We start from the raw sequence: 72,089 nt of genomic DNA on the forward strand, positions 1-72,089 counted from the left end.
AAGCAAGGAAAAAGGAAAAAAAACAGGTTGTTGTGCTGTTTGTTGTAAAGTTTGTCACCACAGAACGTCTTATCCGTCGTCATAACATCGCCGCATCAAGACTGGGCTATACATCCTGCCATCTATGTAATCGCCACTTACGACCACTGAAACCACTAATAATACAGTAGGCAATCATAATCGTTACATTCACCCAAAAACTGAAAGATACTCATTGCGCGATTTTGGTTTGTGAGCTTTACGTCAACTTTACGTCAGTGTTCCTCTCAATCGCGCGCGAGTGCGCATTATGCCTAATTTTTCAGGACGTAAACCCACGGCTAAATGTAGCCAGACTTTCTGGCAAACATTCACATTAACCCACTCGAATGGTGCCCGTACAATTCATCTTTTTTCGCCAGTCGAACAGCTGTGGGACTAACTTGACGGTAGGGTTTAAAGACGTCGGAATGCCTTAGCTACTCTCGACCAACAAAGCGCTGCCCTGTCGAAAGGGTTGAATAAAATCCCTATGAGAAAGATTAACGCTCATATGAACTCCATGCAGAGGAGAATTAAGGCTGTGACAGATGCGCGAGGAAGGCATAGGAGATATTGAGAATTTTCACTTTTGGGGGGTACGGTCATTGGGTTTCAAGAAATCATGAATCATCGGTCGAAATCAAATGAGAATTTGCTTACTTGTTGATAAAAGATCAGTTTAAATGTTAAATAACAATACTGAAAATTACGTTCGAAAATATAACATTAAATCACTTCAAAAATTTTACCCTGCGTTTCTTTTTCCTTTTAATATAGAATTGTCGGGATATGTTTTTTCAATGTTATTAAAAAAGTGCATTAATTCTTACTTTCAGAAATTTTTTACTAAAAGAAATAGCAAAACTCTTCCTTGAGAGCAAACGACCGAGACATTACCAACTTCAAAGCTTTGTAAACATAGTTCTTGTTTTATCTATATACAAGTATGGCTATAGCAAATGTAAAAGGACTTTTTAATGAAATAGAAAATGTGTGTGAATGCAGCATCTGCTGTGTTGAATATGACGAAGGTCGACATGTCCCAAGATTGTTACCATGTCTGCATCCATTTTGTACAGAATGCCTTTCAAAACATTGTAAACGACAAAAATTGAAGTGTCCTTTTTGTAACAAAAAACACCATGTTGAAAATGGAGATGTAAAGAAATTCCCGAAGGACAATACTAGACGTGGCCTAAAAGAACTACTCGAAAAATTTTCTCAATCATTGTGCGGAATTTGTAAACGTAACGATCATGTTAAGTACTTGTGTGCAAATTGCAGCATTCGAATGTGTCGTGGTTGTTATAAGGATAGAAAAACCAGTGCCTGCAACAAACATAAGGTTGATATTTGCAATGACACGATTACGCCAGACACATCACTAGATTCAACAGACGTTGATGCTGCGTGCCTTCTTCCTGGACATGGGAAAAACGAACTGAAGTACTTCTGTACAGAGCTATCATGCTGTAAACCCGTTTGTGCCTACTGCATAGTAGAATCACACAAAGAACATGCATGTAAATCTCTTAAAGGTGCATACACAGATTTGAAGTTTATATTTTCTCAAATTTTCTGTATAATATCACAACTTATATGTTGCTATAGAATTTCACACGAAAATAAAATTAAAAACTTATTTAATCTTGAATTTATTGAAACTACGTATTTTGGGAGGCCTTTGATTAACACATCCTTGCACTTTCACAATTTTTAACTTCATCCTAATAATTAAGAAAAGTAGCAATTTTGTTGTGTATTAATAAATAACATTACATCTATAATCCAGACAATTCAGAGTAAATATGAGCGGAAGCAAAACCCACTCACTTAAGTATTGTCAGCCCGTGCTCAGTGTTGTGTAGTTGTGTACAGAGTTTAACAAATTGAATACACCCGTGAAACGTAAACTGTTTTTGTAAACAGGGCACGAGCTCTGTTGTTGTTAATGTTTACGTTTCACCGGGTGTGTTCAATTGTTTAACTCTGCACACACCACTGAGCACGGAATGACAATACTTGTGAGAGGATTTTGCTCTCTACATTTCTACTCTGAAATTTCTACATTATAGTGTTAATATTTTTTATTAATAAACAACAAAATTGCTACTTTTCTAAAGCAATAAAAATAAAGTTAAAATTTCTGAAAGTGCAAGGATGTTTCTATCAAACGCGTCCAGAAAATCGAAGTTTCAATAACTTTCAGATAAAATAAGATTTTTCATCAAATTTTCGTATGAAATGCTATAGCAACATACAAGTCATGAAATTATACAGAAAATTTGAGTAAATATTAACTTCAAATCTGTGTCTTAGCACCCTGAAAGACGAATATGACAATCGCAAAAAGATTCTGCAATGTACATGCCAGGAAACTCAAGAAAAGACAAGTAAGGCCATGGGGGTATTGGAAAATATAGAACAAACATATGCATGTCTTAGTGATAATGACAAAATTTGTGGGGAAAAGTTAACAGTTGATGCAAATAAAGGCATTACTTATATAAATGATTTCACAGAACAAGCAAAGAGGAAAAGCAATGAGATTCTGCAGAACATACTGATGATACTTGATAGGAAAAAGGAACAGTCACAATGTTTTATTAACAGTGCTACAGAATGCTGTGCTATTTCAGAGGAAGCCTTAAACAGAAATAATCACATTACCTTTTTATCTGTGGAAAAAACTGCTTTAAAGAATCGGACGTAGACAAACCATTAGATCCCATGCCTAAAGAAAATTTCGAAGTACAGTATTCTTCTTGGGAACTCGAATATAGAATCAAGAGAATGACAGATATTGGCGATGAAATCGAAATTCATTCCAGACTAGACTTGTTTCAAAGTAAAATCTTCGTCTCTCTCTCTCTCTCTCTCTCTCTCTCTCTCTCTCTCTCTCATACTATTTTTAAGTTACTGAAAGGGAAATTGATTTTAATTGTTTTTAATTACTGATTTTGATTTTCATAATGATTTTCCTGTAGACTGATGAAGCACTTTCAAACATGAAACAAACATATTTACCCGGAAAATTAGAAATTTTTGTCTAAACGTTAAAACCTTCCTTACAGGATTATGGAATTTCTTTTGGACAAACAGTGAGAGACCATCTTGTTTCAGTGTTTTTATTTCTCTCCTTGGAATTGTAATTCTACTTTGGATTGTAGGGCTGTGGCTCTTTCCATTGTCATACACCAGTGTTTTTAAAACTGACCGTGAGTATTTTTAACTTAATTTCTCCGTTAATAGGACTGGTTTGTAAAATTCAACATTTTAATTTGCTTTTTGTTCTTGAAATAAAAAAAAATACATGGTATGTAATAAGGAAGTAGGTACGGTTTGGGCTTTATTGTGCTCTAAAGATAGAATGCTCTCAAAAAGTTATAAAGTTGGCTTAAATATGAGTCGAGTATACGTAATGAATCAGGAAAGAATATGACGTGAATGAGGACCATTCTGGAAGTATGACGTCATTAATACGTTACATTTCTAAGTTTTAAACAGAAAAAGCCTCAAAATGACTAATTCCTGGTGTTATTTCCCTCTAGAAAATTGTGTCCACAGCTGTCGCCCACTTCAATTTACAGATATTTTGTGTAAAATTCTTTGAAAAATTCCAATTTCTCAAAATCTTTCTGGGCAATGCATGTGCTCTATTTTATTCCTTTGAAAATTGATGTCTTCTGCAACTTTTTAAGAAAATACGTGAAAATGCACAAGTTGATGACGTCACAGTTAACATTTAGGATATCATATGAGACAAATGATTTGTATGTTCTTATTGCATAGAATTTCATCAATTCAGAAAGGATGAGTTTTAATTCCTTACATAACATTCATATTTTAAAAATTCAGGGTCAGATTTGTATTGAAACCGTATATTGTTCTTTGAGCATTTCTTTATATTATTCCTTTATTTCTGTTATTAATTGCAAATACTTATTTTAATATATTTTGTTCGTAATTACCAACCAAAATGTCTGTATGGCAAATTAGGTATCTTTAAACTATTTGTATACCGGTATTTACGTGCACCTTGAAGTTTTAAGGATATTATCATATTTTCTTTTCCTAGGATGTGTTTTTCTCCATTTTTATCCGCTCGTACAGCAAGTTGCAGATAAAGCTGATATAAAGGGATAATTTACTTGGCTTTTCTCTTCTTGATAGTTTTTTGTTTGATTGTTTTGGGGTTTTTTATAACATGAATTGATGCTCCTCTTGGAAATATTTTATTTGTATTGTACAAAAGACAGGTTATAGATATTTGTTCTTTAATTTCACATTTTGATATTTCACATTGTACTCTCACAAAAAAGCAAAAGCGACCATTTTACTCTATTTAGGTAATTTTAGAATACCAAGGGATGCTCTACTAGGCAAAGCTTTTTTCTTGTTTTTTTTTTTTTAATTTTGTTTTACAACTTTCATTTTTGATATTTCACATTGTACACTCACAAAATAGGTAAATTAACCAATATGATCAAATTGAATTTCTTGAGATCAGGTCCATAGGAAACTGTTTCAGTTAAGGAGGAGTGGCATGATCTAACAAGAATTCTTGTCAAAAAAATTATTTTGAGGGAGAGTTAATTAATTTTTCCTATAAAGAATATACCATCAATATTCTTTCGGGGAAGTAGGTGTTCCTTCAGATCTGTACTTTTCCATGACTTTTCCGGTTAATATAGAATACTTGAATATTAAAGTTATTATCCAATGCTTAGGAGTTAATAATGTCATATTGATATTGATCGTGCATTCAAGAAAAGCATAACGATGGACTTACTTTGGAACAGTAAAATTATATATACGAAGGATGATCAAAAAGTTCGTAAACTAATTGAATTACTTCCATAAAAGAAATAAAATTAGGTTTCAGTGTTTATTATTATTTTTTTTAGTAGTCCCCTCCGATTTAAATGCACATCTGCCAACTTCTACACATGCGCGAATCACATGCTCCATAGTGTACTGTTCATAGAAGCTAAGAGATTTTCCGGGTTTTTTTCCTTACCATGCAGGTTATTTTTATAACAAGAATAGTCCATTTGTCATAAATAACCAAATCTCGGCAATAGGATGGGTGGATAAGGATATCTTTTCCCAAAATGAATACAACCCGACACCTCTGTCCTGCGTGCTTCGTTTATCCAATGTGAATTTAATATTGGTGCCTTCTCTTTATCATATCTGCTATGTTTAAAATCAAAAGTAAACGACATTTTAGGAATTTAATAATTACTTTATTGTTAAGATATTCAACCATATTTCTAGCTGTAACTGGGCGATCTTCATAACTTATTGCTCAACTAAGTACACATCTCTTCCCAAGCTTACATTCACTGAACTCAAGAACAAACATCATTTTTAACCAGCTCCCTTCCTTCATCAAAACAATCAATTCAATTATTGATTGAACTTCTGGCAATTCTGTTTCTTGATAAACCTTGTACAAATTATTATATTCCACTGCAAGGAATTTCCAAGATATACGTTAAACTTTACAGCCATTCCTTGCTCGAGTACGACTGAGTCAACCATTTTTTTGTCACAATTAAGTTATCTCCATATTGACGTTATTTTCACATTGTTCACAAAGGTGTTTTTTCAGTTTTTGGTAAAGTTATTTTTACTTTTCATATTGGATTTAGGTCTAAGAAAACAATATTTCTAAGCATGAGAAACAAGCGTAAGAAAACTTATGAAACTTTAGATGAGACAAGGTCGGTCGAAGGTAAGCCTAATAAGATATTTGTGAAATTATGTAATTCGAAATATGCCCTCATCAATATTAGAATTCTAAACGATAATATAGCTTTCAATAAATCCACATTATTTCCAAATTTATATATATCTGCAAGTAATAAGACTATTTCCAATAAACAAATGTCAACATCTACTTCTTATGACATAGAAATAGAGAAGGGAAACTGTACTTATATCAAGACATTGCTCTCCGTAACTGTAAAAGTAAATGTGTCTATGTCTTACATTTTCGAGTTAATTCACCGAGCAGTTTAAGTATTTTTTCTTTGCTTCTTACAAATATTCAACTTTTACGTAAGTTAAATTGCAGTAGACCATTACTTTCATACAAACAATGTTCCGTGACAATCTTTATGTTTAAATCATTTTGTTTCTGCATAGATGAAAAGTTTGAAGCTGGACCATTATCTATAGTGGAAATGATTCCAAATGCATGGCATCCATTGGTAATTAAAGTAGATAAAACATATCAAAAAGCATCATTTCTTTTTGGTCACATTCAGATAGATATTAAAGATGGCTTCATCTTTGGACATGCTAATCCTATTTTACGTGTTATAATGCAGAATACAGAAGATAGTGTAGAAATTAGATTAGGTCACAGGGACGAATTTGATATGTTAACTTGGTTAGCATACAAAATTTTCTTTTTCACGAATATGGATTGGTCAATCTTTGATGTTTTCCGATTTTATATAATTTTTATTTGTATCTGTATCTATTTGTATCAAAATTCAAATATATTTCAACAAGTTTATAATTTTTTGTTCAATAATCCTAACAGAATGGAAGAACATGAACCTAGAGTAGAAAACGTACAAAGAAGACGAAGGGGTAGGCGACTGAGAATTCATTAATGCATTTTCTCCTGGCTAGGCTTAGAAAATCAAGATAATTTTTTTTTTAATCTCCCTGAAAAAAATTCTAAAATTTGGTAAAGCTCTTTTAATCCCATTAATTTCCTTAATTATTTAAGTAAACTAATGTCCTAGCATAGGCTTTTGAAGAGCATAAGGCGATTGGACCAAAAGAAAGTTTTTTTTCATATTTTAACGAAGACCTAATGAGTTAAAGATAAATTCAAAATGCTCTCTGTTTGAGGGAATAAGTTATATAATTATCAATATAGTGTATAAGTTTCGCTGTATTTTTTCCCACTCCTTCTTATCGTTTTTTAAAAATTAAATTTAAAGTCCTGATCAATATTTAGCAAATCCTATGGCTCTTGGATTTATTAAATTAATTCTATACACAATCTATCATTGGGTTGCAAATTGACTGACATTTCTTATATCAATTGTTTAGCTATTGGTTTTGTGCTACTTTTACTTTAAATTAATTAGTTTAACAATTAATACAAAGAGCCTGTGACTGTTCGATTTGTCTCCATGCACGTATTATTGCCGGTGTGTACAATGTGTACTTTTCTAAGGCACCTGATCATTTAGCTACTACTGGTGTTTCCAGGGATCCATGTTTGTTTTGTTCAAAACTCGGATCGTGAAAAGGATTGATGGACCACTGATCATTCAACAGAGTTAATCCTTTTCAAAAAAAGGAAGTTTGTAAAAGCTTTGTGTTACATAAACATAATCACTACAGAAAGAAGTAAATTATGTAAGATTGATTCTTTTTTCCTAACTCATTGATATACTTTATGTGTAATACTGTATTTTGTTGTGTTTTTGTATTTCATGAATGGACTGTATTTTAAGAGATTCATACAAAAAATGTTTTGCTTAAAAATCTTTGCATAAACCTGTATTGTTATATATTAAATATTGTACAACATTATATGCATGAGCTTCAATAAATTGAATCTATTTTCATTTTTACTACAGAAAAGTTACTCTAACCTTGGAATACTATAATTTGACATTTTTTTAAATACTTTGCCAAGTATATGATTTACCCTGTGACACTGTATGGAAGGAAGCATTTACAAGTATATTCGATAACTTTGATTGATAAACAGACGTAAGGAATTATGAAGGAATTATGTCCCGTACTATTCTTTACATCTTCCTATCATCACGATCAAGCTGGTTTGTCTGTAAAACACAAAAGTCGATTACTATGCATATTGTGCTAAACCGATCAGGTAGTTTCTTTTTTAAAAGATACAAGTCCACACAATCAGACGGACAAACAAGATGTTTAATCTATAGCTAAGAACCAACAAAAATACAATGTACATTCAAAATTAGAATTTGCTCGACAAACAAAAGCATTTTGATTACTACAGCTAAAACCTGAAAGCCGAATATTTAGTTTTTGGCAGACAGGACACATGATAAAAACTTAATGCCAGCAATTTTTGCGTGGATACACAAAAACACTTGCTTTTGGGTTTTGAATTAGCTGTTATAAATAAGATGTTTAAGATACCTCTTTTGATCTACTTTAAACAATTTTCAGTTCTTTCAGAATCAATATAACTACAGAAAAGGATAAAATACAATCATGCATTTCTCGTTATTCTCGTTATTTTCCCTATCTAAATAAGATCCGATAAAACATTATATTTTAGGTATTTTTTCTCCCCACCAGGTGTGAAATTTTGACCGAAAACTTATGTTTAATATAAATTTTCATGAAATATGAAAATGATCTTGGTGTAAAATATTATTTCTGACATGTACACATTTGTACTCCAAATCATGGATCATTCCACATTAATGCAAAATAACAGTGCATTTAACAAAAGCATAGCATATCTTACCAAAACAAAAATACGACATCGATTCTAAAAATTTAAAAATCTAAAACTACGATTGTCATCTAGAGAAAACGAAAGAGCCAAAGAAGAATTTAATAGAAGGATGCTGGAGATGTCAATTCTATATTTAAAATTCAAAGCATTTATGTTTTACTCATTCCATTATGACATAACATTCTGGTTTTACATATTACTGTCTTAACATTCCTTACCGTGTATTCAAAGTCAATGTAAGTTATTGATTTCTTTGATGCGTGTATTTTAAAACCATCATTTAGTTCGCTGCATATGGTTACCTATCAGACATAATCATCTGTACTTTGAATCGGTATGTATGCTTTTAACCAAGATAAATAAAAATTAAATGTATTTCTTTATCTTTATAAAAATTGTTCGATAAAAATAGATATGAAAATTATCTGTAATTCACACGCTTGGTTTCGTAAAAAAAAATTTGAGGTTGCAAATTAAATAAAAAGAAAAGTTAACATTGAATAAAATATGAAGAATCTTATTCTTTGTCTAAAATGAAAGATGGTACGTAGATCAATCATTTCCTAATTCTATATACTAGTAAATGTATGTATTTGTTAAATTATTTTTCACCACAAGATCAAATCAGGGCCACCTCTTTAGTAGCTCACTTTTTAACATAAATCTTTTTTATCAAAACAATATTTTTAGATACTGACACACTATTCATTATTGTCCTAGTCTTTATTTTAAATTTGAATTTGACACATTTAACGATACACGTTTATTCTTTGTAAGATATCGTGAAAAATTTGCAGGGAGGCTGTAAAATACAGCTTTTATTCTACTTTTTCAGGAGTATGGCCAGCGCAAATGTACCAAGATTTGTAAAGGACGTAGAAAATATGTGTGAATGTAACATTTGCTTTGTCGAATATGACGAAAACAAACACGTCCCTAGAGTTTTACCATGTCACCACACATTTTGCACGGAATGTTTATCTAAGCATTGTAAAGAACAAACGTTAAAGTGTCCCTTGTGTAACCGAGAGCACTTTGCGAAAAATGGGGATGTAAAGACATTCCCAAAAGATAATACCCGACGTGACTTAAAGGAGCTTTTAGACAGATTCATGCAGTCATTGTGTGGAGTCTGTAGACGTCATGATCACGTGAAATATTTCTGTATTACGTGTAACATTCGAATTTGTAGTGAGTGTTATAAAGAAAAGAAGTCAAGTGATTGCAATACTCATGATTTTGAAATGCCTGGGGACTCATCTATGACACAGGACACATCCTTGAAATCTATATACAATCAATCAAAAGCAAGGTGTTTGCTCCCTGGTCATGAACATAACGAGTTAAAATTTTACTGCACAGAAAGGCAGTGTTGCAAACCAGTTTGTGCAAACTGCATAGTAGAGAAGCACAAAGAGCACGTATGTTGCTCCATTGAAGATAGATATGTAGATTGTAAAAAGGCTTTGCAGTATACATGCCATGCAACAAAGAGCAAAATAGCTAGAACAAAGAAGCTTCTAGAAAATGTAGAAAAAGAAATCACATCGCTGCCAGTGAATGAAAAGAAAGGCCAAGAAAGCCTTACTGCTGAAGCAAACCGAGGCATAAGATACATTCAAGATTATGTAGAGAATACCAAAAAGAAGATGAAGGAAACTTCACAGAAAACGTTAGCTATTTTGAAGAAAAAGCAACAAAAAATGCAATATTTTATTGATAATGCTTCCGAATGCTGTGCCATTTCGGAAGAGGCTTTAAGAGAAAATAATTGTGTGAAATTTTTATCAGTGGAAAAGACTTTGACAGAAAAATTGAATGGTTTCAAACAGTCAGAAGTAGATCGCCCTTTGGATCCCATCCTTAGAGAAAATGTTGAACTGCGGCGTCCCATTCTCGAACTAAATGAGAGAATTAATAGAATGACAACAGATGATGAGGAAACAGCAGAATAGCCGAATATAGTACCTTTAAATATGTAACTCGTTGAATTCCAAAAATATTGCTTTTTTATGATTTTAATGCTGATAGAGAGTTGTCCAACTTACTTGTAAAATTCTTAATCCTCTAAGCTTTCGTATGCAAAACTTTTTTAATTATGATAATTTTTTTGACAAAATGAAAACATACACGAATACTTTATGCATAGATAAACATTGTACAAATCTAGTTGAAATTTATACCGAAAACGGTTAATTGAATATTTTTATCATTATAATCATTATTATCAGTATATGTAGGATAAACGTTCGGGTGTTTCAGTGAGTTTGCTTTCATTTTTTATTGAACCAAAATAGAGCTACAAGTACGTTCGCTAACTGAGGAACTATCATTGCTTGTATAGGATCAGTGTTCGTGGAATTCCTGGACCCAGTTACCTACACGGAATGAATCTTCATCATTAACTTAACTGAATGGTAACTGAAAGGTCTGGAAAGATTACTGGCAGATCTCTGCCATTCAATAACTTTTCAGTTGACTTTCATTCAGCTTTCAGTTGACTGAATGGTAAAGTTTCATCCTTGGCTATGGAATTATGTCTCCACGAAATTGTATTAATTTAATTGCCTACAGACATTGTCCCCAACGAATAAAATAGATTCCACAGTGCTTTGAAAATATATTCTTTCATCTAATGCAGTCGTCAGTCTTTGATCTATATAGTTTTCAAACATTTAGAAATAGTTCCGATCGGTAGCAAACATTTTTGTTTCATAGAAATTGCAAGAAACCTTTATATCAATGAGTTCTTATGAACAAAACAGACCCCATTAGCAAAAAACTGTATAATTAACTGTTCATGTTTACCCGTACATAACCGCCCTCCCAAATTTCGTTGCGAGCAGAATATAAAGGTAAAATTACATAAGTACATGAAGATATACAGATATAAAAACACATCCACTCCACACAAGTTACATATTTTACCTAGTGTGTCAGGTTTCAGGTAGAAGTCTACCGGTATTATAAAACATTTTTCCGAAGGATGTGTTTTATTTAAAGGAGTTGTAAGACATTTGATTATCTAAATTGTTGATTATATTTGGACCTAAAACAAACTTAATCTGAAAAAAAAAATCCGTAGGAAATAGGTAATAAATTTGATTTAAGATTGGGTCTAACCGAAAATGTCCCCATGGACTTGCAATGATTCATTTGATAAAACATAAGCTTTAGTACTTTATTCTATACAACAAATGATGTATATATGTATTTTTTTTTTAGAATTAAATAACGTTGGAGCATACATGTATGTAAGATAATGGCAACGAAATCTCTGTGTAAAACAATAATATAGATAAGAAATATTATTTTAAATTCATTTGAAAGGCACAAAAGTTTGGAAAATTTTAGTTTAGGGCAGTTTATTGAAAAACACCATCGTTTATAAAACATTGACATAAAATAAAGAAAATATTCATGTATTGACAGCATTTATCTGAAACTTATCAAACGTTATTTCATTTCTTTATATTTAATTTCTTTATTTCTTTATTTTATTTGTACATGTTAATATGGAATACGTCAAATTAGTGTCACAGGTTGTTTTGGTAACTTTACAGCTATAGACATATTTATGTATATATAAAGGACAGTTTACAAAAAATCGTTGAAGAGTCTTAAAAAGATTAATGTTAACGAAATATAGGAATAAAACTAATGTTAGATAGAGAAATAACAAGGGCAGCAGATACACAAATTGTCAAATCAATAGTCAGGGTGACAAAACAGAGTACATCCAGAGGTTAATTAAATCGTGGTCCACAAACAATTGTAGTGTAAAATTAGAAAGAAAATATAGTCCCATGCAGGATATTACATTCTCTGTGTAGCAGATTAAAAGATCCATTCTTAATTACTAGTAAATTACTTGGGTAAGTAGCATTTCTTTAAGTGTATCTGTATCCTGTCTCGTGGCAATGATTTATCAGCAAAAAATCTTCATTGTCCTACCGGATATAAACTGTTTTAAAAAAGCAATCAATTTGTATGACGAGTCCAACACAAAGATTCTCATGATTCTTTGGTTGCGTATTGAAACATATTCTAGTGCTTTAAGGCAGTCAAAGACAAAGATGCCTTTCCGTTTTCGGCTGAACAAAATGAATTCGACAAAAATAGTTTCAAAATTTAATTTCCGGAAACGGAAATTCAGGAATGTTTTTTGCATTAAAGATTTAAAAGTATTATTCTTTTCGGATTTCATTCTTTTGATTAACATCTTTAAAACAAAAATTAATTAATCTATTGCCGAGAAAACATCTATTGCTGGAAATTAACTTCCATAACGGTTAAACATCTGAAGTAAATTTCTTTATTTTTAACAGGATCAGAGAAGGTAGATAAAACATTGCTCTGTACGTGAGCCAAGAGTTGTATTGCAGTTATGGGAAAAAATGTCTAATTGCATAGCATCCTTTGTCCAGTGATTACTGCTGAAAAAAATATTTTTTTTTATAATAAACTGCTGGCTACAGGGTTAAAACTAAAAAATAAAAAAGCTCACTTTTTATCACAGTATCGCGTTTCCACTATAAATGTGAGCCCTTTTTAAATATTTAATGGCCTGTACCTAGCCTTTATAAGATTTAAGTTTTACATCAACAAAATACTTTTACAGAGTTAAATGTTTAAATACATATTTTTTGTTTGTATCTCAAGGATATTTTTTTTTCTTTTATATAACAACACAAATTTAACTCACATTTTTTTTTTGTTCTTTATTTACTGAACATGCATATCTAAGTATCAAGATTTAGAATCATAATAATTAGCACAATGATAAAACCTTTATGGTCAAGTCAGAATCACTGTTACATGCATGATTACATAACATGAAAAAAGCTACTCTACAAATATTTATATTTAATGTAATATAAATGACATGCATGTTCTATATTTGATTACATAAAAATATGGCACACCATTTTCATTGATATTTACTAGCCTAGAAAAAATTGAAACAAAATGAGGTTACAAATCTCAAATTTAAACCCAATATGAGATTTTAACATTACCTTTTGTATTAAACATGAATATACATGTAATAAATGCACTAACGCAGAAATGTAACATGTGTGTAAATGATAAACTGATAACAATCATAACATGATCATAAACCAGAAGTCTCTGACGAGACTGTAGCTCTACTGGTTATACTTATAAAGGAAGATAAAAGTAACACTTGGACTTGAAACTTTGCAACAGCAATAAATAGAATAATGATCTATGGTTTAGTCTGTTTTATGTGGCAAGATTTATTGCAAGCAGAATAAAACTGTAGGAGGAGTAGCATTCTAAAACAATTTTTCAGAAATTTTGATTTAAGTAACCATCGCAACATCATTCAACAAAATCAAAAAACAATAACGACAATTATGTAGCTCAGTGTAGTCTACTTGTATGCCAAGCTCCACTGAAATCGGACAAAAAGTGTAGGAGGAGTAGCGTTTTGAAAGTATTTCAAGAAAATTTTTATTTCTAGTACCCATGGCAATATCGTTTATCAAAATCCAAAACTGGTAAAGAGAATTATGTATCCTATATAACTTATGTGCCAAGTTATACTGAAATCAGACCAAAACTGAAGGAGGAGTAGCATTTTGAAAGTATTTCAAGGAAATTTCTATTTTTAGTAACCATGGCAACATCGTTCATCAAAATCAAAAACTTATATTAATAATTATGTATCTTAGTGTGGTCTACTTGTGTGCCAAGTTATATTGAATTCAGATCAAAACTGTAGGAGAAGTAGCGTTTTGAAAGTATTTCCAAGAAGTCTCTATTTTTAGTAACCATGGCAACATCGTTCATTGAAATAAAAAAAAACTGATATACAGAATAATATATCTTAGTGTAGTCTACTTGTGTGACAAGTCAGACGTAAACTGTAGGAGGAGTAGCATTTTGAAAGTTTTTCACAGAAATTTCTATTTTTAGTTACCACGGTAATATTGTTCATTGAAATCAAAAACTGATATAGAGAATTTTGAACCATATTATAGTCTGCTTGTCTGCAAAGTTTTATTGAAATCAGACCAGGACTGTAGGTGGAGTAACGTTTTGAAAAATTGTTTACAGACAAACGGACAGCTAGACGGACAGACGACAAACACCTTACTATCGCATAAGCTTTACTGGTCTCTGAACAGTAGAGCTAAAATTGACCTTAAATCATAAAATCAAATATTAATAATTAAAACAAAAGATATTTTTTCCAATTATATTTTCAGACACTAAAATCATTTATGTGTTTAGAGTTTTTGTTCTGAACTCATTAACGGACAGAAAAGTGTTTTTTTTAATGGCACAATGATTTACAATTTGTTTTAAGATCTCCAAACTTATTTAAAGTTTCTCCTTAATATATTATATGTACATGTCGGAAGATGTAACTCTATTCAGCAACCACATGCCTTAACATTTTCAATTTAATACTTAATGAACTGTGTTCTATTCAGGCAGTAGCATCTCACATTGTATAAAATATATTATACATATACCCAAATCACATCCTATTTTGTTGTTTAAACACCTTCTTTTCTTTTGAATTGACATACATGTACATATATATATATATATGTCATACAGATAGAACACCAAACTTCACCCTTATGCTGCATATTAAAAGTCATATTGTGTGTGAACTGTTTAAATACAAGAATTTTTGTGTACTCGCAGAAAAGCAAGATACATAAGCTAGTATTTTTATACATTTAATATAATGTACGGTAAAATAAAAAAATTCAAACATTTAAATTAAATGCCCACATGCTAGAGAGTTTATCCAAGATATAAACAATATTTATCAATAACTATATCCCATATTTACAATAATCAAAAACAGAAGCTTCAATGTCAAGTATACACGCAGTTAAAAGTCTTTTGTTCCATTCATGATTTGTCTGTGTTTGATGCATATGACAACTAAATGTACTGCCACAGTCCTTACATATGAGCATGGAGGTACCTTAATTATGTATATGTTTCAAATAATCTACAGTAAAACAAGAGTTCAACAGACCTTTGACAGTGTATGTATTTTTTTTTTTTACACCTGTCTGACTTTCAGTGACATAACGAGCAGAAATTCATGATAGGCAGGGTTTGACATTAAGGCACGTCCGACCGACCCAGTCTGGTAAATGAGTGGTCCAGTTGTGTAAAATGTTCGTGATGTAGACCGACTGGTCGTGTGGATGAAATAAAGTTAACCCTAATTTCAGTCTTTCTAATACCGGTAAATATTCTAAATTTTTTTAATCTTATTTGTCTGATTGTAACCATCACTCTGTAGAAGAAAATTTTCCCGCATGACACAATCGCTATTTTTAATCCGGCTGTAATAGACCTGTCGTGATCGAAACTAACTTCGTTCAGTATAAATTGGAATGAATAGCAAACTTATTGATATATATACTATAATAAATTCTTTAATTTATTTATATTTAGGATAATTATTTTAATAACATTTGTAGAGTGTTTTTAAGGCTTATAATACTTATCAAGACTCAATGGCCTGCGACCTATGGAACAGTCTGTCAAAATATCTTAACAGGTGCGAGAGACGATATCTTTATTAAAGTATGCTTTCCAACCTTTTTTCCAATAATAATTAGCAGGTTATAAAAAGTAAATTTTCAAGTTTGGTCAAGGCTACTGATTTTACGGTCAGGGCTAGTAAAAATTATGGGAAGTAGCCCGACTGGTCTAGTGCTCATAAAAGTTAATGTCAAACCCTGATAGATGAGAAGATGTTTTACTCCATATCATTAATCAACTGCTTAGTAAACATGTGAAATTCTCCACTGAAACACTTTTAAAAATAAGTTTCTACATAAATACACTAAAGAATCAATGAACAACTCATAATAATTTGATTGATTTTTACATCACTGTGCCTTTAAACAAAATGGAATACATATAATAATTTTTTGTTAAAATTTCTTATATGAAACACCTGCGAAGAAAATATATCTCAAACATTCAAATGTACGGTGAAATTTTGTTACCTCAAACCCAATGGGACTGGGAAAAAAATGAAAAATCCAAGGATTCAAGATATCAAGAGTAAAATACTGCAAAAATAAGTTATTTGACTTCCAAATCTCTTTGAAATATCCATGGAATTTGAGATATCAATGTTCAAGATATCCAAGTTCAACGGTATACAATTTTTATTCCATTAATGCTGTTTAAGAAATCAATAATGTGCATGTAAAAACAATAATATAGGTTACACTGTAATTTTCAGAGAAGTATTTAAAAGGCACAGTATCACAAATACATGATTTCAAGAAAATGTTTTATCATTACTTTGACTTTTGTCCACATAATACAGGTAATACAATATAATTAGGATCAAAATTCATTTATAATCATGATAATGAATGAAATGTAAGGAACATGAATAGAAAGTCAGAGCTGCCAACATAATAAAATGAAAAACCATAATGAGGCCACTTAGCCACCTGGCCCTAGATATTTTAATTCTGATTTTTTTAAGGTGATTTAGATCGCAAGTTAGCACAGTACTGGACCATGACAATACAAGTATTCTCTGTAAGTAATGGACTTTTTTATCATAATAGTGAAAACTGATGGTGGAGAGCTATGAAAATACTGGTTTTTCAAACTATTGATGACTAAATAGATAAATCGTAAGGCAAGCATGTATTTAAAACGTTCAAACCATAAGACAAAATTGTAAGGGTTGTCAGTTCTGGACAGAAAATTTAAATGAAGATTAAAATATTCCACTGGTTTACATAATGTCCCTATAAGCATTCTCTACAATATACTAATTTTTTCCCCCAAAATCACTCTAGTGGAAGGTATCTCTCCCTATAGTTTTCATTACCTATACCAATGATTGCCCCCTCCTCTGAGAACTGGGGAACCTGCTGTGGGGGATAATTTCCTGAGGAATCTGTAATGGGGATGGCTATGGTCTGTGGTATATGTCCCCCCACATCATTGGGGAAAGAAACGGTCACTGCCGTGAGCATAGAGCTGGGGTCACCGTTGGGCTGGTACCCTAAGTCCTGTTCCATTGCATACCCCCCACTGACTGGGGGAGGGGGTTTGGCTGCTTTTCTATGTCGCGGCACCAGGTTATCCTCAATGTGTGTCTTCATGTGTCTCTTCAGTTTGCCGTGTTCTTTGAAGGCTTTGGAGCAGAGCTGACATTGGAATGGTCTCTCGTTCGTGTGGGTGCTACAATGAAATACCTAAAATCTATCATCTGTATAAGGGAAGTGACAAAATGGTAAGGCCACAAAAACTAATTTTTAGTTTCTTGAGCCAAAAATTTTCAAAATTCAATGTGACAGGCAGATCTTCATTGATTTGAAGCAGATGTTAACTCTTTTTTCTTGTCAGCCAATAAAATGATATCAATTGATTCTTAGTTTTTTGTACTCTTATAGTAATTATTATTTGTACTCAACCTTAAGTAATCTTATTACAAACATTTTTTAGAGAAATTAATTCACAAAGTACCATTTCCAAAAAGAAATGTGTTCTGTATCTTATCAAAACGTCTTTCTCTAAGCAAATATGAAAAGGGACAAAACTCATTTTGTCAACTTGGAAAAAGAGAAAAATTGATTTATTTCCCTTTTCAATGAAATGTAGAGATAACAAACAGTCATCAAGCTTACAAGTCCATTGAAAAATGTTAATAAAATTGACCAATGTGGCAGTAATTGACCTGATGTGGCGGTACCTGAGGAACTGTAGATTTTTTTTTTTGGCCTAATTCAACCCCCATTAAAAATGGTGCATATATGCCAGAAACTCATAAGTTTAATTATTGTCTCTACATTGTATCAGTATTAATCAAACTAAAAACAAGCTAGTGCACATATATGTATATTTTATTTTTCAGCTTTTTCAATTTACATTAAGCATGTCTGAAAATTTTTAGTTTACCAATATAAATAATTTACAAAGGGATTATCTTGCTTACCGTAGATGAACTGTGTATTGCGAGGCCGATGGCATTTTCTTGTTGCAGTAAGAGCAGGTGTAGATTTTGCCGTATTTATTGTCATTCAGTTTACCCTCCAAGACGTGACCCTTCATGTGGATTTTGTATGTCTCTGAATGCTTGAATGCTTTTTGACAGACATGGCACTGGTAGGTTTTATATGTTCCATGAGTGATCTTGTGTTTTTGTAGATTTCCATACTGCAAAAAAAAAAAAAAATAATAAAAAAAACATAAATAAATAAATGCAGTTATAAGCACTTTTAAATATGTTTGCACTAGATTGTTATCAGTTTATCATTTATAACCAGGCATTAGACAAAATTATTATAGCAACAGTATTTTCTCAAAATTTCTTTGCATGAAACACGATAATTATTTGACTTTCAAATTCATATAAATGTCATTGAATAGTACATAAATTAATTCTGGAATGGAATGTACCAGATTAACATGAGTTTTATGCATATATACATATTTATTTCATTTAATTTACTCCTCCCACCTGTCTGAAGGACCGCCCACAAATCTCACACACATATGGCATGGCTCCTGAATGAATATTCATGTGGACAGTGAGGGCGGTGCTTCCCGAGAGATATTTCCCACAAACTTCACACTGGTAAGCCTTCGTTTTCTCATGCGTGTGTAACTTCCTGTGTGTGTTCAACGTATCGCTCTGCTTGAATGCTTTTCCGCAAATATCACAAACATAATCACGAATGTTGCTATGTACAAATCTTTTGTGTTTATGCAAGCTGTTTTGATGTTTAAACGTCTGTTCACAAATATCGCACTGGATTCGTTCAACATTGAAGTGAATTTTATAGTGGGAACACAAGTTTTTCTTGTTTTTATACACCTTTTTGCATATATTACACGGCAACTCAAGGTTAGGCTTATTGAAGTCGACTTTTCTTATCCACTGGAGGTTTTCCTTGAACGTTCTCTGACAGTTGTGCATGGATAGGAGATAGAACATGCTGTACGCCTGCTTGCACTGGGAGCACACAAACTTGTTACCGGCACACTGTCTACACAGTGCCTGCTGGTTGCACTGTTCTGTAACTCTTTCACAGTTCTTACAAGCCCCAGACTTTGTCCCTCCGTCCTCTCCATTAATACTTTGTTCTATACCTTGACCTTCACAACTGTGTTTGAGATACGTCCTTTCTGAATGAAAACTTTGGGAACAATTCTTGCAGATCAGTTCTTCAGGGTTTGGTTCCTTGTTTTTTTTCGCGTAAGGCACCCTTTCTGCATTGCAAATCTTCATGTGCTTGCCAAGTGTCCCATTCTCTTTAAAAGTTTTTCCGCACGTAGAGCACATGAAATCGCGATTTTCATTGTTGCAGATTTTTAAATGTCTCAGCAAGGTTGTATTCTCTTTAAAACATTTCCCACATAGTGAACACATATACTCTCGATCTTCACTGTGAGCAAATCGCTTGTGCTTCTTAAGTTTACTACTGTCCTTATAATATTTAAAGCAAATATTACACTGGAACCTTGTATCACTATAATGCGTCTTATAATGCGCACAGAGATTCTTTTTACTCTTGAACCGTTTATAGCATATATTACATGGAAGGTTGCCTTCCAGTTTCTCAAAGTCTATAGCCAGAATTTCCTCCATGTTCTTGGGATAAGATTTCCTACAGTCATGCATGGCAAGGATGTAGAACATCTTGTACCTCTGCTGGCACTGTTTACAGGAGAATTCATTACCACAGCATTCCTCACAAAGCAGAGAGCCCACCTCCCCCATATCTTCACCTTGAATTGGTTTCTCACAGTTTATACATGTCTCATTCAGATTCTCCTCTTCTCCATTTTGCTCATCCTCACCATGGATTTTCTTGTGTATCTCATAAGCTTTCTCATCAGGAAATAACCCCTTACACTTCCTACAGGCAAATAAATTCTTGTTGTGTTTGACCTGGTGTTCGTATAACTCCTGCTTGGTTGTAAACTCCTCGTTACATTGAACACAGACGTGGAGTTTTTCCCCATCCTTGTCGGATTCTTTTCGCTTCATTTCTTTATCCACTGTGTGGGTACTGCGCTCATGTTTCAGAAGACCATGCTTTGTAACAAAACTTGAGGAACAAAGGTCACAGAAAAATTTCTTCTCTAGACAGGATTTTGTCGATTTCTGATGAAGACGGAGTTCAACAATGGAATTGAATTCCTGCTGACAACCCCTACATTTTTTAGCTTTTGATGTTTTTGTTTTCTTGTTTCTTGACTTCTCATTGGTTGTTTTATTGTTTCTTGATTTCTCATTGGTTTGTTTCTTGATTTGGGTTTTGTGTGAAGCTTTTCGATTGGCTTTCCTTCCTTTCTTAGCTTTTGACTTGTTTGTGGACTTTTTATTGGATGCCTCTTTACTTTGTTTGCTGCTTTTAGATTTCTCATTGGTTTCTTCCTCGTCCAGTAATTTAGCACAAATGTTAGATACAACATCACTCAGGGTTTTTCCCCCTTCATTGTCTTCCACAACTGTATCATCACTTTCATACTCCATCTCTGAAGCATAGATTTGTAAACTTTATACATGTATACAGTATGTGTACTGCAAACATGGAAAATATGCTTAAGAAAATTAACCCCAGGCACACTGTTCTTTCTAATGACTTGCATTGCAAAATTAAACACCTAAGTATTTTGCTGAGCAAACCTGATCACAGACAACAAATTAAACAATACAAAAATCTGTCTTATTCCTTTCAATAGAATTCTTTCTCCATGGTCATTTCAATGAGGTGAAAAAACAAAATTTATATTTGGCCTAATCAAAACACTTATATTTTCTAATTACCAGTAATAACACTCTAGTTCACTTACCTGATGTCATCGTTTTCTTTGCTCTAGTTCCCACAGTACCAACAAAATCATTGCTTCCTCTCTCTTCCTCATCTGGCTCCCAATCCTCGTCATTATCATCATCTAAAAAATCATCACCCTGGTCATCATCTTCAGTGTCATCTTCCTCTGAAGTCCTCTTAGCCACCTCCTCTACGTCAGGTACAACGCTCTCTCGTTTTCTCTTCGCTTGCCTTGTAGTTATGGTGGATTTGTTTTGTTGAATGTCTCCAACAGGCACTTTGTCCTTGATCCTTGTTAAGCTTTCATCTTCCACCTTGACCTCTGTGACCCTTTTGACCTCTGTGACCTTTTTGGCCTCTTGCTCCCTTTTCTCACTGGTACTATTGACACAATGTACATCAGCCTTCTCGATCTGATCTCTTCCTTCATCTCTACCTAAACAATAAGTAAATATATAAACAATAAGTAAACAATATGTAAACAATAAGTAAACAATATGTAAACAATAAGTAAACAATATGTTAACAATAAGTAAACAATATGTAAACAATAAGTAAACAATATATTTACATTTAACAATATGTAAACAACAAATTAACAATATGTAAACAATAAGTAAACAATATGTAAATAATAAGTAAACAATATATTAACATTTAACAATATGTAAACAACAAATAAACAATATGTAAACGATAAATAAACAATATTTGAATTTATAAATAAACAAACATGTATTAAAATAGGAAGTGCAACATGACACTATGTAATAAAGTTTCTGTGAATATTTCATTAAATTTGAATCCATGGTCTAGAAGGATTTGTTGATAAGAGATGGGTATGCCCCAATATAAACAGATTAGCAGTATCCTTGTTTAAACAATAAAATGCTTTATTTGGCAGTTAGTATGGAATCAGTGTCACAGCTGTTGCAGAAAAAATAAATAACCTGCGTAAGCGGGTTATATACTGTAGGTTCCTTATTTTACGCGAGTACTCAATATCGCGAAATGGCTCTTTCCTGCCAAATTTCGAGAACAATAATTCGCAAGTGGCTGGTTGATCAAGAGATTTTACATGGAATTCAGCGAGTCGTGCTTCTCGCGTAATTACTCGGTAATTAATTCCTTGCGTATATTTAGGAATCTACAGTAATTTTTTTTCTGCAATAGCTGTGACGTTAATTCCCGTACTCATAACTAAAGAAAGACATTTTACTGTTTATATTTATATCTGTATAATAATTTATATAATCATTTATGGAGGGATTAAAAAGATAAATTATTGTATTATTGATATGTACATCACAGTACATTTCATTGATGGAAGAGCCACTGATCAAAAAATCTGTACAGGTCATATGCCTAGTGTTGTTCATGAACTGATAAACGGCAATGGTTTTCTTTAGAAATAAAGGAGAAAATATTCAGTGGATGTAAATATTTTGATATGAAAACCCCAAATATTTTTCAATCAAAACAAAAAGGAAGGTACACAATGCTCTATATAATAAAGATGCTGTGGAAGTCTCAAAAAATAATTTTCAGTGGTATAGGATGAGTTGCAAATAGGAGATGTACCCCCAAGTATTCAGGATGTATGGAAAGAAGGACAACCCAATCACTATAACCCCCCCCCCCCCTTCCCCAAACACATACACACACACATCAGGCACTTCAAGTAGTAGGTATAAAAATGTTTCACTATCAGGGAGTGAATCTCTCATCTAAAAAAAAAAAACACCTACCATAACAGTGAGTAAGAAATTCCTCAAGTAGGTCACATGCTCTGCTCTCTAGAAAGGAGGTTCCTTTGGGTGAGGTGAGATGGATTCCTTTTCTGCGATCCTCCTTTACTACCAGGAGTAGATACTCATGGTTTGTCTGCTTCAACTTCTCACACTGAAAGAGGTATTTAAGTGATATATTGTGTAACTAGAGAATAATGTTTGTTGTAGTGTAAATATTCTTAAAATAAATTCAGTTGTCTGACATGGTTTAATCTCATAGTTACATACATTGTACTATATTCTAATCACTCAAAACAACACTTCAAATATGCCCTAGATCAAACCAATAATTTAAAAATTTGAACGTTCAAGTATAAAGGAACATGTACAGCATTGTGAAGAGTTTCGAAGATCCTGACTTCTCTGACAGCATCATTCTGAACTTCCGGCATCTGCTCCTTGTCAGTGCACTCCACAAACGTCACGTTGACTTCTTCCTCCATGGTAAAGTGAAGCAATCCTTCCTCTTAAGTCAAACCTAAAACAAGATAAAATCAAAGTTAACAATGGCCACGCAAAGCGGAGCATCTCCTTGTAAAGAGTATATCTATAAATCAGGACAGCATTCAACATCGATCCCGATGCAAATAATGTCACTTCCATTTCACACAAGACATAACACACCAACAAACACACGATTGTGTTACTCTATCTCCACCAACTCCGTTGTGAGGGGATAATAAGAAAGGTTCCCAGTTACGAGGTTGGGGTAGATTCTTATTGCATCACTGTGCCCTTGTACAGTTCACAGAGTTGTTCTAATGACCTATTCTGCAATTTTCAGTTATTTATCTAAATGGCATCTGTCCATAGTTTGAGATTTTCATCTTTAATTTGGTGTTTGCAATACTTTGTCTTAAATTTTTAATGTATCTTAAACATCTCATTCAACAGTTGATTCTGTCCTTGAAATTAAGTCAATTACAGGGACAAAACTGATTGTTTAACTGGATGTTTAAGAAATTGAATTGACATCTACAAAATGTAGAAAAGTAAACTGATAATTCAAACTATACATCTGCAGTATGAACACTGAAGAGACATATTATCAAACCGCGAGGAAAAAAAATCTGCAAAAAAGGTTTCCTCTCTTTGTATTAAGGTTTTTTTTTATTGTTGGAACACATTCATGCTTAAAAATATTTGCACAGTTTTTCTGTTTCTTTGTCTGTTTAAGGTCTCTTTGAGAGTTTTTCATTCATATCAAGATGCCACCATTTGCTGGTGAAGGACTGAAACTTAGACTGGTACTTAGCAGTTGCGGTCTTTGAGCGGAGAGAGATATTTTTTGTGCCAGCACTTATTGCAACACAGGACCTTGATTTATACAGTCTCATCAGAAAGACTGGTTTCCTGGTCCCCCAGTGGGATTCGAACCCACGACATAAGGTTCAACTCCTTACCATGTTACTCCACGACTCTAGAGCAAACACTCTAACCACTGCACCATTCAAGCTTTTCATGTCTGTTTGCAAAGTTAATGATTAAAATAGGTGCTTATTCATGTAACATGAAATTAAACAATCTTCCAAAACTAGTCAGGTCCAGTACAACCTGTACATTTAACTACAAAGCTAGAATTACCTACTGTAGCTTCATTTAGCTACCTGATGTAGCTTTATTTAGCTACTTAATCAAACATTCCTTAAATCAGCATTTTAAAATAGCATTTAGCTACTTAATCAAACTTATTCCTTATAATAGCATTTTTCTCAGGATGTGCAAAAAATCGAACTTTGACACAGGGATAATTCTCAACTTTGAACTCATCTGAAAACAATTTTTGAAAAAAAATTACTCTTTAATATGTGTCTTTTCCTGCACAATTGCAAATCAAAGTTCTAAAAGTTCTGGGGCTATATACAACAGTCAATTGAGACAGAACAGTTACTTCTTGAATGAAATAACAAAAAAGACAAGTTTTGGTTAACAGGATAATTGATTTGTAATTATTCAGCACAATATGGTGTAATCATACTTATCCAATGCCTCTCCACACACAAGGTGGTGTGCAATTACTCAAACAAAGGAAATACATCTTTTGCTTAAAAGTATTCAAATGCAGCAATATTTAAATTAGGCCCCTATCTCTGCTTTGGATTGCTTTTTTAAAAATCTTTAGTATAAATATTGGTTGTCATGTACTTGAGATTTTTTGTCCTTTTTTAATAAAAAGCAAAATTGTAAAAATTTGCATTGAAATAGCTAAACAAAGCTATCTGAAATAGCTAAATAAAGCTAGGATAGGTAATTCTAGCTATGTAGCTAAATGTACTGATTGTACTGGACCTGCTAATATATCTATACATGTATCTATCAGATAGCTTTACTTAGCTATTTCAAGACAAATTTTCACAATTTTACTTTTTATTTTAAAGAGACAAAAAGTCGCAAGTAAATGTCTACTAATATTTATTCTAGGTATTATTTAAAAAGCAATCTAAAGCAGAGATAGTTTTAACATTGCTGCGTTTGAACACTTTTAAGGAAAATATGTATTTCCATTGTTTGAATAACTGTGCACCACCTTGTGTGCGATGAGGCGTGGATACATATGATTACTTCACATTGTGCTCATGTTAACCAGAACTGGTTTTCTTTGTAATGTCACTCAAGAAGTAACTGTTAGATCACAAATTAACTGTTGTATATAGCCCCAAAACTTTTAGAACTTTGATTGCAATTGCGCAGAAAAAGACACATTTCCAAGAGTGATTTTTTCATGAATAGTTTTCAGATGAGTTCAAAGTTGAAAAATTATCACTGCATCAAAGTGCAATTTTCTGCACTTTCTGGGAAAAATGCTAATTTGAGAAATAAGTTTGATTTAGTAGCTAAACAAAGCTTCTTCAGGTAGGTAAATAAAGCTATGTAGGTAAATCAAGCTACGTAGTTAAATCTAGTGATTGTACCAGACCTGTCTATTGATTATGACTGCAACAATCCCAAGGATTGGATAGGAAATGTATGAAAAACGGTCCCAAAACTTTTATCTAATGATGCATGATCCAGGTCCCACACTGGGATTTGAACCCGTGACATAAGGATCAACTTTAATTTCATACTTAGACTGTGTTAGAGAATGCGTTCCTGAAAAGTCGGTCATGATTAGGCCCAAAGACAAACCTTGTTTGATTTGGAATTAAAAAGGACACTTAGAACCAAAAAAAGATTGAGAGAAAAAGCACTCAAAACTAAAAAACCGCTTGATTGGGCAAATTTTAGACAAATTAGAAACAAATTTAATAACATGAAAAAGCATGCAATTGAAAACTACCAAAATAATATTGAATCACAACTCAATGATACAAGCAAAAACAATTCAAAACTATATTGGAAACTTGTTAAGGAAATTTTTAAAACCAAACCAAGAACAGACATTCCCCCGTTACAATATACGTCCAAAAGTGGTGGTGACAAGATCGCCTTTTCAGATGATGATAAGATAAATGTTCTTAATGATTACTTCACTTCAATTTCATGTGTTGATGATGAAAATTCAGATTTACCTGAAGAAACTCCTATGTGTGACACCATATTTGATAATATACATATTTGTGAACAAGAAGTAATAGATATTCTATCTATACTCCCTGTAAATAAGGCCACTGGAGCAGATTCTATCAGTCATAAAATGTTAAAAACTACCAAATTTTCTATTGCGAAACCGTTATACTTACTATTTAATCGTTCATTGAAAGAAATATTTTTCCTAACAATTGGAAAATAGCTAATGTTATTCCGCTTTTTAAAAAAGATGATCTACAGTCTTGCCTAACTATAGACCGGTTTCATTACTTAGTTGTGTTAGTGAAGTCATGGAACGTATTGTATTTAAGCATTTATACTACTATTTTCATTGTAATAATTTTTTTTATCAACCCAAGCTGGTTTCCTACCTGGTCATTCAACGGTGTATCAATTAATAGAAACGTATGACGACATTGTTAGACAAATTGATGAAGGGAAATCTTGTTGTATGATATTTTGTGATTTGTCTAAAGCCTTTGATCGTGTCTGGCATAAAGGGCTCTTATTTAAACTAAAGATGTATGGTATTAATGAAAATGTGTATCTCTGGTTAAAAAGTTATTTAGAAAACAGAATGCAAAGAGTGATGTATAGAAATTTGTTATCTTCGCTGGCACCTTTGCAGGCCGGGGTACCTCAAGGTGCTAGGTCCATTGTTATTTTTGATTTATGTAAATGAAGTAGCTGACAAAATGTCAAGTTTTTGTAGATTATTTGCTGATGACAACAGTTTACAGTATGCTTCAAAATGTGTAAAATCTATTGAAAGTAATTTAAATAATGATCTTAAATCTTTAGAAGAGTGGTCAAAAAAGTGGTTACTTAAATTTAACCCCTCCAAGACTAAAGTAGTATTTTTTAACACAAAAAAGAATTTAGAACTCCCTAAGCTTCTTCTTCAAGATAACCAATTAGAATATGTTCAAACCCACAAGCATTTAGGAATAACGTTTTCATATAACTTAAGTTGGTCATCCCATATTCAATTGAAATCTTACTATTAAATGCATACAAGAAATTGGGTCTTTTGAAAAAACTAAAATTTAAAATAAATCGGAAAACTCTTTCACTCATGTATACATCATTTATCCGCCCTCAACTTGAATATGCGTCAGTAGTATGGGGTGGTTGTTCAACTACAGATTCTGAAAAATTGGAGAAATTACAACTACAAGCAGCCCGTATTGTTACTGGTCTAACTCTATTAGCTTCTAGAGAGTCTTTGTATTTCAAAACTGGCTGGGAGCCGCTAAGTGATAGACGCAAGCTACACAGATTAAATACTATGTATAAGATTTATAATAATTTAGTTCCTGATTATCTCTGTGATATTATACCTGATATGCGATATAACGCTTCCACTTATACAACAAGAAACTCTCAAAATTATAACATACCCATGTGTAGACTGCAAACTTATAAATCATCATTTGTTCCAACTGTAATTAATAAATGGAACTCATTATCTAGAAACTAGAAACTCGAGCATACTTTCTGCCTTTAAAAGAACGATTTTACAAAAAATAGCAGTAGCTCCTCCTTATTTCAGTTTTGGAAAAAGACGTAATAATATACTGCACACCAGGCTTCGGCGCCACCAACATATAAAAATCTCAGCTCAAATCTCAACCTCAAATCTTAGATAACTGCCTCAGCTGAGATTTTTCTAAAACGCCGTGCCACCAACATTTCTGAGATTCATCTCACGTAAGCTGAGATATGAGAAAAATCTTAGACTTATTCTCGTTGTTACATTCGACCTTTTTTCTTATAACGCACGAAATTGTTGAATCAATGAGAGGATTCACCTTTCCGTTAGTTGTTTATGCCATATTTTGGTGTAATTAATCACGAAAATACACATTCTCCACTTCCTTCGTCTTTTATTTGCTGTTTCGAGCCATTCACGCAAAGGATTCCATTACGATCTTTGCGACAATAAATATTCACCGAGTCCCCATAAAAATATCCCTACAAAAGAATAACACAAAAAATATCCGAACTTTATAGTCTTGGTTCGTCTGTCAACATAAACACACAAAAATATACACCGAGGCGTCACTTCCGCCATTGTGACGTTACGTGTCGAAAGATTACAGAAAGTAGATGGGTGGATCACACATTTTTCTTTCTTCAATTTTATTTTGTAAAATGTCAGATAATCTATTTATTACATTTTATTCTCCATAGCAAAAATATCTTAGGTAAAGGGACTTTTTGTCCCTATTTAGAATTTTTTTTTTAAATCATTTTTTCATCAAAGGAAATAAATTTTACAGCCGAAATAATAATTTCAATACTGCCAATTCGGCGTTAAGAAATAAACAGATTTTTTTTCTAGCCAATCAAATGCTCGATATATAGCTAATTTTCTTGCATCATAATTTTTGGGAGTGTTTCGTAAAATTTGTGCATAAGTTGCGACAGAAAACATGTCGTGGGGCAGGTAGCATACAAGTATGCTTGGTTTTACATGATCCCAATTTATCAAGAAAATTTTGATACGAATGTTTAATTATCAGATAATTTCAAGTCCACCCCCTTTCCCCGAAGAAAGAAAAACCTGAACTATATGGACATGTTTATGAACGAGGTTAAATAAAATATCGCATACATAAAAAATTCCAAGATCCATGTAAGAAAATGTCAGAGAAAAATATTCATCTTTTTAGATATATTACACTGGAAACCTAAATCAATCTCACATACGCTTATCAAGTGACGATTAACTGATTAATTCCTGTTGTCATATTGTAAATAAAAGTTTCATGGCGTGTTCAGGTAATATTTGAAACAAAGGACCATGCTTTTTTTTAAATTTCAAAATGTAAATGGTCTTTTTTTTTTGGTTTTGTTTTTTGTTTTTTTTTTTTCAAAAGAAAAAAAAAGATTATACTTGTAGTGATTAATACATGTACTTTCGAATGGTCATAAGTCAGGCTTATTCTTATAAATAATATGAACGGTCAAGGATTTTTGTGTGCAATGTATTGTGAGTATAAAGTAGATCCCAATTAATTCTCAATAAAGAATTTTATAGATTTAAATAAGAACCAAATTAGAAAGACTCTTATCATCAATGATTTAGAAATGGTGATTTATAAATTATTTCAAAAGCATAGAAATATTTGTACATGAAATTCTTTTAATATTTTCGTATAATTTACAAATAGATAATGTTTACAAATTAAAAAAAATATTAAATCTACCAGAGAAAGAACAAAGAAGGGGTCAGGGAGGTTTAATATTTTATCCAGTCATATGTCCTCTTCTGATATACATGAAAATTGTGATTTAGTATTTACCATGCCGCAAATAGCAAATAGACGAATTTAATTAATTGAATACATTTATTCCTGTATGAATGGAGATATTATACATGTTATGACGTATATTGTGCAACTAGAATATTTCTATTAATCTTTCTTTTTCGTTTTTTTCTTATTTTCTTTCTTTTTTTCTTGTAAGGTTTCCAGTGCATTGTTTCAATGCATGAACAATATCATAAGATTTTTTACATGTGTGTAAGACCCCCCTCCTCCCAAAACCCCACCTTTCGTAAACATGGCATATCACAGGATGATCTAGTTTTGGAAGAAATTGACATGCTTTTCGTGCTTGCACATTAGTTTCGTGTATTCATGGATAAAAGTGTGCACTGTCATAACATTTGCGACCATTATTCCATAAAACAATTCTGTGATATTTTGTCTGAGACTACTATGTACCAATCTCAAGATTTTCTGAGAAATCTCAGATTTTTTTCTCAGCTGAGTCGGGAAAAACTTTGGTGGCACGCACGTTTGAGAAAAATCTCAGATTTGAGAATAAACTCAAAAAGATAAGTCTGAGTTTGAGAAAATATTTATTTTGTGGCACTGTTTGGTGAGAAAAACTCAGATTTTCTGAGAAATCTCAGATTCGAGAAAATCTCAGCGTTGGTGGCCCCGAAGCCTGACTACAGCATAACTGTGCATTAAATATTGATCTTTATAGGTGTAACATTACATCATTACATCAAGTCCATAATGTTCTTGTGGAAAAGTAGAAGACAAACATCATTATTTTTTCTCTTGTTCTAATTATACTAAGGCCAGGAAAGATTTTTTTGACAAGTTTTTGAGATTTGATAAGGTTCATATTGTTGACACCCACATTTTACTGTGGGGGGATAGTACTTCACTAAGTATTGCTGAAAATGAATATCTTTTTTCCATTGTGCATTCATATATTCAGCACACTGGCAGATTTAAATGATATATTGTAATTGTTTATGTATTGCATTTGTATATCACAAACTTTCTTGCAGTTTACAAATTCATGTTGTGAGTTTATCAAATTTATTTCTAAAACTGTGTAACACATTTAACTTAAACTTTATAAACTTCTCATGTAGGGAGAGGGCGAAATAAGTTTTAAGAACTTGTGCCAAATCCCACTGTATATATATTGCAATAAAATATGTTAAATTCAATTCAACTTTTCACTCCGCGACTCTATGTCAGCAAAAACTCTAACCACAGCGCAACTCAACAGCTGACTCAAGCCCCTGAGGTTGGTATACACCCAGACTGCATTTTTTTTTCTTTTTAGTGTCATATACATTGAGGAAAAAATTAATATGGCAGTTAATAATTGTTTGAAGAGATATGAAGACTAGATACGCTAGTATAATATATCAAAAGGCTTTGTGGTTTACCTATAATAATGATTTTCAAAATCCAGTTTCGCTTTGTGCTTTTCGATCAAGGGAAATAACTCGTTGCTTCAAAAGTAACTCGTACATTTTCACATTCTAGATTAAGCGATTTTTATCCTGAGCGAGACAATATCTCTAATGGTGGAAAAAAAACCCTTCTGATTAATAACTATCTCCGATTTTTTTTTGTTGACATTATCAAAAATAATAAATTATTATCCAGCTACAAAGAGATAATTTTTATACGAATAACTCAACGTCACGCTTAGCTAAGATTAGTGTCGGCTTAAAAATCTCGAATTTACTCAACTTTCTTTACCGGACAGATGATCTGATAATATTTAGTATTTACCCTGGAACACAATTTGTTTACTCAGTTTATAGGTATATTCTCTAAGAAAAGATAAAAATATAATGTTATAAAAATTGCTTATGCTACATTTTTAATATAATTGTAAACACACATGTAAAATAAACAGACGTTTTCTTTGAAATCACAGGTGCTTGGGGAGAACGTTTTAGTATCAGAGCGTGTTGATTTTTATAAAAGGCTAGTTTAGGTTATATTTTGAATTTTTCAGTTGTAATACATGGTGAATGTGTCATAAAAATTATTTCATTTTAAAAACAATAAGCAAGAGTCAAACTGTCAAAGAACCCCTGGAGTACGGGGGGGGGGGGGGGGATCCCCAAGCACCTGTGTTTGAAATTAATGAACGATATGATTTTGTGACATGATAAATTCGTTTTCAATGCTTGCAATGTTTAAATGTATCATTTAATTGTTGTAAATTCGACTTTATTTAAGCACAGACATTTATTTTAATTAAAAGTATACTAGTTAATGTAAATGAACAGGACTTTATTCCATCCGAAAAGTTGACAGTTAAACACCTATTATTGAAAATAATCACTTTAAATGTACATTATACCTGTAAGATTAATATAATTTTGAAATTATAAAATGCATCGATGCATTGTTTGTGAAAGGTTAATCACAACCAACAAGATATAGAAATGTATCAATTTCTACTGATTACTACCCGATGATGTATCTTAACAATGGATACATGTATCTTACCACATAGATAAATGTAGAATGTTTTATCGTTAAAATGATATTAAATGTCCTACGGACCTGGGTGCGGGTCTGTCCTTATAAAAGTCAGGCTGTTCCTGATTATTAGGTATATTGTAGTTTCATAATACTCCTTAATATACATGTACAACACTGATATATTGCCAGTTATTAAATCAAAAAATGATATATAAGGTAGAACACATTTTTTTTTGGTTGAAATGGAATTTTTTCTCTACAATCATTACATTTTCTTTAAACATATATGAAAGAACCCCCCCCCCCATATTGCTAAATTACAATACACTGTATTTTTCCTCCCACAAATTTTGAAAATATTTCTTTTCTATAAGTAAACGGTGATTTTTAAATCCTGAGTTATCTCTCTTACTCTAAGTGCCATTACATCAATAAACCGTTTATTGAAGCTAATAGAATGTTTCCCTATTAGTAAACATGTAAAATACAAATTTACATAAATGCCGTTTACCAAAAGTTAACTATACACATACCTATAGTACACTTGACTTGTATTATTGTACTTTTTTGTCATAGGCGTCGGAAGCAAATTGAAAGTTGGGGGCTAATTGAAAGAGAAAAAAAATTCAAACCTGAAAAAAATATTTGACAACCAAAAAAAAAAAAAAAAAAAAAAAAAAAAAAAAGAAAAGGAAAATTGAAAATTGTCCAAACCCCCAAATCCTATTTCAGAGTGGGGGGATCGAACTTTTTTCAGTACCAATTCTTTGTTAAAAAAAAAAAAAAAAAAAAAAAAAAAAAAGCCCCCCCCCCCCGTTCCGACACCTATGTTTGTCAAGGGTTATAAAACCAAAAGAATTTTGCATCAATAGCTGTTGCATATAATTGCCAAAAAAATGTTTGATTTGAATGTACAGCAACAATTGCCTTTTTAAAACTTTCAACTAACCCCCCCCCCCCCCCAAAAAAAAAAAAAAAAAAAAAAAACAGAAACAAAAACAAAACAACAACAACAACAAAAAAACAAACAAAACAAAACAAACAAAACAAACAAACAAACAAAACAAAAACAAAAATAAACTTTACATAATCTTTTGTTCAAGACAACTTCTTTGAGATTCTTTTTTGTGTTATAATTTTAGGTTTACGGAAGAAGCACCATGTTGGAGGAATTCTTTACTAATTTCCAGTTGCTGCGCGATTTTTTTCACCGAGTCAATGAGTAATAAACCGGTTTTAAAATGTACAGTGCCATCTAGATGCTGAATTGTATAACCTTACGTAATATTAAAAACATATCCCTCTGTCTAATAATGGCTGCCTTGGTCGCAAATTTGATAGGGCTTCTGTCTAGAATTTGGTCCTCGCGCTCAATAGGCGACCACTCCTACAGGGCAAGCAAATACAAGCTTCCATACCCCCAAGTCCCGCATTTAGTCTTGGAAAATGACGTCATTAAAGGAAGAAAGATCTTAATAATAGGTGACGTACATGGTTGTCTTCAAGAGTTGAAGGAATTGTTGGAGGAAGCTAAATCTCGGTGCGCGGATCAAGAGGTACTTCCTGTGTTTGTAGGAGATCTTTTGTCTAAAGGACCATATCCGGTGGAAACCGTCAGGCACCTTCAAACTATGGATCATTTTGCGGTACGTGGAAACCATGATGAAGCGGTGCTCAAACAAGCTTTACTCTACAAAAGTACAAAAAATTACGAACTTCCAAAGAAGTATGAATGGGTGCCGAAGCTCTCTGACAAAGACATTACATACCTTCAGGAACTTCCGTATACGATATCCATCCCGAGTTTAAATGTGATAATTGTTCATGCTGGCTTACTACCAGAGATTGATCTGGTTGATCAGAATTTGACTAATATGATTATAATGCGAAATATTGTAAAATCTCCCGATGGATCTCTGACTGCTGCAGAATTAAAAAACGAAGGAGAGGCTTGGGCTTAGGTATGGCCTGGTCCAGATCATGTTTATTTCGGCCACGACGCTGTTAGGCGTTTACAGGAGCATGGGCATGCAACGGGTCTGGATACTGGCTGTGTGTATGGGAATGAACTTACTGGTGTTCTGATTTCTAAGGACAAAAGAGAATTTATTCACATCAAAGCAAAAGAAGTTTACAAAGAACCTGACATACATTTATGATACACTTCAAAAAAATTGAAATATGATATTATAATACAAGAAATGTTACCTATTATATATTAAACTTTCTACAGCATCATCCTTAAATTGTATTCAAGAGAAATATTTTAGTGCGCCTTTTTATCAAATTGTTTCCATGGTATAGAATTGGCAAATACTAATGTTCTGAATTATTCTGAACACATTGTGCATACATTCATTATGTGTGAAAGACGAATCAAAGCAATCATAGTTATTCTAATGAACGGTTACAAGTACATCACACGATATTTTTTTTTTTGCTTTGATCATCTGTACGTATTTGCAGTACTTAATACCTTATTTTTACTTTATTTTCTAACAAGAAAGACATGTACGTATTTGTTTTGTTTGTTCATTTGTCAATCCGTTATTTTAAAAAAAAACTCTCAAGTATACAAACGTTTCTTAACTGTATAAATGCAAGAGAAGAGACAAAATTCGTTTCGGGCGAATTCTGACTCTACTATTATTTATACCTCTTACAAATTTCTAAATTCCTTATAAAAATTTATCATTTCTCAAAAATTTCATTAATGACTTCTGCTAGTGATTTGAATTTAAAACCAAATTACTTTCCTCAGAAACCTTCTAAATGTTTGGCCGGACCACAACGGAACTCTTCAATGGATATAATTCAAATTTATATGTAGGTATCCAGTTCCGAGACTCAAGGTCAGATCTAAAAGGTTAAGGTCGCTACATGTCTATCGAAAGGACACCCGTTTTTAGGTCACCTGTGTCACTCAGGTGACCTATTGCTCTCCGTTTAATTTTGTCTGTCGGTCGTAAACTTTTGAACATTTTTAGCTTCTTCTCATAAACTGCTGAACCAATTTCAATCAATTCTGGCATATAGCATCTATGGATGAAGGGGGACAAAAATTGTGAATTTCATGGTCCCTGCCCCCCTGTGGCCTGAGGGGTGGGGCTAAAACCACCGGAATTAAATGCAATCTTTAAAAATCTTCTTTACTCCTGGACATCAAGCAGTCAAACTGTTGGCATGGTTATAATAAGCATTGGGTCCTCTACCAAAATTGTGAAATTCACGGCCCCAGGGTCAGGGGTTCTGGTGCTAGGGCGGGGCTATATAGATCGTATATACTCCTGGGTATTATTGAAACAAATGCATAGTTATGATATGAAAGGGTGCCTCTTCCAAAATTGTGAAATTCATGGCCCCAGGATCAGGGGTTCGGGTGCAAGGGCGGGGCTATATTGATCCTATAGTGAAGGTGAATTAGTTCTTTGAAAATCTTCTTCTCTGCCCCTGGGTATTATTAAAACTAAGTACATTGTTATGATGTCTCTTCCAAAATTGTGAATTTCATGGCCCTAGGGTCAAGGGGCCTGGTGAAAGGGGGGGGGGGCTCTATTGATTATATGGTGAAAAAGCATAAATTCTTTGAAAATATTCTTTTCTTCTGGTTAAAAGCAAAGAATCTAAGTGTATAGACATGATGAATCTGTAGTAAAAATGCATTATTTCTTTAAAAATCTTCTCTGTACCTGGGCATATCGGATGAAAAAAGAGTAAAAGTTTTAATTAGGAAGGGTATTTTTACCAGATTTCTGAACATCTGGACCATTTGGTCAAGTGTTCTGGTCCTGGCCAGGGCTCTATTTATTTGTATTCTACTGAGAGGAGTTATTTTCCTTTGCCATTTACGTTTGATAATTAATCACTGTAAATAATGTACTTGAAAGGTTAAAAGAATAAGATAATTATCCAATTTTTATTGTGTAATACAGAAAGTACTTTCATAGTTTTAATGATCATATAGACTTGTAAGTAATAGATAAATAAAAATGAGACAAACATAACTTATTGTCTTATTAAATGTTCATCAAAGACAAAGAGAGTCCAATGTAAGTGATTTCAACATGAAATTAAAATAGTACAGAAGCAATGATAGTTTGTTAATAGACTGAATGGTGATTGTGATAAGTGGGGAACAGATTAGAACTAATTTATGAACTGTAATAAATTAATACTAAACTGATTATTTCATTGATCCTGATCACCCCATTTCTCTTGCTTTTGGGCAACAAAGCTTCATCTATCAGTTTATTTTATGTTCTTTGGATACTCTAAATTGTTGCATTATACTCAGGTGACCGTTAAGGCCCTTGGGCTTTTTTTGGTTTGTTTTTGTTTTAAATAGTTTATATATCAGCTTTGTAACCTATGAAAAAATTTATTCGATTATAATATTCACAGAAATGGAATGTTGTTGAGTTCACCAACTTCTAGATTTAATTTTCGTTCAGCTCGTTTTGAAACTGATATACATGTACATGTATTATGTAAAATGGCGTTTTTTAAATTCTATCTACATGTTCATCATGCAGTCCATTCATCCTTGTACATGCATGTGAGGATACATGTATTTCTTGTTATATATGGGGATTATCTTCTATATATAACACTCTTTTGGGAAGGGAAAGAGGGTTTCGTCGCGAATTTATTTTGACTGTGAAAGTAACATGTTTGTTATATTGACTATGTAAATGAATCGTCAGTGAAAATATAAATTTTAATCAATTGATAAAATATTTAACTGTTTTTTAAAATGCAATGAATGTGTATAGCTTGTAATAAAATCCTTATTCTATAGATATCAACGTTTCACAAACGTATAAAGAACTCAACACACCAATTAAGCTGATATAAATTTTTAATTTTATTAAATGTGAATATGTAAAATTAAAAAAAGGCAAAGGTCATTACATGCATAAATTTTATTATTTTGTTTGATTTTTGGCATATTATTTCATCTACAATCGACAGTATTACAAAAAAGTCAAGAAGTACTTTTATATGTACATTGGTGTTGCATTCTTTTTCAAAATGTTTCTGACGAGACTGTAGCTCTACTTGTTTTTGATATTTAAAAAGGTAGAGAAAATGACAATACACTGGAACTTAAAACAATGATATCATGCAGCAATAAATAAAATAATGATAATTGGTTTATAGTCTCTTTTTGTGTGAAGTTTGATTGCAATCCAACAAAAACTATAGTAAGAGTAGCCTTTTGAAAGAATTTCACAAAAATGTCTATTTTTAATAACCATGGCAACGCCATTTATCAGAAACCGATGTTCAGAATATTCCATATGTATCTTAGTGTAATCTTCTTACATGTACAATTACATGTAGAATTTCTTTTTAGTTTTTATTAAAATTTGACCAAAACTGTAGGAGGAGTAGCCTTTGAAAGAATTTCACAGTAATTTCTATTTTTGATAACACTGACTATGGTGTTCATTAAAAAAAACGATATTCAGAATTATATATCTTAGTGAAGTCTGCTTGAGTACCCAAGTATATTGAAATCGGACTAAAACTAAAGAAGGGTGAGCGTTTTGAAAGAATGTCAAAGAAACTTCTATTTTTAGTAGCCGTCGCAACTCCATTCATCAAAAGTCAAAACCTGCACACCTACACAGTGTTATGTATCTGAATGTAGTCTACTTTTGTATTATTGACAGTTATAATACATTTACCTGTACTTTTCTGATGGACTGAAAGTGAGCTCTTTAAAAATTTTTTTGATACAAATGTGGTAAATAAATAGCTCAACTATTGTTGAAACGGTTAGAGATAAAAGTTTTAAAATATTATTTATGATTTACATGTAAAAGATTAAAAAAGGCTTTGGTTAGAATGAAGGCAAAATTGAATGACATGCAATTTTTTAATTATAATTACTTGTTTGTGTACCCTGAGATCTAAATTTAAAATCCAATACGTTTCTGCACATATACTAGAAATATCCATTTATATGCAAAAAGTATATTACGGTTACCTCTGTGACTGTATGAGGGAGTTATGGTAGGAAAGTGTGATGCAGGGAGAGACTAACAGTCAGACGGACCAGGATAACAATCTAACCGAGATTTATTAAAATGCTCTGGACAAATATCAGATCATTATTTTTTTTTCTAAGCAACAATTGAAAAAAAAGTAACATTCTTTAACTTTGTTGAAGGACAGATGATACAAACAGAATAATAGACACCCAGACTGATATTTATTTTTGGACGTATATTGATTGTAAATGATGCAAATATCATATTTATAAATTATTAAGAAATAATAAACCTTCTATCATGTTCAAAATTCTACTTTTGTGATGCACCTTTATAGATCTACATATATTTAATTACTTTATGGGACATCATTTTGAAACATTGAATGAAAAATTAAAATCTCTGCGGCAAAACGTATTTAATTTACTCATTACGACATTGTTTTAGTGGTAATTTTTAAGATTTTTGAAGAAAGTTTGTGTATATCACCTGTTCTTAAGACGAGGGATTTAAGAAGACTTTTAATATTATTGTTCTATACATGTAGATACGCATGTGTATGGCATGCAATATCTCTATAGAAAGGCAAAAAAGACTAATATAATGAATATGATTTAAAAATGAATAAAGAGGCCATTAATTGAAGAAGACAAACTAAGAAAAGCTTTTGTGGCAGTCCAGTCTATTTCATAATTTAATATAAATCAAGCATATCAGATGAAATAAAATTTGAAAATAAGAACAGGGAAGGATACACAATGCAAAATATGACGGACTTAAGAATTTTAAAAAATCTAAAATGATGAACAAAACATCAGACATAATAGAATATATATATATATATATATATATATCAAACTAAATTTCTAATCATGAGTCAATCATTTCACTGTGTAATATAGGTAAAACTATAAGAGTTGTTTGTTGTTCTCATGTTCAAATGGAATTCGTTGCCACAGGCTACCTACAAAAATATACCATAAAATCATCTGTTACGTTTTTTGACGTTCATCTTTTCATTTGAACTTAAAATGCCTATAATGTTATAACGTAATTTCCTTTAGAGTAGAACGACAACATGAACTAATGACATTTAGAGTAGAACGACAAGGATGACCTAATGAAACTAAAATGTATAGACCGTGATATACGAGGGGTGATCAAAAAGTTCGCGAACTAATTGAATTACTTCTTTGAAAGAAATAAAATGAAGTTTCAGTGTTTATTATTTTTTAAAGTAGTCCTCTCCGATTTTAATGCACATCTGCCATTCTTCTGCCCATGCGCGAATCACGTGATCCAGGCAGTCACGTGACATGCTCCGAAGCAGTCTGTTCAGAGAAGCTAAAAGATTATCCGAGTCTTATATTTCTTACCATGCAATTTTTTTTTAATAACAAAAACAGTCCATCTGTCAGAAATGGCCAAATCTCGGCAATAGGATGGGTGGATAAGGATATCCCTTCCCACAATTAATATGGTGACCCATCACAACCCGAGTCCTCTTTCTCGGGAGAGTCATTTATCAAATGTGGATAAAGTATGGGCGCCTTCTTTTTATCATATCTCATATGTTTAAAGTCTAAAGTAAACGATATTTTAGAGATTTAATAATTATATTATTGTTAAGATATACAACCATTTTTCTAATTGTTACTTGACGATGTTTCATAACAAATTGCTCAACTAAGGACACATCTTTTCCCCGGATTGATTTCGCTGGGCAACAGAACAAACATCATTTTAACCGTCTCCCTGTCTTTACTTAAACAATCAATCCAATTAATGATTGAACTTCTGGTAAGTCTTTTGTCTTCATAAACCTTGTACAAATTATCGTACTCTACTGCAAAGGAATTTCTAAGATATACGTTAAACTTTACAGCCGTTCGTTGCCCGGGTACAACTGAGTCAACCATTTTTTGTCACAAGTGACCTACATATTGACGTCATTTTCACATTGTGATGTCACAAACACGGAGCAAAACATTATTTAACATATGTTATTTATAGAAGATGTGTATGACTATGTGTGTGCCAAATTTCATTCTGATCTAAATTGTGGTTTTGTAAATATAGAGATAGTTCGCGAACTTTTTGATCACATTATTTCACATTCATAAATCAACGAACCTCATTTTCCTTCTTTGGATTTAAGAAGGCCAATCATCAACCAAAACCTTCATTGCGTCTTCCTATGAAGTTAAAAAAAACTTTAAAGGTAGGACTTTTAGATCAAGCATATAGTCTGACAGTCTTGACATTTACAAAGTACTAATGCTTACCTGCCAAAGTCAGACAACAGTAGGTAGTTTAACAGAACTTCATATTGTATAACAGAAATCTAGACTTTTTAATTCTACAAAGATATGCTTTTACTTGTCTCAATTTTTCAGACTTTGAATGACAAAATATTTGAGTGATGTTACATACTATCCTCTTGTGTATGACATTTTCATCCATTGAGACAAATTATAAAAAAAAAAAAAGAAAACAAATCATAATTTTTATAAAAATTAAATAATTCCGAATCGATTGATTGATTGTATGTTGTTTAACGTCCCGATCGAGAATATTTCACTCATACAGAGACGTCACCATATACCGGTGAAGGGCTTCAAATTTAGACCTTTAATCGTTACTCAGGGCCATTGAGCAGTGAGGGTTCTTTATCGTGCCAACGCCTACCCTGACACGCGGCCTCAGTTTTTAAGGTCTCATCAGAAGGACCCGCAGCTTTCACTTCAAAGAGCCGAGCTTAGAATCGTCTTGACCTGGGTTTGAACCCAGGACCCTACGATCACGGATTACGGAGCGAGCGCTCTACGGACTGCGCTACCATGATGGTCAATTTCTAATCACAGTAATACACATAAACTTACCTTTGCCTTTATTGCATCCTCTAGTTTTTTCATTCTCAACTGTAGTACCTGAAGCTGAAAAAAATATATAACACACTATAAATGAGGCAAAGAGAGTATGGAAGTAACAAATGAATGAAATGCACAAGAAATGTAGTTCTATTTTAATTAAAGTTAAGCTTTAGGGAAAACGCGTTCCTAATGAAAGCTTAAGCCTTGCATTATACGAATGTGATGGTATATATTGTCGTTTTGTACATATTGTCGTCGGCGACAATACGTACTTACCCTCACTGCACAAGTTGTCGACCATCGGTACATATTATCGCCAGCTGAAAATTACACATGTACATATTGTCGCTGGCGACATTATGTGCCTACCCTCACTGCACATATTGTCTCCCCACAGATATTGTTGCTTAAAGATTATTTGTTTTTGTTTTTTGTAGTTTTGTGAATGTTATTGGTGTGTACATCACATTGACGTGTCTCGTATGCTTTTTCATGCAACGCGATTTTAACGGTACATATTGTCGTCCTGATCAAATTATGTACCTACCCTCACTGCACATATTGTCGTCCATCGGTACATGTCGCATGACAATACATAACAATGCTTCCACATAAATATGACTAATCATTGCTTTGCTGTTCTTGTAAAGAAGATTTTTAACGAATTTTCCTATACATTCCTTTGTAAGACTTAAGTTTGATCCCCCTTTTTGGCCCAACCCTAGCCCAGGAGCATGATTTAAAGAACTTGAATCTACACTACTTGAGTATTCTTCCATAAAACATCACTAATCATGGGCTTGCTGTTCCTGAGATTTTTAAAGTTTGCTGTAGGGTGAGTTAACCATGCATCGGACACATACCTCAGAGTTGTGGAAAACTTTTTCAGATAGCCAGTCATTTGGACTGGCAAGAAGACAAAATAAGCCGGTCCGAAGTGATTGTTGCCGGTCCGAAATAGTAGGTCGCAAAATAAAAAAAAAAAAGCATAACATATATTTTCTTCATTACACATCTATTTACTTAATAATAATATATAACATTCAGTCTCCATCCCCAAGTCCTCTTCCGTTTTCGGTTTGTTTGTTTGTTTGTTTTTTTTTTTTATTATTATTTATCATGTTTATAACAATACTAGATTTCGCCGCTTTGGGGCTGGTGACAATGCTAATTCAGCATAGTAAACGAAATTTTTTTTTAAACAATTATGCACTTGGGAATTATATTAACCTAGAAAAATTGAAGAAATTCTGTGCATCGATAATAAAGATATCAACACGATCAATGAAAAACGAAATCCGGGACAGTCGGAAGTATTAGATTTACCGCTTTCCCCAACTGTGTTTGAATTCTTTCTGTCGAAATTTTTCATATTTAGATTGTCTTTATTATGTTTTCTACCTAATTCTGTCCCAGTTGTAAATTTAATAGGTCACGAGACCATGCTGGTTTCGCTTTCATCTATAGCCTCGATCTCGTAAAAAGAAAAGTACCGGTATTACGCAATCGCATATAAGTAATTATGCTAGGAAGTGCGCCGATGATAAATGAAAAAAAAAATAACCAAAAAAGGTGCCGGTCATTTGGACCGACATCGATAGCATTTTTACCGGTCATACGCATTTTTTGCCGGTTTTGCCGGCATGACCGACAGTTTTCCACAACTCTGATACCTTGCTTCGGACAACTTTAAGCAATAAACTTTCATTGAACCTGAGTCTCCCCGTGTTTTTACTTGTTTCTGTCTTAAAGGTGAAGAATTAAACTTTTTAATGATGCCGATTTTTATTTTCATGTTGTGATAAAAATACCACAACAATGGCCTTGAAATAACGTCATATTTTGCACCATCAAAGGGGAGTAACCAGAATTTTACGATTTTGCAATTTTTAGAGTTGTCGTTCTTTTAAATAGACGTCAACGGAACGGGTCGGACCTTGGTAAAAATTGTCAATGATTGATAATATTACAGATTTTTTTCAAAAATTTTACTTCAATGTTTGTATAGTATATTTTAGAGTTTTTTTAACTAGTATGTTTATTTCACCTTACATCGGACACAAATTAACCATGCATCGGACACTTTCCGATGCATGGTAATCACTTTCATTTTCATGTAAAACCCAAATGACAGCTGTTGTTTACGGAAATAGAAAATAGAAACTCTAAATTTTCAATGAAAATACAAATTATCGATATATGACTACTAGAAGTGGACTCAATTTATTTCTTTAAACTAGATGATTATAACCCACGAGACAAAGGCGCGAGTAGCCATATTACTAGCATTATAAAGCCTTTCTAAGGCGATGTGATGCAACTAAAATCTCTTCATATTTGTGGATCGAAATAGTCATTAAAATTTAATTAGAAGGTTAATTTTTAAATAAAAGATAAAAATGTTTCGATATCACTAATTTTAAAGCACCGAGATCAAGGTATAATATTTTTCTGGTTTAAATATCGTATGTCCGATGCATGGTGAATATTGTACGATCCATGGTGAATTCTGACTTATTTCGAAAAAATCGGTTTCTAATAATATTTTCTCAATAAATAGGGCACGATTGTGTCAAAAATTTATATTTTAACCACATACTACATGTTAAGTTCCATTTTGATAATGTTCGGTCGGTAGCGATATCGCTAGAACTTGTTGGAGTGCAAGGGTGTCCGATGCATGGTGAATTCACCCTATATATTCCTATGTAAAAGTTTGATCACCCATTGTGGCCCAACCCAAGCGCTTTGGGTATTGATTTGAACAAACCTGAATGCACACTAGGTAATCTAGCTTTCACATAATAATAAACTCTTCCATTAGTTATTGAGAAGATTTTGAAAGATTTTTTCTGTATATTCCTATGTAAAACTTTGATCACCTACTGTAGCCCCACCCTTCTCCTGGGGTTCATGATCTGAATAAAATTGAAGCTATACTTTATGATGAAGCTTTCACATAAACTTCAACTTTTCTGGCACAGTGGTTCTTGGGAAGAAGATTTTTAAAAGATCTCACTAAATTTTAACTAATTCTTAATTATCTTCCCTTGAAAGAGGGCATGGCGCCCTTCATTTGAACAAACTTGAATTCCCTTTATCCAGATGCTCTGTGGCAAGTTTGGTTGAAATTGGCCCAGTAGTTCTTGAGAAGAAGCTAAAAATGTGAAAAGTTTATAGACGGACGGTCAGACGGACGACAGAGAAAATGTGACCAGAAAAGCTCACTTGAGCTTTCGGCTCAGGTGAGCTAAAAATGTCAACCCAAACCCAATTATATCGGCACATGTATAAGAATAACGCAAAAATATTTTCAAAATAATCATTACCACTGAACAATTTATAAAAAAAAAAAAATAACATTCAATGTCCTAGTATACACTAAACAAAATTGCTAACTACTCACTTGTTATTCTTTTCTTAATTGTGAATTGAACATTTGCATAATCAGTACTAGTATATCTAATATGCCATCTTTTCAAATACAGTGGGGTTGACAAATCTCTTGGTGTCATAAGACCCTTAAATGACATTTTTGCCAGAAAACCAATTTCCCAACGTGCACTGTGCACAGTTTTTGCCCAGATTTGAAATTGGTGATTACCTACAGTGTATGATGGTTCATGAGATTGCAACAAAAGCAGTCTTCCGGTTAAGAAAATCAAATAATATACAGCAATTGACTATCATTTCGCCTAGTAGTCATCCAGTGCCTTGGTATCCATACCCAGTCCACCCAACTTCCGGTTGCCCCAATTTTGTGGAACAATCTTTAAATTGTCCTGTGGTGCTTACTTAATGCCGTGCCTATCTATGATAAACATTTTTATGTTTGTTAATCTATTTGCAACAAACTATCACTAGAGGTATGAATACTCTTTCAATTGTTCTAATCTTTTTTTTTTTTTTTTTTTTTTTTTTACAAATTTCTCCAAAGGAACCCACTGCAGACACCATACTGTCTGCTTTAACACGCTCTTCTAGGGTCAAACGCCGCATACGGTGTGTTTTTTTCTGAGTTTTTAATTGGTACAAACTTAAAGAACACAAACACAAAGAAAAAAAAATACAAAATTATTCCTCCAAAAAAGCATGCGCACTATTTTCATTTTTTCTTTGAAATGGTTACGCTTCAGTTAACACTGTAGTTATTTATCAGTTAAGACATTTAAATGCCTAATTATTTTACTTAAGTAACATAATTTTATATCAAATACATTAAAAGCAATTTTGTAAAGTAAAATATTAATTTTCTTTGGTGGTGCGTTAGCAATTTTGTCTAGTTTATATAACGAGAATAAACGAATAGGCTGATTTATCAGATATATAAAGAATTATGGTATCTTGGCATATCATAGTGGTGTACATCAATCCTGGAGACAAGTTGACCAAAACCTTTTCTCCCTACAGTATTGCGAGTAATGCTAAATAAATACTTGTTTACTTATCTGCCATACACTTTGTCTATCCTTCTGTTTGTCTTTCTCTGTGTCTGTCTCTCTCTCTTTGTATGTGTTTGTGTTAATCTCTCTCTCTCTCTTCATGACCTTAGTAAATATTCGTCAACATAATATATCGGCGACAAAATATGCAAACGTTCACAATACATATTGTCGCTGACGACAAAATGTGCCGATGCATGACTGTACATTTTGTCGTCCATTACGCAGGAAGAAAAAAGGGGCTCGTCTCAGTACATATTGTCGCCGGCGAAAATATGTACCGATGGACGACAATATGTGCAGTGAGGGTAGGATCATATTGTCGCTGACGCCAATGTTTACAGAACGACATTATGTACCGCTATCAAAAAATCGAACTCATGTCTCTGCATGGATGTAAACAAATCAACTGATCTTTTTTTTCTAGAGCTTGTGTTCTCTCTGGTGATGTAGCTAGTTTTTTTTTTAAGATTTTGCCGCCTGCATTTGATTCAGAAAGAAAACCTTATTACAAATTAGAAAACAAGTTAATAATAAGGAGGAAAATAGAACGGTAAAACACGGTGGCATTATGATACATGTAACGTTGAAAAAAAAAAACCTGAAAAAAAAAATATTTCAAAAGGCCGAGAGGAAAAAGCCAAGAAATACTACAAACTGTTTCAGAAATTAGAGCAAAACATAGAACTCAACAAAATCAACATAAAATACTGTACACGGATGATAATGAAAAACTGGATAACTGAATGGTATCTTTACCCCCAAAAAGTTAAGAGCGTCTGTTTTATCGTTGTAGAACATTTCAAGAATCATTATGAGTAAAAAAATAGAAAAAAAAAAGAAATGTAATGACAAATATATCAAATTCCTTGTTATATGTAAGTTTACGTGTAATTACTAGTATATTTATTATAAGTAACTGAGAAGGGGGGGGGGGGGTGATGCAACATAAAATGATTCACATTGTCCAAAGTATTTTTACCATCATATGATTTTATGCATGCTTTTTGAAAAGTGAACTTAGATCAGTCTCATAAATATTTTTTTAAATAAAACGCAATTTGGGAACGGGACAAAACCACAGAACCCTAGAAATTCAATCAAATAGATCGTTGATAAGTTATGGTTTTAATGTATCTAAATATGTTAAGTTAGGGATAATAAAGGCTCTCCGGATGAGACAAACGCGTAATTGGTCATTTTGTAAAGTGTAAATTACTGTATATATGTCACGTTAGTGCCAAGCCTGTCCAAAGTTTCTTAAGTCATGCGTTAAGAATATTATTAAAATCACCTTTGTGTTTGTATTTGCATACTCCCCTTTTCCTCTGCATTGTCGATCAAAATATTTTTATATAAAGAACAGATCTATAGTTTTGATGATGGTAGCAATGCAGAATTGAACTTCTCACATCTAGACTGAGAAATAAGTTTTATGAAAGTGATATTCATAAAGTAGTCTGAATAAATAGTCTTTCTGTGTGTACGCTTAGAGCTTATTGTGCCAATAAAACCTAACAGTGAGTTTTCTAATACAATTAATCAGTTAATAGGACGGATTTTGGTAAGGTTAATCGAGTGACATTTTTGTATTTGATTTATTCCAATTTTTTTCTTTTGATAGAAAACGTTATCTATTTTTCTATCATTGCAGATCATCAAGTTTTCGCAACATCATATTTATAAAAGAAAACAAATTTTCACGAATTTTGATTATTGTTGTAGATAATTTAGAATACAAACCTGGTTCTCTTCTTCTTTGAGTTCTGCTTTCTTTTGTACCAATTCCTTTATGGCCTAAAACAAGATTATACATTTTAAAGCTTTTTTCTTTGATTTTTTTGTTTATTTTTATCAGCAAATATGAGAGAAGTATTCCTGACCCGATGATTCTTAGAATTTTTTTAAATTGATGTGAACCATAACTTTCTGTAACCTTGATACTAAAGACAAACAAATGTTAAATCACAGTTCCAATTTCAGGATATGCATGGACAAAAATTTAATTTTGGTTTGTGAAAACTGGTACCATTTAGATAACTAAACCCAACAAATTAAAATTTAAAAACAATATAAAGAAGATATCTTGATAAAACTCACATTCTCCGGATTTTGTTATTCTATAACCTTAAATAAGTATGGGAAATTTTCCTAAAAAGTTACGTTTCATAGAAAGTAACCATAATTATATCTACATGTATTATAACGGATGTTTTCATCATATTTCCATAGCAAACACATGTCTTTTTCTCGGTATTTTACTACACATGTGTATTTCTTTAGAAACCAGTAAGTAATCTTTATGAGAAAACAACAACAGCTTAAAAAATCATGAATCCTTTGTTGGTTTAGCTGCTAAATAGCAAAAAAAAAAAAAAAAAAAAAAAAAAAAAAAAAAAAAAAAAGTGGTTACTTATCCACAAAAACATTTCCATGATATAATAATTATTTAGCCATCAATGAGTCTTAAAACACATTTTCTATCAGTATAGCGTGATGAATTGCTGAGATCAGTGATTAAATGTATGCGCATATTAATGAAATTATTGCACACAATAAATGATTTGATGCGCGCAACAGTATCGATGCGAACATCAATTCATTTGCATACCAAAAAAAAAAAAAAAAAAAAAAAAAAACGGAGGGGGGGGGGATAACTGCTCTCAACACGAGACTCAAGGCTGAGTATGATAGAACACTGTAAAGGCCCATAGAAGTATAAAGCAGAATTAACTCAGAGATGAAGTTATATTGCCCGGGAATTTCAGAAATCTGGTAAAATACCCTTGCTTATTGTAACATGCGAGACCCGAGCGATCTCCATGGGATCGGATTTTAGCCCCACCCTTCAGGTCAAAGGGCGGCAGGGGCTGTGAATTTTACAGCTATCGTTTCCTTTCACCCATAGATGCTATATGCCAGAACTGGTTGAAAATGGTTCAGTGATTATAGAGAAAAAGCTGAAAATGTTCAAAAGTTTACGACCGATGGACGACGAACGACGACGGATGAAAACAAATAGCAATAGGTCACCTGAGTGACTCAGGTGACCTTAAAATAAGTTTATTCTTAGAACTCTGTGTAAATTTCTTGATTACCTCGATATAAATAAAGATAACCCTTGCTTGCAACAACTCTTCTGCAGCAATAATTCAATTACAGCAAAATTCAATTAAAGATATAATTCTTTAACTTATGGACATGTTGAATTGAAGATATCAATGAAATATAGATGCTCTCTCTCTCTCTCTCTCTCTCTCTCTCTCTCTCTCTCGTAAAATTTATAATTTTAGTAACATTAATTCATATGAAAAGACCTATAATTCAAACAAAACAAAATCAAATTATAGTTACCACATCAACTCTGTCCTTAAAATCTTTATAAATTGCACTCTGAAAGAGAAATGTTTTTTTTTTTTTATAATAAATGTATATGTATCATTTCTATTTCAAATATATTTTTGAATACTTCATGTGCCATTGAATACTCGATGTGTAGATATGGAAATGAGTGAAATCAGTGCTTATACTAATTCTATAGAAAGCTTAAGCCCCTTATAATTGTATCACATGAGTAATAACATTTTTATTTTATTCATTTTAATGCTGATGTTTAAACACTCATTGAAATTGTCTAAAAAAAATATGGGTCTGAAATTTTTAATGTTAATTATTAGGTAAGACTTTCCTTATTAAATTTACATAATTTGCAGATATCGATCTCCCCCCCCCCCCCCCTCCTCTGAAATAAAAAAGGTGGGGATAAGACAAGTTGATCAAACTCATAAATAAAAAAAAAGTGAATAATGAACAGGGAAAAACATAGCCTCCTGGAATCCCAGAAGGTTGGATCAGAAAACCAATTTTTCTACCATTTTACCAAGACATTACTTCTGCTCAGTAATTGTGAAAAGATACATAAACTAAACCAATAGGCTAATAGATATACCATCTGGTCAGTATCAAGTATATATTTAAAAAATCATTATTTAGTCTCTGAGAAAAAAAATGACGAAGCATCCTGCTTTATGGGTTCATTTCCATATTTTAGTTTGCATACTATGGATGTTTTTGACCTTGATACCGGTCAATATTTGCTAAGCATGAAATAATTTTTCATATATATGACCTGATAGTAATTCTAACACAAATTCCAATTACTTCTGTTATACATTTGAAGAAAATGTGATATAAAACCTCTATTTTCTAAAATGCCTTCATGTCATTAACAAATAATGAATGAAGCAAAAAGGATTATGCTATTTATTCAGTAAATAAAAATTAAGAAAAAAAAAAAAAATCAAAAACCTTGTTCACAATTTATATTAGGACAAAATTTAGAATAAAAGTTGCAATGAAGACGCAATCCATTGACTTAAATTTTAAATATTAGATTTTATTTCTGTATAGCCTTTCTTATCTTAGTTTTTCTTTTTGATTTCAATCAGTATATGTTAAATACACCATCATGATTCTTATTTACATGATCATAGTTCACAGGAAGTAATGGGAGAGAACAACTAATTATGCATATTACGGAGGAACAAGACTTTGAGCTGTAAAAAGTGTAGTCACTCAGCGTTTTCTTTCCTATTTTGAATCATACTAATCTAGTATTTACTTTATATCTTAATACATCAGATTTCCTGAATTATTTAAGAGTTTGGCTGCACAAATATTGCTGCATACAGTGTCAAATTGAAGTTTTTTATTCTTCATGTTTACGGGTCCATTTGTGGGTTAACTTTATAAATATAATAATACGAAAATATATAGGGTCCTTGAAAAAATGCATATTAGGCTCGGCTAACGCCTGGCCGAATATGCATTTTTCAAGGACCCATGTATTCCCGTATTACCTCTCTAAATGTCTACATATCTAATATTTTGTGTTTCCTGCTTTACAAAATAACGAGGCATGGGTTGTGATCTGTTTTTATGAAATAAAACTGATCATGTAATCATGCACATGATCTCACTGCTCTAACTGATCACATATGACGTCACTGACTTGTTAGATATGCAGCAAAAAGAAACAGATTTTGATTTAATTGGGCGCACGTATTTTAAAGAATGCCTCAGTGAATTGATATTATTTTAAAAAAATTAATCGCTCGAGGTTATCAATATAAGTCTGAAAGAGAAAAAAAAATGTAAGTCTTATCTGATGTATTTCAGATGCATCCTTAAGTTCTTACATTTCCAGGAGCTCGATACATTGCTGTCACGTCTCTTTGGACCTACAAGAAAAGATTATATTCCTTGTTTTTTTTTTAAATTCATTATTTTTGGATATGTTTTGTCTCTTAGTATGAAACGATCACTGTCTGACAAGATCTCGATTAAATTGTTAAGAAATCTAAGTAAAACAATTTCAAAGTATGAAGTTTTTGATATTAAATACAAACTATTATTACATTTTTAACAGTGAAATACTGTAATTTAATTACTGAATAAAAGTGATATTTTGACACTTTGTGAAAGGATATCACAATGGTATTCTCACAGTGTGAGAATATCAGAAGTGCGGCAAAACTTACGATTTGAATTCCCTTCACGAAGAGTGTTTTTTAAAACCCCTAGCCTTTTATAAGATAGAGTTAATGAGCCCTCCTGACAGAGACAAATAGTTATACTGACACAGACTTTCCAAATATGTCGTTAAAAATCCATTTTTATAACGTTTTTCAATCTCGCAATCGATTAGCTATGACGTCTCAACTGCTCAACTATGACGTCACAGCCTATGACACTGTGTAACGAAAAGACAGAGGCAAAGGGAAAATCTAAGAAAATGTAATAAACAGAAAATTCAATGTTTTGTAGATGAATATGAAATTTATTTCACGCATGAGACAGGATTTTTTGATTTTTTCACTCGCGCTTCGCACTCATCAAAATATAAAAAAAAGTCCTGTCCCACTCGTGAAATAAATTCCATATTCATCTATAAAACACTGAATATCCTCTATATGTAAAACGAGATCTCAAATCAATAATAAAATGCCCACCAGAATCCCATTTAAACAGCTCTAAAAATAAATTCGTAGTAATGGTCTTTACCCCGACACATGACATTGTGACAATGTAAGTCCTTATCAACCCTTCTTTCGCGTGGCTATTAATTTTATATATGTAAAGAGTATACTGCTAGATTATTTTTTCATGAAAAATATTTATTCAATGCATACACTAAAAAAATAAGCAAGAAAAAGTAATCAGTTGAATATATTCAAGATATCTCTATAAATATTTCTACATGTATGTTGAATACAATATATTTTTCATTTTATTATTCATTATAAAACATTTTACAGGAAGTCTCTTATCAAATAAACAAAATAGTCACTGTCTTTTTTGAAAATATCCGAATAAGGAAAGGAAAGTCACATATTTTGACCTAAAGAGCATAACTGTTGAAATATCTGCATTCTTTTTTCATGCGGCATATCAACAAAATAGCAAATTGCATAACAGTTCGGAACAGTTTTACTAAAATCTAAATGGCTTAATTAGGAAAAAATAACAAACAAAGCAAAACTATGTTTTTAAGCTAAAATTAAATTACATGTATATAGGTTAATAGAAATAAAAGAATTTGAAAATATAATTACACTTTTCTCCTGTTTTTCAAGTTCTCCAATAGATGACTTAAAATCAGAAATCTGAAATATATATATATATTTTTTAATATATCATATTGTTGTATTAAAAGGTAAATTCTGAATTATTTCATGTGCTGTTGATGTGAAGCAAATCTTTAAATTGAAATCATGTGTGCACTTTTTTGTATCTCATAGAAATATTTCATTCCCTTATATAAGTCATATCAGTAGCAATACTGATGTTAATTTTGCTGAAGATGTTGAGGATTATCATCAAACTCATCCAAAAAAAAAAATAAATAAATAAATAAATAAAAAAATAAACAAATAAAAATAAATAAATAACAACCCCCCCCCCCCCAAAAAAAAAGCCATAAGATTTTGCATTGAGAGCTTTTGTTCGGCCTTTTTTTAAAAATGTGATATATTTTTTAAAGTAGATATAAAAATGAATTTATTCTGACTTAATAACATGCAAATATTGATAAACCTGCCACTCTGTGAAACCTGATTGTAGAGCAATTTAATACTTCTTCCAACAGTATGGTGGCATATTTATGTCATCCACGTAACTTTTTGTCAACATAAGACATCGAGTCAAGTCAAGATAACTTGCTGGTTTTGTCGAGATACATAAACTTCTATCTCGTCTAGTCAAGATAATCTATCACATTTTGTTGTGATAGCTATCTCGACATAACGAGATAATTTATCATGTATCATGACTAAAAGTGTTGCGTTGACAAGCACTGCCTCTTCATAATTGATGTCACGATAACATACATATAACATTTATAAATAGATGACGTTCAACGGGTGCAGCGGTCTTTTTCGAATGAAATACGGGGATCTCTTCTATCAAATTGTTACTCTAATAAGTACATTTGTATTGCAAGCATAATTTTAAAGGAATTTAGTTGGAACCAATGTGTGCTCAAACCGTGTGTATGTTTTTATTAGAGATTGTTCTATCTGACGTATCCGTATACGTATCCGTATCCGTATACGTATCGAAGTATGAGAAGCATCTCGATCCCGATGATTTAACCGTTGGATAACATTTCCATCGTTTCTTGTTTGATTTTAACCTTATTCATTGGAAAATAAGATATATAGTAATATTTCTAATGAAACGTATCAAGTTGCTGTTCACACCTATCATTTTATGGAAGGATTTAAAAAAAAAATAAAATTAGTAAAAAAAAAAAAATACGTACATTTTTATTAAATTGTTAAAAAATAATTTTAAAAAAGGGTTCAAAATGGTAACTCTCTCTCTCTCTCTCACACAATATCAGGGTATATCATTGTTTCATTCTAGAAGTAACCTTTACCAGTGCAAGACATATTCCCCATAATGCATACAGTCAACGCTCTTTATCTCAAACTTGATTGGACCAATTAAAACTTCGATATATCCAAGGGTTTGAGTTAACAAAGTTTAACTGTACGAGGTGTCAGAGATCAAACATTCTAGATGAGTGTAAGTTTGTCTACATCAAGAACACATTTAAAATTGATTAACAAAGTGGAGAAGGGGGAAGCTGGGCTGAGGCAGGGAGAAACTAAAAAATGACAAGTCACCTTATCAAAACTTTGACAATAAAAAGGTGACCATACTGCATACTCTGTGTGTGTGTGTGTGTTGGGGGGGGGGGGTCACTGAAAATTTCCATCCTCATTTTCTTTTTTATCTTTATCAACATTCTGTATATCATTTGAATATATTAATGGACATATTTCTCCAGAAAAGCTTTGGAAAACTGGCAATTCTGGGGTGGTTTGAAGACTCTAAATTCCCTAAATTGTTAGGTGATAGCCGTATCCGAAATTCCAGAGAGCTTGAGAAAGGACTATGATTTCCGAAACACACGCAGTTTTTCTCGGGGATTAATTAACAATTGTCGATAAAAGGAGATAAACGGAGAAAAAAAATTTTTATGTCTTATACATTACTTTATATACATGTTGACTAAATTTTACTTAAATGATTTATTTAAATGTTTTGTATAAATTTTATCCTTTATTCTGTGTTTTTTTATTTCTCTGCTACGTTGAAGCAGCCTCTTCTATTCAATTCTATGAACTGCGTGTTGAATTGACTCACACTTGTCCCAATATGGGCCAAAATGCATAAATAAATAAAAATAAGAATAAATAAAAATCAGTTGGATGGACAAGGTAGCATAGAAGAAATAGATAAATCTATTGTTTTGGCATTTTTTTAGTCTAATGTTCTTTTATTTCTTATAAAAAGAGAGTTAAGATAATGAATACCCTATTTTGAAACAGTTCTATATCAAACCATGAATTATAATACACATGTACGACAACAAGAGAACTAAAGAGAAAAATCAAATTTAACAATTGAATTTTCATTTCATTACCTATTTTTGTCGCCATGAAGTCTTTTCAAGTTATTAATCCTGAAAGGACAAAATATAAAACAAAATCAAGCGCTAGCCGTATGAGAATAGGCCCGAAAGTAGCAATTTCAACTGGGGAGGGGAAGAGGTGACATACAGGTATTTGTCAAATAGTTCATTGAAAAAAAAAAGAATGAAGAAAGCCAACAGACGCTATGAAAGTTTGTGTGTGTTTCCGGGGGGGGGGGGGGGGACTGGCATTTTTAAGCATATACTGGTAAGGGTCTGGAAGCAAATTCTCTTTAGAAAACTGCTACACGGTTTTATTGATTGTGTGGATATCAACGTCTTTTGCATTTAGTGTGTGAGTGAGGGGGTTAACTTTCATGTCATCTAATGTAAATTACAGAATCAATCAATAAAATGTCCTGATGTTAAGAGGGAGAGAGGGGGATCCCGATAAATGTTTATAAACAAAATTGCAATTAAAGTTTTAAACAATATAATGAAAACAAATACAAATTTATTGAATTTCATTATCTATTTTTTTTTTAATTTTCCAGCAAAATAACAAACTTTTACAGCAGCTTAATACATTTTTTTATTAGAAAAAATACCATATGCTATTCTTAAATGAATGGGGCTGCTTTAAAACCAAACAAATAACGATGGAAATTAATTAATTATAGTAAATAGTTTAGACATCGGGATCGAGATGCCTCTCTCACCTCGATACGTATACGGATACGGATACTTATACGGATACGTCAGATAGAACAATCTCTATTAATATAAAATACAAGTGAGATTTTTACTTAATTATATGTAGTATTGGCAATCATTTATTAAGTAGATTTGCTATTCAATACAAAAGCTTGCAAAACAGTACCCGTTTTCTTTATAAGAATTAAGAATTTTCTTTCATTATAGAAATATATGGAATACAATTATGCATTGTTTTTTTTGCTGTAGACTAGCTTTATCCTTCAATTATTAAGCACATAAAATGAAAACATATAGACAATTAACTCTATAACATCTTACATCCTCTTAATTTTGTAATAGATCAGCGAAAAATCTAAGAATTATTCAAGTTTGAGAAAAAAATATGCCCTCTTTGGTAACGGGTTAAATTCCGGAAATGAAGATAAATTTTGGGATATTTAGGCCGATCAATATTTTTCACGTAAACATTATTGATTATATGTTGTTTTGCGTCCCATTCGAGAATTTTTCACTCATATAGAGACGTCACCATATACCGGTGAAGGGCTTCAAATTTTGACCTTTACTCGGCACTCAAGGCCATTGAGCAGTGAGGGTTCTTTATCGTGCCAACGCCTGCCATGACACGGGGCCTCGGTTTTTAAGGTCTCATCCGAAGGACCCGCCACTTTCACTCCAAAGAGCCGAGCGCATGGCGAAGAAACAGTTGCTACCTATTTTTTATCGACTTAGGTCAGTCGCGGTCGAGATTCGAGCTCACGACCTTCCGATCACGGAGCGAGCGCTCTACCGACTGAGCTACCGTGAACGGTCACGTTGACATTAAGCTCTGTTTATTCACATATAGAAAGAAAACAAAACGTATTTACTCTTTTATACTGGTTTTCTAGTTCTTTAATAGAAGGCAGATAAAACGATAAGTGAAACAGAGAGGAATTGTTTTCAGAATATCATTTCAAAAAAGACCTTTCAGAATATTTAACATGCCACTTATTTTAGGTCGACCTCAGTTTTAGGGAATGCCTACTCTCTTTTTTTTTTGATATTCATGGAAAGATTCTAAAATGTTTAAAATTATCTGTCAGATTTATAACAGTACTTAAATTAAATCTAATTCAGATCATTTTGACATTCTTTTTTATTTCATGATGCAACTTTATATTCATATGTTTGAGTTTTTAAAATCATATTATAGATACATATTGTTTTTACTTGACAAATCATCATATTAAACTAAATTTTGTCAAGTTGTTGAGCAATTACTTATGGCAATAAGCTGTAAAATAATCCATATTATTCATAATTCACATCAAATCAAATTTAGGCAAAAAAAAAAAAAAAAAAAAAAAAAAAAACAAAAACAAAAACAAAAACAAAAACAAAACAAAACAAAAAATGACTTCTACCACAATGAAATTTAACATGTATGTCAGCGTTTTCAAGATATTTACGAGGGGTGATCAGAAAGTTCGCGAACTCTCTCTATATTTACAAAACCACAATTCAGATCAAATTTGGCACACATATACTCATACAAATGTTCTATAAATAGCAGATGTTATGTAATGTTTTGCTCCGTGTTTGTGACGTCACAATGATGATGTCAATCTATAGGTGACTTGTGACAAAAAAGTAGACTCAACCGTACTCGAGCAACGAATAGCTGTAAAGTTTAACGTATATTGGAAATTCCTTTGCAGTAGAATATGATAATTTGTACAAGGTTTATGAAGACAAAAGACTTACCAGAAGTTCAATCAATAATTGGATTGATTGTTTTAATGAAGGAAGGGGGATGGTTAAAAATGATGTTTGTTCTGTTGCCCAGCGAATGCAAGCCGGTATAAAGATATGTCCTTAGTTGATCAATTTGTTTCCAAAGATCGCCAAGTTACAATTAGAAAAATGTTTGAATATCTGAACAATAGTTTATTTATTAAATCCCTAAAATTTCGTTTCCTTTAGACTTCAAACATATGAAATATGAAAAAAAGAAGGCACCCATACTTTTTCCACATTGGATAAGCGACGCTCCCGAGACAGAGGACTCGGGTTGTGATGGTCATCATGCTAATTCTGGGAAGGTATAACCTTATCCATCCATCCTATTGCCGTGATTTGGCCATTTCTGACAGATGGTCTGTACTTGTTATAGAAAATAACTTGCATGGTAAAAAATATGACTAGGAAAAATCTCTTAGCTTCTGTGAACAGACCGCTACGGAGCATGTCACGTGACCGCCTGAATCACGTAATTCGCGCATGGGCAGAACAATGACAGATATGCATGAAAATTGGAGAGGACTACTTTAAAAAATAATGAACACTGAAACCTCATTTTATTTCTTTTAAGGAAAATAATTCAATTAGATCGCGAACTTTTTGATCACTCCTCTTACTCTATATCAAATTCAGGTGTGAGACAAGAGCATGTACATCAAAACACGGTGTAAACCTGACAAAATCAAATACTGAAGCACTTTGAACTGAGAGATAGACTATTTTCTTCTTTCACCAAATTGAGGAAAAACTGTTAGTGCAGTCATTTTTTTTTTTCATTTTTCTATTCAACAAAACAAGTTTTGAGGAAAAATCTAGACATTTTTAAGATTCAGAGATTGAAAAATAAATACATCCTGTCCCATTGCCAATGATATTTGGACAAGAATTACGGATTGGTATTTGAAGACTGAAAAAATGAATATTTATAAGGCACCAAACAAGAAGTTTATGAGATGTCTGTGTATTGTCTTCGAAATTCTCATCTATGACCTTCAACATTGATATGTTATCAGCACTTGAATTTCATTAAAAGCAATACCCAACTAACCAGTCACTTACACTAGGGATGTTCAGAGGCACAGCTCCAGATTTTTTTCTAGAGGTTTTGACGGGGGACATAATAATGTCTATTTTCAATTCTTTCTTCCCAGACCGTCCAATGACCGAAGAAAATATCAAGATCATTATAAACGTGATCGGAAATACCAACCTGGAATTAATTAGCAAGATTTCATTATTTTTTTCTACCTCAAACTAATCAATATTATTTATATTTTCAAATGTCTTATCCAGAATAAAACGACAAATAAGAAACTAGCTTTATATCCCGATAAAGCGATTTGCTCAGCACTTGCTTTCTCGCGGAGTGTTGCTTAGTAATACATTGGTCACTGCCTGCGGAGATTTCTCCTCATTGAATATTTTTTATTGAGTCATGAATCAGGGAATGTTAATATTCTGACAAATCCTTTTTTACGTTCTGTTATATGATGATGAAGATCAATCGGTGAGCTCGCGTGATATTTTTTATGCCTTTGGCGTTTATGCAAATAGTCTCATGAGCAAACTGAATGATGAAAAAAAAAACAACTACTAGAATGTTATTCCTTATTTTTTTCAAAAAAAAAAAAAAAAAAAAAAAAAAAAAAAAAAAACTTCAACATTGGACCATGTGACGGTACATATTGTCGTTTTGTACATATTGTCGTCGGCGACAATATGTACCTACCCTCACTGCACACATTGTTGTCCATCGGTACATATTGTCGCCGGCGACAATATGAACCGAGACGAGCCTTATTTTCCTCCTGCATAATGAACCGAGACGAGCCTTATTTTCCTCCTGCATAATGGACGACAAAATGTACAGTCAAGCACCGGCACATATTGTCGTCGGCGACAATATGTACAGTCAAGGTCGGCATATATTGTCGTCGATATATTGTTTTGACGAATATTTACTCGAGAAAGGAAAGAAAGATTGACAAACACACACACGCACAGAGGGAGACAGACAGCTTTACTCGCAATAATGTAGGGAGAAAACTTTTTGGTCAAAAAATTTTGTCCAGAATTGATATACATCACTATGTTATGTCAAGATAATGTAATTCTTGAGATATATGACACTAGTAAATCAGACTATTCTTTTTTCTTAATATATACTGGGAGACTAAATACATGTCTTAGTTTTTTTTTTTTTTTTTTTTTTTTTTTTTTTTTTTTCAGTAGTAATGATTATTTGGAAATTATTTTTTGCGTTATTTTTATATACAATTATGTGCCGATATAATTGGTGTTTGGATTGAGATTTTTAGATCACCTGAACTGGAAGTTCAAGTGAGCTTTTCTGATCACATTTTGTCTGACCGTCCGTCTGTCTGTAAACTTTTCACAATTTCAGCTTCTTCGTAAGAACTACTGAGTCAATTTCAACTAAACTTGCCACAAAGCCTATGTGGATAAAGGAGAATTAAGTTTGATTAAATGAAGGGCCATGCCTTCTTTCAAGGGAAGAAGTAAAGAATAAGTGACAATTTAGTGGCATCTTTTAAAAATCTTCTCAATAACCACTGTGCCAGAAAAATTGAAACTTATGTGAAAGCTTCATAATGAAGTGTTGATTCAGTTTTATTCAGATCATGTTCTCTGGGGGAAGGGTGTGGCTACAATAGGTGATCAAAGTTTTTCACAGAATATTTAGAAAAAAATCTTTCAAAATCTTCTTTTCAAGAACTACTGGGTCAGGAGATACTTATGTGAAAGCTTCATTACATAGCGTACGTTCAATTTTGAGGTGCTGGCACGAAAAAGATCCCTCACTGGTCAATGACCCTGAGTGCCAATTATAGGTCTAAATTTGCAGCCCTCCACCGGCGAGTGGTGACGTCTCCATATGAAATATTCTCGAGAGGGACATTATAGCAACAAACAAACAAACAAAACAAAATCAATTTTGTTCAAATCAGGGGTAGGAAGGGTCCACAATGATAATCAAAGTTATACAAAGGAATATATACAAAAAATCTTTAAACATTTTCTCAAAAACCAAACACAGATGTAGCACCGGGCAACGCAACCCCCCCCCCCTTCCCTGCCCGGCGGTTTGATTTTTTTTTTTACTTTGGTAAATTCTGATTGTTTAAATTGTATTATACTCTTAGTCCACAGCTAAATTTTCATAATTAAATAATTTTTTTAACATATACAGTAACACACCTTTACATACAAATGACTTCTTTTTTGCTTGTCAAAAACAATTCTGAACCGCACCCCCTCCCCCATCCGTTCTGAAATTTCAGCATCCGCCACTGAAGAACAACAGTAGGCCCGTGTTTAGTAATATTTAAATGGAAGCATACTCAGGTAGCGCAGATTCAAGTATCTTCAAATCAAACCGGGCCTAGGGTGGGGTCACAATGGGCGATCAAACTTTTACATATGAATACATATTTATGGGAAAATTCTTTAAAAAATATCTTCTTAAAAAAGCAAACCAATAATTAGTCATATTTATATGGAACATTGTGATGCATTGTCATGCGACATGTCCTGATGGACGACAATATGCACAATGAGGATAGGTACACATTGTCCCTGTCGACAATATGAACAGGACGACAAAATGTACCGTCACAATCGCGCTAAAGTGTGATTCACACACCGATTACAGTCACAAAAACAACAAAAGAAATCTTGAAGCAACAATATCTGTGGGGCGACAATATGTACAGTGAGAGTGAGACACATAATGTCGCCAGTGACAATATGTACATGCGTAACTTTTCAGCCGGCGACAATATGTACCGATGGACGACAGTTAGTGCAGTGAGGGTAGGTACATATTGTCGCCGACGACAATATGTACAAAACGACAATATGTACGGTCACAGACCACCCGAACTCATGGGGCAAACTCAATTATTAATTGATATACACTGCACTAGTAACCTACTAGTTAAAGGTAAAATATTTATCTTTGTAACAACTGTATTCGATAAATTAGATAAAGTAAAAAAAAAATTTGCTTACAAAAGTTAAATAATATTTCATTAATCAAACATATATTAAAAACAAAATTAACAGAAATAAGGAAAATAACAGTATTAACACACATACTGAGATTATTTTGTGAGTCATTATAAAAAGAAATGCATTGCAGGGTGTAATATTGTTATTTAACTTCTTCAAACTTACTCTAAAGTATAGTGATCCAACTGCTTACATGTTTGTGAAGCATCATTTGTAGGAAAATAATGATAATTAAAAATTAAATGATTTTTAATAACTCACAAAGCTTAATGTACGCCATGAAGGAACAGTGTAAAATATGAATGCACAATTGCGTGAATATTAAAGCATATAACGCAATATACTTATTCTATATCAAGGATATCTAAAATAAAAAAAATTGTTTCTTCCCAAATTTTAATTTGTGTCCTTAAATAGATGCCCCTCTCATCATAGAAGTGATATCTGTTTAGTTAAGTAACTATGTTTGGTAAAGTCAAATAAGGTGGTGAAAAGTGGGTAAATGTTACTTTACAGTTCAAATTTGAAAAGATAGTTAGAAATATTATGAAGTTGTTACTGGAAAGTTTCTGGGAACATCTGCGAGAGTCTATTAAATTAAAATTGAAATTTTCTAATTAGATTTCCATTGAAAGAAATACATGAAAAATAGCAAATTAACTCTTCCATATGGGAGATAAGAAAATTTAGGTTATGTCTGTGTAAAAGCTCAGTTATTTTGATATTAATGCTTCTAAAAATATATTCCATGTGCGGAAAATGTTTCAAATTGATATTCAAGTTTACTGAATTTATTTTGAAATTTTAAGGATTTTATCTTAAAATTATTTTTCCCCATTTTTTTAAAATAAGACTTCATTGGTCTGTACTGAGATCTTATTTTCTATATTAAATACTTTCGAAACTTTGAACTGTTTGAATTATTCCTCACTAATAATGTCAATAAATACAGAAAAATACAAGTTTATTCATGCATCTAATCAGTAGAATGTATGAAACTTACACATTATATTCTGTGAATTTCTATGCTAAAAAGAGTTTTAGCAAGAAAAAATTGAAAACTTGTTGCTGAAGAATCTTCCTTTTATCAGATTCCTTTGATATTTTTTATGTTTAATTTATGTCAATAAATTTCTTATTGTTTAAATGAGGTATGGGAATCAAAAAAAAAAAAAAAAAAAAAATTGTAAAACTTATTCATTTGAAAAATAAATTAATTACATACTTCAAAATCAATCTCCTTACCTTCTACTTTTTCCTCTGAAAAGATACATGTACCAGATTTTTCTATCTCTTATATACCTGAGATTTTTATGAGAATGAAAGAAACCTTTGTTCATTATTTTTATGATACTTTAAAATCCCTCGAAAAGTGACATGTCCATACACATACATCTTTGTTTGCTGTATTTCCATAAAGGAAAATATTTGGCAGAAACATGATTTTTTTTATAGAGTTTAAAGAAAATTATAGCGATTTTGATGTCTTAAGGACAGACGATACGTTCCTCAATAATATATAATTTTTTCTAAGATTTTGTCATTGAAGTATTACTACTTTCATATGTTTACTCGCAAAAAATTGAGGTACCTTACCAGGCATTTGTGCAAGATTCCGGAGGAAGTTGCTTCCTTTAAAATCCTTTTGGAAAAAACTTCATTTGCCAAAATCACATTTTTTAGTGTTTCAATTTTTTAAAGACAATTAGAAATCAGTTTAGAAATCAGAAAGTATTTAAAATTTTGAGTATTTTCCATACAATATGAAGATATACAAAACAGATATTTGAGGAACGTATCGTCTGACCTTAATTCTGAAAAGGTCAGTTATCATTTGGAATAGGAAATTAAACAAATGAATTAATAAATATGTATAAGAAACAAAGTTAGGATGTGAGGTATTTTCAGCATATGACTTACTTAGTCACTCAATAAGAACTTATTTCTTAAAGCAGGGATCATGAATTTAAAAGTTTTGGTGAGCAGGTTATTGATCCTTATAATCATGCCAACAGTTCTGATGTTCAGGAGTACAAGACAAATAGAAGTTTCAGGATTGTATGAATTTTAATGATTTAGTCATACCCTTCAGGTCCCAAGGATACATAAATCATAAAATGTACACTCTGTGTACCTCTTGGTTGTGATTGGTTTGTTTTTCCAAAGGAGAAGATGAAAATGCTCCAAAGATAATATTACCAATGCACAACTCTGTTTACCTAAGTATTTGTCACCAAAAATATGCATTCCTGTGTAAATAAAAAATAAAGCAATAGGAATAAAAGAGAGATTAATGAAAATATTCAAAATCGCCGATTCCCACTTTTTTTTTTAAAGAATGCTTATTGAAAGGACCTTTTTTTATTTCGTCAAAGTAGCCCAAAATCAATCCATAAATCTAATGGAATTAAAAGCTCTGAAACCTTTAAAAAGAACAAATTCTAATTTAATTTAAATAAGGGGTTAATACGTTAGTAATGGATGTATTTAAAACTCCATATCATTTTTATCAGATTTCTTAGAACTCCTAAATCTAATTTACACTTACGGAAAATTTGTTTTCAATAGTGCAGCATAAGGACATGTCATCATGTCAGTCAGACAAAGATATCGATAAGAAAAATCATAATGCCCCCCCCCCCCCCAGTATATCTTTATATACATAACTTTTTAATTCCACATCCGGGATCACAAACGTTAACAGATTTGCAGAATGGGTTTATGGTGTCATTATCTAGATTAATGTACTTACGATGTAATTTACTCTAATTAACCGATTAAATTTATCGACCAAATCCTCTCATCAAGAACTGTGATAAACTTGAAGGTCTGTAAAGAATTAAGGAAAGATGGAGGTAGGAATTCTATTAATTCCATGATAACACCAATTTTTATATTAAAAATTGGTATAAATAAATGTCATTTTAAAACATTCTGCATGTATTTTTTCTGTATCTATGGAGTTATTTGCGTCAATGCTTCTATGAAACTGTAATGCTGATGAAAAAGATTGATTATTATATTTGATTCTATTTATTATATTAGTATCTTAATATGTAATTAGATTTTGTATATGAACAGGAACAGTAGCAAAGTACAACTTGAAACGTTTATTTTTACACATAGTATATGTTATAAATAATTAGTTAATTTAACAGTTTGGCAGGTGAATCCTGGTTTCCTTATGCATTAAAACTTTAGTTGGACGTAATACTTTAAAAATACAGAATAGAGGTTTTGAAATCTGTTTTTATTAAAAATTAATAATGAAGTTTTGAATGAATGGAGCGATAGAACACATTATTCGATGCAAAACCCACCATATCCCGATTTTGATTTAGATATATGAACGTAATAAAGATATCTTAATAGAGGATATATAGTATGGGTACCCGAGAAATAATTTTACATCACAAATTACACATCAGTGATGCAACTTGTATTTTACACGGTACTGGATTTTTCAAAAGAAAAATTGTTACCTCAGATGCATTTTAGCACACAAAGAGATGTTTTAATGTTTATTGTGTACAGCATGATATGAAAGTGTGATAAATTTAGAATTTTGACACTTTCTATGCTTTCCCAGACAATGCTTGGTGCATTTGATGATTAGGATAACAGCCACGGATATTTTTACTTGCAGTGATAAATACAAACAATGTTTACATTGCGATTAACATGATTATCTTTTCATGGGGTTAGCCTACTACCGTTCTCTAGCTATATCATTTTCTCCAGTTACCCTTTATTTGAAAACATGCATATATCAAAGTGATAACATAGTTTACGCACCGATTAATTTATTTTTCAACAGTAATGTTTGCAGCTTAAATCAGTACACATTGTAAAAAAATAACACAACCAAATCGATGAAATATAAAACTGTTCTTGTTTTTTTTTAATTTAAGACATCATAACTATATTGTTCTTTATTTATAGATTGCCTGGAATGGAAAAAAAGTTTATCTAATTATATGATACATTAAAAATGACTTTCAAGAAATCTTGCTAAATAAAATTCATTTCTGTTGTACGTAAGTGTATGGTTATCTTTATTCTTTGCTCGCTAGGATAAAATATATTATTCTTAGAATTTTAAAGAAAATATGCGGACTCCGTAGATAAAGGTTTTTAAAAAAAAACAAAAAAAACAAAAAACAAAAAACAAACAAACAAACAAACAAAAAAAAAAAAAAAAAAAACCCAAAAAAAAAAACAAAAAAAAAACAGCACCTTCTTTTAATTGATATATGTAAAAATCTTTATCTTGTAATTTAGTTTCAGCAATGAAATATGGAGATAACGAACAGTATTCAAGCTCAATGTCCATTAAAACAATACAAATCGGGAGCAGAGCAAATAAGGACATCCCAAAAACATCAAGGTTGAGATCAGGTGCCATGGAGGAGTGGGCATCCCCTGCCGACCGGTCACACCCACCTCGTACTCCTTGTCATGATCGGGGGAAAACGGAAAAATCCGTAGACATTTCAGTGTGTAAATAATGGTCTTACAATTAGTATGAAATATGTCAGTCAGCATTTGACTCAGTGAAAGGTTATATTTGCTGACAAGGTCATTTTATCGACTATAAAACTTGCGATATTAAGACTTCAAACGAGACTGCTGATATTCCTATTTCATCAACTTGTTTGACAATAGCTTGCCTCGTTCGAGAAATTGTTCAAATGTAGAACATGCTCTTGCATATCAAATCAACTGCGAGACAAAAACCACATATGCAGATGATAAGGACATATTGCTTCATAAATAAGGGAAGTTGACGATTGAAAAATTGAAGTCATCACGTTTATCATAAAGTTTTGTTGATAGGTTACCATTAATGTCTTTTTCTAGTAAAATATCCAAATATGAAACAGAAGTGTCAGACTCTGTGGTATCTTTTATTTCAAGCTCACTGGGATATATCGAGTTAACATATGAATGGAAGTAACTATTGTTAATTGATAATAGGTCGTCGATATATCTAAATGTCGAGTTGAAGGCCACAGCAAGGGTTTTCTTCTTCTCAAAACTTATTCTATAGAAGTTATTGAATAAATTCTGCATCATATGAATACAAAATTAGGTCTGCTATTAAGGGGCGCAATTGGTACCCATGGAAATTCCAACAGATTGTTTGAAGACCTGATCTCCAAAAACTACGTAGATATTGTCAATCAGAAACTCAAGCATTTTTATTTTTAATATCAACTTCAGAGTACTTGTGTGTATAAGCAGAACGTTTTTAACAAAATAATTTTGCAAATGACCATTGACAAGGTAAGTATATCTACGAGTTCCATTTTTATCGAGAAAGCAGCTGTCTATGTTGTCAAAATGCCTGGATTTCTATTTATCGTGGGGAATAGTTGTAGAAAGTGTTGAAAAGTCGTACGTTTTGTTGTTATTGATTTTCGTAAAATTTTGTGATTTCAAATTTTCTAAAAGTTCCTAAAGTTGGAGATTTTAAGTATCCACATCTGATTTACACCACTTCTCGAATATACTGTTGTACAATACCCCTGAAGTTTCTCCTTCACTGCTGTAAATATTTTAGTGAGGAGTAAAGAAAGAGGCTTGATAGAACACTTACAGGAACCCACTATGTATCTTTGTTTTTAAGGATTTTTATGGAGTTTTGGAATCTAGTATAGCTATGGTAAGCCAAATTCATTTTGGTTGTTTGGACTTTTAAAAATATTTAAAACTGTCATATGGTTTTGAAGAATTTCATTCTTAGAAAGGTAGCTATGATTTTAAGTTTGAATGCCACTAGCAGAATAAAATCCTAGTTCCTCTAAAATACAATTCAAATAATGTGTCTTACAAACAAAGACAATGTTGTTACATGTACCTGCTTTGTCAGCGGGGACCAGTACATACTGATCGTGTAATATATCTAATTCTTGATTCACTTCTGCATTTTCGAAGACAGAAGGATAGAAGGTTTTGATAATGCCTCTCAATCGCTTAATGCGCGATTCAACATTCATCTTAAACATTTAATCCATTCTGACAAAATTTCAAGGTCTTCTTTTTCATATTTGGCCCATTGTCTGGCGTAATCTTCTACTGAATTCATAATATCTATGAAATTATGACACAAGTAGAAAGATCGGGGTTCCCTTTACTTTGGCCTTTTTATAAAAAGTGATTTAAGGTCCTCATTATTAATTATATTTACGTCACCAGTAATGACGTGTCCAGCAGGACTCTAGTTGTTGGTTGAAAAAGAACATGAACACGTTGGAGGATTATGTTTCAGATGCTCGATATCTTGGCACTGTCAATTTTTTTATAATTAAAAAGTTTGGAGGCAATTGTCGATGTAAATTTTTAAAGAAATACAAGGTGTGGACTTCAGCTTGAAATATGGTGGAATGCACGGCTGGACCTTTTTGTGAATAAAAATATTACTTATATTAACTGCGTTAATTCCTTTGTTGGTATATTGAAGTTTAAGGAACAAACGGGTTGTTTGAGCGGTAGTTTCTTTTACGAAAGGTGGCGGATTAAGGAGCATATGATTTGCAATATCCATATTACAGATCCGAGCCTGTATTCTGGTGTCGAAGAATCCAAATATGGACTTTCCTTGACTTTTACAAATAGACTATTCAAAACTTTCAAAGGGACAGAGTAAAGTTTGGTGCTAATGTGATGAAGGCTTAACTGTTTATTTACATAAGATAGCAGTGAATCAAAGGAGACATAGTGTATAATAGGTTTATTGTAAGACCGATGTCCACGACTACGCTTACGTCTCTGTGTACTGTTAAAAAGTGTCATCACATTCACATTGCTACACTGTGGGCTCGAAAGATTTCCACTAGCATATGGTAAGGCCGTGCCCAGTTTTCTAGTCCAGTATTCTTCTCGTTGTCTACGGAAAGGTTTAATCAGTAATGGGCTATTAGTATGATGGTAAATCTTTTCTAGAATTCTTTCATTGACACAATAGAATGATCAGATAAATTAAAATACTTGTATAGAAGCTGCTGCCTTCTGTTGTTAATCTGAAATCAATGCACCGATATTCTTTTATTAAGTGAACCCTTGGTTTCACCAACATAAATCAGTCCACAAAGGGCACCTTCTATTTGGTAGAAAACATTAGAAGAATTGCAATTCAGATTTTCCCAAGTTTTGGTATAGAAGCTTTGTCCAGTAAGATTACTAGTAAACAAAGAAGTAGTAGTAATCAAAATATCACAGGTTTTACAGCTTTTGACGGAACATTTTGAAACAGAACACATGGAATCGGCAAAGGAATTGTCAAATATATCTCTAATAGAAACTTTACACTCATTTGAATTTTGTATGAACTGTTGGTTCTATACCAAAACTGGGAACCTTAAGATTGCACATATGACATATGTTTAATATCCCTGAGGATAATCCGAGGGACACCGACACCGAAACTCTTAGAGTCTGTGTCCCTTATAGACTCAGAAGAGTGAAGCCTTTTTATACTGGGCGACGCGTCTGCCAGTATTCTTTCGTTATGCTGTGTACTTTTCATGTATGAATAAGTACTGAACAACAAGTATCCTCGGGGAGTATTATTGCAATTATACAGAGTCTTATACTAACTACATTCTCGAATCTAAGACAATATTATAGAATTACCGGGTATTCTCAACTGTTGCTTATAAGTCCCCTACCGGTGAAACCGGAGGGGACTATAGGTTTCCTCTGAGTCTGTCCGTCTGTCTGTCTGTCTGTCTGTCCCTCTGTCTGTCTGTCAGTCTGTCCCACTTGGTTTTCCGCACTTTTTTTTCTAAACGCTTGCAGATATTGAGCTGCTTTTAAGTATGTTAGTGTATCTTGATGAGTTACAGATCAAGTTTGCATTTCATTCCGCTTCATTGATTTTGACGGAATTATGGCATTTTCAATTTTTAGCGGGAACCAGATTACACTTGCCGGTAGGGGACTAGTATTGCTAATGCAACACTCTCAGAATGCTTGTTTTAACAGCTATTGTTGTCTTCTTAATCTCAGATGATTGCATAGTCATAAATGCAATTATCTGCATTTGTAATTCATAGTATAATGGATGGGGTGTTCGCTTCGTGTTCGGGATACCCGGGTTCGATTCTTGTTCGCGAAGCCGCATCAAACCTAAGACATAAATATAGGTAGTGACTGTTCCTTCGCCAGGCGCCCGGCACTGGAAATGAAAATCACAGGTCTTTCGGATGAGACCTTTTTCAAAAACACAGAGGTCCAGTGTCTGGATAGGTCTTGGCATGATAAAAAAAAAACCCATGCTCAATGACTCGAGTAAACTTCTAAAGAGCAAGAGCCACTTAGGGCCTTTTTTGGCCCTGGGAATTTCTGAAAAATCGAAACTGCTCAGTTTTGGTTGAAAATGCAGTATTTATCACTTGGACCCTTGGTGACCATGTATCTATTGAACATGACGTAATTTTCTCTCTAGTCAATGCATTATGACGTCATGAAATGCGTCATTTTCCCCATATCCTGTAAATTTCTTTAAAAATGGCCAAAAGTTGAAGTATTTTTTCAATATTTCATATAGAGCACAACTTCTGATCCAAAATATCCAATTACATAAAGAAAGATCTGTTTCTGAAGATTATAAAACATGTTTTAATTTTTGGATCGTGGGCTGTGCTCATATTTTAATTCTTTGCTGAAGATAGTCAAATACGCATCTTTTCTGTAAAATTCAAGAACATTGCATTTTCTAATATACTGTTATCCAATACCTGGATTCTCAAAAAGAAATTTTGTTATAGGAAATGAAAGAACAAAGACTTTACTTTATTTTGAGATATGAAATGGGACAGAGAAGGATAGTCAATTAATTGATATAAAGACAGGGCCATTTTATGCATAAAGTGAACCTAGCTCTTTGAAGCCCTTCACCGGTATATTGTGACGTCTCTATATGAGTGAAGCATTCTCGAGTGGGACGTAAAACAACATGCAATCAATCATGTCATAAGGATTACGGAGAAATATCTTAGATATGTTTATTTATTTATTTGAATCAGCAGTTGGAGATGAAATTTCTCTCAGGAAGGTTTTTATACTCATCCTATCTGTAATGTGTCTTTTCATTAATACTTTCCGTGAAGGAAAAAAAATAAACATTTTCGCCGCCGCTATGTTATTTCCACGCTGTATAAAAACTTTTGTGATTTTCATACTGTGAAAACAAACACGTTATTTTTAAACTGAAAACACTGGCCAACATAAGAAATGCTCCAGACCATATTTCAGTCTTCAATACTGTTAACAACAAAGGTGAGTCCGATCTTCCTTTCCGAAACTGAATTCCTAAACTTCATTAAAATTCTTACAAACGAAGATTCATTGCCGGGTCTGGCAAATGCTCAATCAACCCCTTTTTTTTTTACTCTTCATAAGAATATTAACTGCTGTAAAGGAGAAACGTCTGACGTACTGTGCTACAGCACATTCGAGAAGTGGTGTAAATCGTAAGTGGATTCTCAAAAACTTCAAAGAACATAAAGAAAATTTAAAATCACAACTTTTCAAAAATCAGGATAAATTAAACTGGGGGCACTAATTTTGCTCCTTTATGGGTTTTATCCGCAAGGCACCCAAATCAATAAGAACGTCAAGGGCATCTGGAAAATCTTCGTGTTCATTCTGCCTCCAACATGATTGGATTATTCATATATACCGATCCGGAGGCCTTTAATTCTTAGCCTCCATCTTGTGTAGGTACCTCCAATACCGGCCCCAATAATGGTAACATCCTCCACATACCCTCCTTTGAAAGGATAAACATACTTATCAAACAAAATATATATCAAAAAATGATCAAACCGCTTTTTTATTAGAGTCACTAAATTGACATTGAGATCTAAACTTTGAATTACTTTGGACAGATGGAAAGCAGCCTTCTCTTTGGACTTTAGTAAAAAGGCTTAAATCTGATAGAAGGAAAAGTAGTATGAAAGCCAGAAATGTTTATTCATACATAAGAATAAATTAATTCTGGTTGTAACGCTGTATCTGATTAGATAAGAAAATTACTTTATATCGTATAAAATGGTTTGCCTACGTCACAATGACTTGCGTCAAAAACGTATCGATCCGCCTGACGTTACATTCAAATTTTGTACAAATTGAAGTCATTTTTTAAGGAAAATCATTTTTTTCTTATACTAAATGAATGAAAATTAAATTATAAGGAATGAATTTAATAGCTACCCAATTTATACGGTATAAACTGGGTTGGAACAGTTTACGCTTTTTTATAAACCGCGTCGCGGTTTATAAAGCGTAAACTGCCCCAAGCCAGTTTATATCGTATGAAACGGGTAGCTATTTAATTTATTCCTTGAATGATTTAGAAGGTACAAGTTTATATTTGTACCTGAATTGTATTTTTTGATAATATGTACGCAATTTATGTTTTGGGGTCTTTGTTTTCTATTGTTTTCTTTTTGTGTTTATAGCGTTTCAGTTGCAGTATATATTAACAAATCCACGGGGATGCTAAGTGAACAGCATAACAATATATAATACAATAAATATACCATACATACGACATATTGTTCATAATAAAAAAAGATAATTCATTCATTATTTATTTTCTTATTTTTAGGGTCAAGGTGCAACATTTTCGATACCTTGACAACTTTGGCTTGACCATATTGTAAGATAAATATATTTTTAAGAACAGACCAGAACAAAATATATGTCAGATGTTGGGTTAGGAGATCAGAATTCCAATCTTTGATTAAGTTATGAGAGTACATGATAATTTTAAAATCTTTTTCCAAAATAATTCTACAAAACTCATAACACTAAAAATCTTTGATTCGTATGTTAATTTTATATATCTCACTGAATCCA

At 32.4% G+C, this 72,089-nt stretch overlaps 3 protein-coding genes and 1 long non-coding RNA gene across 4 annotated transcripts; 2 read left to right on the forward strand and 2 right to left on the reverse strand.

The window, feature by feature from the left end:
- Nucleotides 1-9,345: 9,345 nt before the first annotated feature.
- On the forward strand, nt 9,346-10,461 carry LOC133198248 (E3 ubiquitin-protein ligase Midline-1-like). The gene has a single exon (XM_061334371.1). The coding sequence runs from the start codon at nt 9,346-9,348 to the stop codon at nt 10,459-10,461; it is 1,116 nt and encodes a 371-aa protein (XP_061190355.1).
- Nucleotides 10,462-16,711: 6,250 nt separating this feature from the next.
- On the reverse strand, nt 16,712-21,353 carry LOC133198249 (zinc finger protein 493-like). Its single transcript, XM_061334372.1, has 4 exons — nt 21,344-21,353; nt 19,002-21,025; nt 18,477-18,697; nt 16,712-17,722 (listed from the first exon to the last, which is right to left on the reverse strand). The coding sequence occupies exons 1-4, from the start codon at nt 21,351-21,353 to the stop codon at nt 17,326-17,328; spliced, it is 2,652 nt and encodes an 883-aa protein (XP_061190356.1). The 3' UTR covers nt 16,712-17,325.
- Nucleotides 21,354-31,645: 10,292 nt separating this feature from the next.
- Nucleotides 31,646-34,921, forward strand: LOC133198736 (bis(5'-nucleosyl)-tetraphosphatase, symmetrical-like). Its single transcript, XM_061334747.1, has 2 exons — nt 31,646-31,728; nt 33,544-34,921. Exon 2 carries the CDS (start codon nt 33,661-33,663, stop codon nt 34,360-34,362), a length of 702 nt encoding a protein of 233 aa, XP_061190731.1. The 5' UTR covers nt 31,646-31,728; nt 33,544-33,660; the 3' UTR covers nt 34,363-34,921.
- A 4,367-nt stretch (nt 34,922-39,288) lies between these two features.
- Nucleotides 39,289-50,952, reverse strand: LOC133198737 (uncharacterized). Its single transcript, XR_009722570.1, has 6 exons — nt 50,911-50,952; nt 49,067-49,105; nt 47,456-47,509; nt 41,280-41,333; nt 40,531-40,592; nt 39,289-39,361 (listed from the first exon to the last, which is right to left on the reverse strand). It is a non-coding gene; the product is annotated as an uncharacterized LOC133198737 (long non-coding RNA).
- Nucleotides 50,953-72,089: the final 21,137 nt, after the last annotated feature.

Source organism: Saccostrea echinata, unplaced genomic scaffold (assembly GCF_033153115.1).
Source record: "Saccostrea echinata isolate AGI-Se365-2 ecotype Australia unplaced genomic scaffold, CSIRO_AGI_Sech_v1 ptg000033l, whole genome shotgun sequence".
NCBI lineage: Eukaryota > Metazoa > Mollusca > Bivalvia > Ostreida > Ostreidae > Saccostrea > Saccostrea echinata.

Bases quoted from the DNA above. Each gene is read 5' to 3' on its own strand.
- LOC133198248 (XM_061334371.1), top strand. From the start codon at position 9,346: ATGGCCAGCGCAAATGTACCAAGATTTGTAAAGGACGTAGAAAATATG.
- LOC133198249 (XM_061334372.1), bottom strand. The intron at 18,698-19,001 runs GTGGGAGGAGTA...TTTTTTTTGCAG, and splicing joins GTGGGCGGTCCTTCAGACAG to TATGGAAATCTACAAAAACA. The intron at 17,723-18,476 runs GTAAGCAAGATA...ATTTCATTGTAG, and splicing joins CAATACACAGTTCATCTACG to CACCCACACGAACGAGAGAC.
- LOC133198736 (XM_061334747.1), top strand. From the start codon at position 33,661: ATGCTGAATTGTATAACCTTACGTAATATTAAAAACATATCCCTCTGT.